The following is a 72,089-nucleotide window of genomic DNA, read 5'->3' on the forward strand; positions in this document are numbered from 1 at the left end:
TAAATGTTCATCATCATGCTGTTCACAACAGCAAAGACATGGAATCAACTGAGGTGCTCATTAGTGGTGGTGGATCGGGTAAAGAAAATGTGGTATAAATACATTATGGAGTACTACAGAGCCATAGAAAAAAGAACAAAATCAGGTCCTTTGCAGAAACATGGTTGCAGTTGGTGGTCATAATAATAAGCAAATTAGTGCAGGAACACAAAACCAAATATGGCATGTCCTCACTTATAAGTGGGAAATAAATACTGAGCACACATGGACATAAACATGGGAAAAACAGACACTGTGGACTACTAGATGGGGTAGAAAAAACGGGTGATGTGAACTGAAAAACTACCTATCATGTACTATGCGTACTACTTGGGTGATGTGATGCATACCCCAAACCTCAGCATCACACAACAGACTCGTGTAACAAACTTCCATATGTACCCTCATATCTAAACTAAAAGTTGAAATTTAAAACAAAAACAAAAGCAAAACAAAGCAAACTAACTAGGTGAGATTATAGATGTGTTAACTGACTTGATCGTTGTTATCATTTCACATAATATACACATACCAAATAATCAGATAGTATACATTAATCACACAATTTTTGAATTATACTTTATTAAACCTTCAAAATAAAAAAAAAGAAAAGTCATTTGGTATAAATAATGCAAGGTCTATCTATCTAATACCAATGAGAGTTGTTTCCTGTTAAGTACAGAGTTTTTGTGAATTATTATGGAATTTTTCCTGCATTTATTGTGAAGTAGTAGTAATCATCGGAAATTAAAATTTGTTAATATTTTTACTTTTGAATATATTTTGGAAATGGAAAGTATAACGAGTTTTTTTCTTTTTATAATTCATCACAATGTACTGAATCTGGGATGTACAAAATCAAATGTGTATTTATTTATTCAATCACTCAAATATGTTTGTAAAGCTTTCAAAATAGGCATTACTCCTTTTTTAATGACGATCACAATCTAGTGGGTAATACCCATTTATTTCCTGCTGTTAATTAGATTGATTAAATGTTACCCTGTGTCCTTGTCTCAAAATGCAAACTCTGTCTACGTCTTTAGTGGAAAATCTGTTAAAATGCTGAGAACTAGTTTTCAGTCAAGTCAGTCAGCCAATGGCTTACATCTTTAGAGGAAAATCTGTTAAAATGCTGAGAACTAGTTTTCAGTCAAGTCAGTCAGCCAATGGCTTACATCTTTAGAGGAAAATCTGTTAAAATGCTGAGAGCTAGTTTTCAGTCAAATCAATTGAATAAATAAATACACATTTGAAATGACTTTGTGGGCATTAATAATTCACTTAATCTTTCTGCTTGGTACATTCTCACCTAGATCAGCGTTTCTCAGCCTTGGCTGCAAATTTGTATCATCTGGAAGTAGGACATGATAAAGAGAGAGAGAGCTAGAGATACAGATAGATAGATACAGATAGAGATACAGATAGAGAGATACAGATAGATATACAGATAGTGAACTATCTCTGGGCATGAACAATCTCTGGGCATCAGGTAGAGATAGAGACAGATAGAAAATGAGAACCATCTCTGGGCATGAACCTGAGTATCTAAACTATTAACAATCTTGCCAGCTTACTCTGATGGACAGTTGAGAACCACTGGTCTATGCATGAAGCAATGCTAATCAATTTAAATAAAAATCCCATAAATATGTGTCTCCTAACACATTGCTATGGTCACATACTTCTTAGTTATCATTTATGGCTGTTAGTGACTATTTTCATCTACCTACCACAGATATCATGAGAATAATTAAAATAGCTTGTGGAAGTACATTTAGGGGATTTCTTTAAAATTACAAAATAGAACTTGGCTATAATCATCAAGATTATGACTAAAAAGGAGAAAAGAAATGCAAATTATGTTTTGGTCCTATAATTGGCTGTGTAATAACAATGGATTGACTCTGCATGTACACAGCATAAAGGGACAGAAAATGAGAATCTTAAGCCTGTGTTATTTGACCGAGGCAGTTTCTAAGGAATAATGCACTTTATACACAGACATTACAATACTTCTCAAGGATAAATAACCTACAAGTAATCCCGATTCCAAACCATGTTGCCAAGTACCTTTTGACCTTCATATCAGCTCTGAAGTGACTAGTAAATTGGATTACCCCACTGGGCATATTTATAGCAGTATTTAATTTTAACTACGCAGAATGCACCTGTTTACTTAGACCTGATTTTAATATCAGAGTATCTGTGGAAGGCTTAATACAAATCCTTTTAAGAACTCTATTGACAGAATTTTCCAGCAGAAAAGTTAGTTTTAAAAAGTTAGAAGAGCAGGAACTACATCACTTTGCCTTGATTGGAAGAGACAAAGAGATTTTGAATTATTCTTAGGAAGATTTTTAAAAATCTAAAAATATTTGCTAAATATACGGAAGTGGTAGGTTTTCATTTAATCAACAAATTATTCAAGAAACTACAAATCTTGACTATTGTTTTACATGAATATGGTACAGTAGGCTAATATATTAAACCATTATTATTAACAAATATGGCTCCTAAGTGACATTAAGAAGAGATAAAAGAAGGGATGAGCAAACCTGTGTACTAAAATACTTTTAAATATATGATAATAAAGTCAAACTAATTTAGCTTATTTTGCTTTTTGATATTGCAATAGACTTTTAATTTCTCTGACATTTGAATTCACGCAAAAAGTCATCATGTCTCTCCATCCCCATGCTGTGATGTCTCGACTATACCATGAGGAGTTTGATTTCTCCAAAATTTTTTAAATTATTTATTTATTTAATTTTTGCAACAGAATCTCGCTCTGCCACCCAGCCTGGAGTGCAGTGGCATGATCTCGGCTCACTGTGGCGTCTGCTTCCCAGGTTCAAGAGATTCTCCTGCCTCTGCCTCCCGAGTGGCTGGGATTACAGGCGCCCACCACCAAGCCCAGGTATTTTGTGTATTTTTAGTAGAGATGGGCTTTCGCCATGTTAGCCAGGCTGGTCTCAAGCTCCTGACCTCAGGTGATCCCCCGCCTCCCAAAGTGCTCCCAAAGTGCTAGGATTACAGGCCTCCCAAAGTGCTGGGATTACAGGCATGAGCCACTATGCCCGGCTTCCAAATCTTATATAACAGTCTTTCATAAAAAATCTGAAGAATAAATCATAGTATTTATACTGTGATTATTCTAATTGCTCTGTAATTTCAAATGCAGAAAAACTGGTCAGTTAATGCAATAGCATGTCTAATACTATGTGGTTAACTAATTGCTCTCCCAACTAATATGTAATTATATTATGAGAAATAAATCTATATATTTATGGGAGTGACAGAAACCTAAATGGACATTTCACTACTTTATTTGCACAGTTAGAATTTGTGGAATTCTAAGTACTAATATAGATTTAAGACATATGTCTTCACACATAGATGTTACTAGATATTATATGTTGTGGGGGAAAATTATTGACAATTAACCCAAACAAAAGCAAAACACTTAATAAAACTCATTGTGGAAGAAATTGAAGATGAGAAAAAATATGGAATATATACATGGTCTTAGTCACTTTTTATATCACTTTTTTCTAATTGTTTGAATGAGATAGTCATATCTGGCCTAGGAAACTCATTCTGTGAGTAAACTCCGAAATAGTGTTGCTAAATTACTTGTTCCTAGTCACAATTTCAGAAAGTGGTAATAGTGAAATTATGTTCCAGTTGTTGATTTTCTCTCCAAACCTCTTTTTGCTACAATTGGTTAGCATTATTCAAATCAAAACTTTAGAGTTTAGCCATATAATTTTTATGACTATTGGAGTAATTCTGATTTATAACAGATAATTACTTAATCGCTGGGAATAGGACTTTTGGCAAATTTCATACGAACGTCTTCTGTTTTCAATTACTGAAACATATTTGTAGAATTTACTCAGATTACTCACGGTCAAGACATGCACGCTCCCAATGACTGCTGCTGAGCTTCCTATTTCACAGTAGCCACAACTGTATAAAATATGGCTACTGTGTTACATACCAAACTTTCCTAATCATGATTAAATAATCAAGTCTTATGACTCTCCTCTTTTAGAAGATGCAGTATGAACAAAATCATTATTGAGAAAGACCCTACTATGAATCTGTAGCTCTATTACTGACATCACACATTGTAGTAAGCTGAATGATGGCCCCCAAAGATGTTTGCATTGTTGTCCCCAAAATATGTGAATATGCTACCTGCCATATTGAATGAGATTTTGTAGATGTGATTAAGTACCTTGAGATGAAGAAATTATCCTGGTTATTCTGTTTGGCATGTAGTCGCATGGGTTCTTAAAAGCAGAGAATCATTCCTGGCTGTGGTCAGAAAGAGAGATGTGACTATGGAAGAATGATGAGAGAGATAAAACTTTGTTGGCTTTGATGCAGGATGGGGACCAAGAGTTAAGGAATGTCGATAGCCTCTAGAAGCTGAAAAAGTCAAGGAAATAAATTATTTCTTCTAGCCTCTAAAGAGGAACACTGTAGCCCTTTCAACATTGGGATTTTAGTTCAGTGAGACCCATGTTGGACTCCTAACTTATAGATCTATAAGATGATGAACTTTTGTCGTTGTAAGCTGCCAAGTTTGTGGTAATTCAATACTTCAGCAATACAAAAATAATACACAGCTCAAAAGCCTCAGCTATTCAAAAATCTACATTTCAATGTATTATTACCTTTCAGGATCCAGATTGTCAATGGACCTTACCACCAATATCCTCTCCATCTACTCATATATTGTTCAGATAAAACAAAGTATGGGAACTAATCAATCTAAGAGCATACTAAATCTGGGCAAAGGCTGCTTTTCTTTTTTTTTTTTTTTTTTTTTGAGACGGAGTCTCCCTCTGTCACACAGGCTGGAGTACAGTGGTGTGATCTCAGCTTATTGCACCCTCCCCCTCCCGGGTTCAAGCAATTCTCCCGCCTCAGCCTCCCGAGTAGCTGGGATTACAGGTGCATGCCACCATGCCCGGCTAATTTTTGTATTTTTAGTAGAGTCAGGGTTTCACCATGTTGGCCGGGCTGGTCTTCAGCTCCTGACCTCAAGTGATCCACCCGCCTCGGCCTCCCAAAGTGCTGGGATTACAGGTCTGAGCCATCGTGCCCGGCCAAGCCTGCTCTTTTTCAGGTGGCCAAGGCAATTTTCAAATGTGATGTGATTTCTCTTATTTTTTACAAACATACAAACCTTGCCTATATGGAATTAGTGTCTATATTTCAGAAAAATTAAGTTTCTGATTTCATATGTGGAAATTCATAGAATGCAGAAATTCCAAACTGAATTTCCTAAATATTTTTCATAAGACCTTCTACATAAATAATTCTGACCTATTTAGGGAATAATCTAATTTATTTGAATTTTTTTTCTGTTAATCTACTATAAAACAAAGAAATAATATGTGGATTAATTACAATCAGAGATTTTGGTTACAACGATGGATATATTATGAACGTTCACCTCTCAACACTAGATTATAGAAGAAATAAGACTGAAGTGAGGGATTTAGGAGAAATATACTTACATACACAAACAATCATATACATATATTTATAAACATACATATGTGTGTAACATACATAGTGTATAAATAATAATTTTATCAATCACATTTTCACATTTGTTCTTTTTTTTTTTTTCCTTTTGAAATAGTTTTTTTTTTTTTTATACTTTAAGTTTTAGGGTACATGTGCACATTGTGCAGGTTAGTTACATATGTATACATGTGCCGTGCTGGTGCGCTGCACCAACTAACTCGTTATCTAGCATTAGGTATATCTCCCAATGCTATCCCTCCCCCCTCCCCCCACCCCACAGCAGTCCCCAGAGTGTGATATTCCCCTTCCTGTGTCCATGTGATCTCATTGTTCAGTTCCCACCTATGAGTGAGAATATGCGGTGTTTGGTTTTTTGTTCTTGCGATAGTTTACTGAGAATGATGATTTCCAATTTCATCCATGTCCCTACAAAGGACGTGAACTCATCATTTTTTATGGCTGCATAGTATTCCATGGTGTATATGTGCCACATTTTCTGAATCCAGTCTATCATTGTTGGACATTTGGGTTGGTTCCAAGTCTTTGCTATTGTGAATAGTGCCACAATAAACATACGTGTGCATGTGTCTTTATAGCAGCATGATTTATAGTCATTTGGGTATATACCCAGTAATGGGATGGCTGGGTCAAATGGTATTTCTAGTTCTAGATCCCTGAGGAATCGCCACACTGACTTCCACAATGGTTGAACTAGTTTACAGTCCCACCAACAGTGTAAAAGTGTTCCTGTTTCTCCACATCCTCTCCAGCACCTGTTGTTTCCTGACTTTTTAATGATTGCCATTCTAACTGGTGTGAGATGGTATCTCATAGTGGTTTTGATTTGCATTTCTTTGATGGCCAGTGATGATGAGCATTTTTTCATGTGTTTTTTGGCTGCATAAATGTCTTGTTTTGAGAAGTGTCTGTTCATGTCCTTCGCCCACTTTTGTTCTTAAAAACACCAAATAAGTCAGTGCCTTCTGTATCTCTTTACAATTTTTGTAGGTTTGATTTTAAATTAAATAACTATATATTTCAGTTTAAAGTTATCAAATCAATGTCTACTATCTGATCATATTTATTTCAGGAAAAAACTCTGTGTATTTGAAATTAATAAACAACCTATAATGTTGTTTACTATGTATTAATCACGATTTTAAAAACGTACAACAATAGCAAACAAACTTGAACAAAGACATGCAACTCATTCCAGAGGAATGAGAGATGTTTTTTCCAAGAAACTGATTTTCATCTCCTCATTATTTATTGTAATGTCTCATTTTTACCAAATTATACAAATAATATGCAAATAAGTGATTAAAATAATGTGACAAAATCATAATGACCTCTAAAAATTATGATGAGCTGCAAAAAGAATTCTCATTAATAAGGTTGTGCAATTAATTTCATAAAAATGTTCCAAATGCAATTTGGCAGAAGAAAGATGCACAGGTTCCAGAAACAATTTATAGTGTTTATTGAAACATGCATATTTCCCAATTAAAATCCACTGATGAAATTTTTAAAATTTAACTTTTGAATGTCTTTATTCTATTTTATTAGATAGTTCTTTATCTTCAAATATAATACTGATAAATCTGAGGACTTGCCAAGTAATATGCTGTGGTAAGTAAGAATATTGGAATTTGTCCCTGTACTATTCCAGGTAAACATTGATGAGAATAAAAGATATATACAAAATTAAATAATTCAGATATTAAAAATTTAGATAATTAAAGAATTAAAAAAAACCCCAGAAGTATAAACATAGAAACATCCCAAAGTTCTGTAAGAAAGATTCCAAGTAACACATTTGAGAATACATTAAGGAGCAATATTATGAGTACATAAATAATTCTAAACAAAAGATCATTAATGCAAGTGAAAATAAATATTAGGAAGTTTAAGTTCCTACCTTTAGACCAAAGAAGCTAACATAAATTAAGAAAAAATATACAAATGCAGATATAGGGTATAGAGTTCATTAGGTAGCCCCTACCATCAGACTTGTGTTTATTATTCAGTACTGAGGGCATTAGAATCCACAATGGATTAGAGAAAAACATAAACAAAGGACCAGAGCAGTGTAGTCCTAAAGAAAACCTACTATAGGTTTGCAAAGTTGCATTAAGTTAGTAGGTAGGGGAAAGGACAGAATACCTGTCTAACAGAACTCCTACCATCCCGTTTTTCTTTTGCTTTCTGTTTGAAATCATTAGTTTATTTCCACAATGCCTCACAAGGATATTGCCCCAAATGAACATACCTGGATGAATTTCATTAAATTATATAGACGTGTAAAGCATATTCATATACATTCTCCCTACATATATAATTATAATTTGCCCAATTCTCTGTGCCTGAATATTTGAAAAAGATATTTGATCAGCATCTAATTGGACTATGAGGGAGCTGGTGATAGGTCCTACCGTTCACCAACACTGGGCTCCCTAAATTATAAGGGGACGCAGTGCGGCATAGCAGTTAAGAGTTCCGTTACTCTAGAGTCAGACAGACCAGATTGCAATCTCAACTGCACCACTTACTAAATGTGTGACCTTGGCCAATATTTATATTATCCAATTTACAGCTACTCCAACTGTTGTCAAAACAAAACTAGTTATGATAATGCTCCCTATCTGCTAAAACCACTGTGAAGGTTAAATCAAATAATCCCTGACCGATGACAGACTGATAATAATCCCTGACCGCTGACAGACAGACTAAGAGAGAGGGAGCGAAAGAGAGAGAGAAAGAATGCTATGTGAAACAAAATCTGCAATACTAGCAAAAGAAGAAAAAACCTTTTATATTGGGAAAAAAAGAAAGAATAAGAATTTCAGAAAAATACTGCTTATTTTTCTTAATAAGAGTCTCATAGTTTGGATTTTCTAGAAGTAGAATTTAAGACAGTGATTCATATGCATACATTTTATTGGGCATACTTCTGTCAGACAAGGCCGATTCTTTGGAGTGAGCTGACATCACCTGGCAGCTGGAGATCGCTCACTGACCCAGTAAAGAATATCTAGGTAGGGCACTGTCCAACCCTTGCAAGCCTCAGATGAATATGGCTCTCACATTAAGTTCACCATATCCATGGTTACAAAACGCTGCCCACTCATAGCTCAATGTGGGCAACTGTGCAATTGGCATTATGCTTCAGAGTCAAACTTTATGAAATACATTTTATGTAGCCAAACCTTCCACTAGGAGCTTTAAAAAAACATAAAAATAAAAAGGTTTAAGAGGAAATTTTAATACACTAACAGGCCGCTTAGAGAATATTTCAGTGTTCAAATGCAAATTCTTAGCATTGGTATGGTTTTTCAATTGTTAAAAAAAATTGAATTCAAAAACTGTATATATAAAATGTTACATTTTTCTCTAAATTAAGAGTCTCAAACTCCAGTGAAATTAATTTTAAAATTCTTAATATCAAATATGTATATTAGCAGTTTTTTAAGATTAAACATAGTCTATTTATTTATGAAGCTGTTTGGACATTTTACTATTTTTCAGGTGAACTATCTGGATTCTGCTTACCTAGACAATGTACATTGGACTTTTGACAGGAATTATTACACTCTTTATCTTTCATGGTGAAATAGTTCTTATTACATTAGACTACTGGTTTAAATTTTAAAAATATTGTAAATGTATGAAACAACAACATATATGGAGAGTTCTATAAATTATATACAATGACAAAGCTTGGGAGATAATTATTGACAATGTTACTGATGCTATACATTAGTTGAATTGCTAATTAAAAATAAATGTCATGGTCAGTGAGGTTTCCCACTTAAACCATGCATTGTGTCTCCTTTGGGTACAACCATTTCATTTTTTAAACAATTTTTTTTTCTAATCCATGCATCCATTTTCGTTAATTTGATTTATTCCTTTTATCCTTCATTACATAAAGTTAGTTTTACCCTGGACTGATTCTCTCTACACTGGATAGTGAAAGGTAGTCTGAGAGATTAATCTGGTATTCATTTTTTCATATTGCACATTAGGGACTTAGTTCATTTTATACTCATAACAGACTCTCACAGACTTGTTAATTTATAATGAACCATGGTTCATGGTTCTGGAGACTGGAAATTCAAATGCATAGCAACGGCATCTGGTGAGTGCCTACATTCTCTGCCATCCCATGGCAGAAAGCAGAAGGTCAAGAGTAGGCAAAAGCAAGCGAGCAAGAATGGGCCAAACTTGTCTTTATAACAAACCCATTCTCATAATTAACTAACCCACTCCAAGGAAAATGATATTAGTCCATTCATGAGGGCAGAACTCTCATAATTTAATCACCTCTTATTAGGCCCTAACTCCCAACACCATTACATTGAGAATTAGGTTTCCAACACATAAACTTTGGGGGACACATTCAAACCATAGCAGGTATATAATTAAATTAATGGTTTTGTCTAGCTCTGAATTACTAGATATGGCAGAAAATCATTTCTACAGTTGAGATTTTAAATGTAGAGCATCTTGAATTCCTCTATTGTTTTTATATGCAAGTTCTCTTTATGTATCAGTGAAGAGGGGCTAAAATATTACAGAAAATTGCTTCAGATTGATGATTAGTAAATTGCAAAGCTTGTAATGGTTTATCTGAGCAGGGTAAGCTATTCTAAGCTCACTACCTCTTATTAAATAATGTGGAGAGTTCAACAAAACAGAATTTTAATCAAATTATAAATACTTATGGGTAGTTGGCTCTCTTTCTCCCCTTAGTATTCATTTGGATTTTAAAATTGTTTTAATTGAGAAAAACTGACATTGCCCTGACTTGCCTACCCTTTTCTTTGCAGCTGAAATTTCAATGCTACAGAGAAGACAGAACAAGATAAACATGTTTCTTCATCTTAATGTACCTCTGTATAAGTTCTTGCATTCAATTACACATAATCAATGTATAGAATGTTCCTCATACAATGGGCATTCCACCTTGTATGTGCACACATGGATTAAAAATATAACTTCTGTACAAATTATATTGACAGCTTCTGTGTCTTACCTTTAAAGACATGCACATGTTTGCATTTCCATTTTTGGAGGATGGATATTTAATTACAATTTTAGATTTATGGTCCACCATAAGGGAAATAACATAGCTAAAAATGAAAGAAAAAGATTCCGAGCTTAATTTCTGGGTGATGTAATGTTATGTACAACAACCCCCCCCATGACATGTGTTTATCTATATAACAAACCTTCGCATGTACCCGTAAACCTAAAATATAAACTTTTTAAAAAGATTGATTCCAACATTAGGAAGTCAATGTTTCTTCTTTAAATTGCAATCTGGAGAAAGATGCTACTATAGTTTTGCTTTATTATTATATTTGTATTTTAATATTTTACTATAAAATGTATTTTATTATGATTATGAAAATTTTTTTAATTAAACATCTCAATAACAAAGTCCTCATAATTTCATATATGTCCGTGATATACTAAAGTTTCTGCAAGTATTGAAAAGTGCTTAAAATGAGAAGCAACATATATGTTGTTGATTATCATCCAAAGGCTATGGGTAAAAAAGCAAGGAGTGCTCTAGAAGGGCAAAAAAACAGACTGGACATAGAAAGACTCTCACCACACTGACAAAAGGTCCCTATTATATTTTTAAATTAAAAATAACAATAATTATTATATGCATTCATTCTTAAATACTACCTAGTAAACACACATTTTTAATCAGTGATTGGATTCCATCATTCTCAACCCTTCTGTAACCTTTAAAAACTTAAGACATGTTTATCTTGCCTATCCAAACAACAATGAGATGGTATCAATGGAGCATACAGAATACTTTGGTTTGTGTTGATATGTTAAAAACAAGAAAACAAACAAAAAACCAATTGATTTTTATTTTAGGACAGACAGTGGAACAAAGATATAAAATAATATATGCCATAAACCTTTGCACAGCAGTGCTGACGTGATCTTAACATCTGCCTATATTATAAAAGGGAAGTTAAGCTTGAATATGAAATGTGAGAAAAATAGCCTATTCAATTAAAAAGACTGATTTGGGAGATGAACATTAAACACTAAGCAAATGCCCTTAGTGAGTTGGCAGGTGGTTAAAGAAATTACAGCAAAACGGTGGACTCCAGAGTCCTGAAGGGGTAATCAGCACAATGCCTGAGATGAAATGGTTAGGAAGCAGACTGTGATGTCTATTGCCAGAAAGATGATCAATGGTACAAGATATTTTGCACTCGAATTAGACAATAATGTGGCTCTTCCTACTAAAGCAGTAGAATAAAACATCATCTTTCACTTCAGCTCCTGGAGAAGATGATAATGTTTTTAGCAGAGTTCAAAAGGAATAGTGACTCAGGTTTTAGAGAGAGCTGCCAGGTGAAGCAAACAAGCAAAACAATTGCATGTTTAAAAAATTAAACAAGTAGCCAACATTTGGAAAATTATATTATGGAAAAGAAAAACCTTTCCAAATTTGCAGGATAAAGTCTCTGAAAGTGCCGAAAGGGACTTAAAATGAGAAGCTACAAATATGTTCATTATCGAACAATGGCCATGGGTAAAAAAGCAAGGAGTGCTCAAGAAGGGAAGAAAAACAAAATGGAAGAGACAGACTAACACCACATGGATAAAGAGACTTTATTATATTTTAAAATTATATACAGTAATTATTATTATACATTCATTCATAAATTCTATATAAGTAAACATACATTCTAATCACAGTGTTTGAATTCCATTTTTCTCAAAACACACACACACACACACACACACACACACACACGAAAAGCCTGTAACCTTTGAAAGCCTAAAATGTAGGAGCTCCTCCAGGTACTCACTTCATAGTTCAGATGGATCTTACCAGATTATTAGCAACAAGAATTCAGTGCCTATATCACAGTTAAAATTATAGTTAAAATATTTAATAGAGGGACACCCACCCTCAATGCGGGTGGGCACCATCCAATTGGTCAGGGGTATGGATAAAACAAAAATGCGTAGGAAAGCTCACTCTCTCCTGGACCTAAGACACCCTCCTTCTGGTGCTTTTGGACATCCAAACTCCAGGCTCTCTGGCCTTGGGATTCCAGGAGTTGCAAAGTGGCTGTCTGAGTTCTCAGGCCATTGGCCTCTGACTGAGAGTTATATCATCAGTTTCCCTAGTTCTGAAGCTTCAGGACTTGGAGAAAGCTACTCTACTCTCTTCCCTGGTTCTCCAGCTTGCAGACAACCTATCCTGGAACTTCTCAGCCCCCATAATCGCATGATCCAATTCCTCTAATAAATGTAGAGATCTCTCTCTCTCTCTCTTTCTCTCTCTCTGTATGTGTATGTATATGCATGTGTATATATATATATGTATACGTGTAGGTTCTGTCTGAGAGAACCCAGCCTAATACATCATGCAGCATATTATCAGAATAAAATTTGATAATGTATGTACAATGCTGAACACAGCATCTTGTATTTAAAAACATATTCAGCATCGAGTTACTGTAACTGCTGTCATTGATGCCTCTTCTTCTAAAATGAGATGCCATCACTTGTAAAATTATTTTTAAAAGATATATTTTTAAATGAAGAAGTCTTTTTATATGTCAAATAATTTACTTTAGATGTTTAAAATAGTATAGCTCACAAAAAATGTTGGCTCATAACAACTTCTACTGAGTATGTAAGAAAATGGTTTTGAAGTTCAATCTTTTTTTAAAAAAAAGATGTATGAATGTATTCAAAATTTACATGAACACTCAGCTAGGTATACTATAAATATTTTCCAAACTCCATGAGCTGATTAATTAAAACAGATCCTCTAGCCAGGAAGACAAGCATATGAATACAACAGTCTTTCTTTTATCAATTCTCCTGAAATATCTAGTGTAGCACATAATAATTTTTATATATGAGTGAAGGTGGTTTCTATGTCCAATTAGCAATAACTGTGCCTCAGGTCATCTTCATTGACTATGATACTGCCACTCTGAAAAGCTGTCTACATCCAAATATTAATTTAATTTGGCAAAAAAACAGGCAGGCTTAGAAAGTGTTTTAGAACAGGACAATTAAATAATATATTATTTTCTATAATATTTCATTTTCTTATTTCTTCTCAAGATCCCATGACAATGGATATAGTTGCTTTTTTATCTCAAGAAGTATAAATTTTACAAACATAAAAGGTATGTCTCCCTTCAATATTTCCTCTTAATGCTGAGTGCAAAATTGGTTCAGAAAGAAAATTGCTGACATTAAGCTAGGATGTGACTTGGCAACTGATTGCAACATATTTCTATAGGATGCTGTGGGATGTACTGAAAAAAGGATGTTTTAGACCCAGAGAGACTGTTGCTCTGTTCCCAGGGAAATGGAAAAAAAACAAAAAACAAAAAACTTAATCTTGAGCTCTAGTTCTTGACTTATATAGAACATGGAATAAAGAAAAAGTTTTCTGTTCATCTCTATACTTCAGTAAGTGGAGCAATATTATTGGCTTTGCATCATTTCATCAATTAAGGAAGGTCTTATAATAGCATACTTCAACTCTTTTAAATATTAGACAATGGGTTTATTCACAAAGTATTTTTTATAAACATATGTTTTAGGCATAAAGTTTATTCATCCAAAATAAAGATTCCCATATTTCCATCTACTACGATTTTTCAATCATACTTAGTATTAACCAATAATAATTTATACTCCACTACTGATACTTGCTAATTGAATTACACTTCTGATGATCATTTTTTTTTCAAATGACATAGTGAGAGTTATGATCGGTTATTTGGGTTGTAAGGATTGAAAACATACCTAGATCACATAAATTTGTGAAGGTTTTGCCATCACAAGCATTATAGGGAATAATGAACATCAACTATCCTACAGCTAAACCTAATGAAGACCAAATTGCCTCCAAGGTCAAAACAATAGTTCTTTGTGCTCAAAAGTGGTTCATATAATTGATGCTGCATTGACGCTGTCTATAGAGATTCTAGTTTTCTCCACATTTTCTCTATTTTTCAATTTCCTTTCTTTTCACTGGGTCTATTGTTCTTTAACAGAAGTAATGGCCTTTTGTAAATATATAATTTTCACGTTGTAAGCATTCTTTCCAAGCTAGCTGCCCATCATCACGTTTTGGCTAGTCCCAGTCTCTGCTCATAGAACACTTGTCCACACTCTAAATTCTCTCTGTTCTCCATAGCCCCCACTCATCTAATTCCTATAGTCTTTTAACTCAAAGCCTTCAACTTATGTACAGCTTTCTCTGCCTCATGTTTCAAGCTTAATGCATCATCTTAATTCATCTTTCGACATCTATTTCTACTACATGCTGCTCTCTTTCTCTATCTTATATCTCTCAGAATATGTTTTATTTCAACAAATCGCTAATCTGTGCCAGGCATTGTTATTAGCAAAATGATACGCCCTGCATGTAGCAAAGTTCCTGCCTTCGCTGCATATGCATTAATAGCTCTGATTAGTCCACTTAAAAACCATTGTTCCTGTCATGCAGAACTCCATTGCCAAGCCACACAACACCCAGCCAGTAGGTTAGCAGCTCCGTGGAGCAAGGTAAACATGTTGATTCAATTGACTTTGGGCAGAAGGGTAAGATTTTGTCTTCAGCTTTTCTCATGAGGAACATATACAACCCAAATGGAAAAACCCTGTATCCTCCTGCCCAAGCAAATAATTCAATAATAAATAATAGCTTCCACTAAAATATAATGAAGTGGTTACTTTGATAGGTAATAAAGTATGTGTTGTTTTCCTTTAGTTTTCTTTTAAAAATGTATGTTAACCTTGCTTCAGTTTGGTTTTCCAGAGTATCCTGCATAAATGGACACAAACCACATTCACTTTGCTATGTGGATGGGGGAGATGCAAAAGGTGACTTCAGTGCATGCCCAGATATTCCCACATGTTCAACCTTCCACTTAGCTCCCAATAAAACATGTTTCTTTTTTCACAACTAGGAGAGCTCTCCTTTTCATACCTCTGCAGTGACATGATGGCATACTAAATAGAGAAGTAAAAGGTTCATATGAAACTGTAATGTAAATATTATTCACATATTGAAATTCTGTAAACAGTATTAATATTTTTCCTGTGATGCTTTTAAATTTTAATATTCTGTAAAGTATATTTTAAGCATTCACAATTTGGATTTATTCGTGATAAGAGTATATTTTACCTATAATAGTTTGGGAAATATATACATATGTGTGTGTGTGTGCATGCATGTGTGTGTGTGTGTATTAATATATTTTCCTTGAGACTAGTAGTGAAGGCAAAGTTCTGAAACTGAATTTGCCAAAATGGGATTAGATGTGTGAGGGATTTATTTGGATAAACACTTTTGCAAGGTGAGGTGGAGAAAGCAGGAATAGACACAGCCTTCAGCCACAATACTTGTAAACCTTATGAAGGAGGAAAGAAAATAAAAAAGGTTAGGTAAAATGAGTTTCAGATAGTAGCACAATACTTAACATATTTTGGCAGGCCAATGGAGAGTTATCAAGCCAAAGTTTTCCTCCATATTGAGCAGGAACAGCACCTCACTATGCTTTGTCATTGGCTGACAACAGCTGTGAGGTGGGGATTTTGGACTATAGGTAGTGATGGATACAAAGATGAACCCCAGGAGCTGTCAGTCAACTGTGATAGTCACTAGGGGAGATATACATGAAGCAGTCTCATGACAGTTACAAGCCTTGACCTTTTATTTTATACTAAAGTAAAATATAACTTTATTATGAAGACCATCGGGCCACCTAGTTACTATATACCAGTTGCTATGGTTTGAATGTGTCCCTCAAAATTCATGTGTTGGAAAATTAATCCCCAATGCAACAGTGGGAGGAGGTGAAATCCTTTGGGAAATGATTATGTCATGATGGTGGCATCCTCATAAATGAATTAATGTCACTACAAAAAGGCTTGAAAGAGGGAGTTTGGTCCCTATTCCCACCTTCAGTTCCTTCCTTCATGAGAAGATACAGTATTTCTTCCCTCTGGCGGGTGCAGCAACAAAGTGCTCTCTTAGACGCAGACACTGAACTACAGGTGACTTCATCTTGGATTTCCAGCCTGCAGAACTGTGAAAAATCAATTTCTGTTCTTTATAAATGACCAGGTAGTAAATATTTTGTAATAGTAGCACAAACGAATAAACACAATTGTGAGGAAATTATTTCTGTAACATTTTACATAACAAAATTCAGCATTTTATAGGTTAGTCTGTGAAGTAGAGTTATTTATTTATTTACTTGAAAGTTCTACTAATCTGCATGTCCCTGATAATTAAAGATGTTGAGCATATTTTTTAATGTACCTGTTGGCCATTTGCATATCTTCTTTGAAGAAATGTCTGTTCAAATCCTTTGCCCATTTTTAAATCAGATTATGCATGTTTTGCTATTAAATTGTAGGAATTTCTTATATATTTTAAAAATTAATCCATTATCAGATATATGGATTGCAAATATTTTCTCTCATTTTATAGATTGCCTTTTCATTCTGTTGCTTGTATCCTTAGCTGTGTAGAAGTTTGCTTGGTTTTTGTTTTTCTTGTTTGTTTTTAGTTTGATATAGTCCAACTTGCCTATTTTTTGCTTCTGTTTCCTGTGCTTTTGATGTCATATTCAAAAAGTCATTGCAAATAGTAATATCAAAATGATATTACCTCACTCTTATTAGGATGTTGATTTTCAAAAAACCAAAAGATAAATGGTGAGGATGTAGGGAATTTGGAACCCCTGCACACTGTACATTGAGAATGTACAATGATACAGCAACTATGAAAACAGTATGGAGGTTCCTCCAAAAGCTAAAAATAATAGAATTACCAGGCGATCCAGCACTCTTATTTCTAGATACATATCCAAAACAATTAAAATCAGGATCTTGTAGAGATATCTGCACTCCCACATTTATAGCATCATTTTTCACAATAGCCAAGATATGGAAATGACCCATGTCTATGCCCACTGGCAGATGAATGGATAAAGAAATTGAGGTATATACATACAATGGAATATTTTTCAGTCTTAAGAAGAAAATCCTGACATTGGTGACAATATTGATGAAACTAAGGGATCTTATGCTAAGTGAAATAAGCCAGTCACAAGAGGACAAATACTGCAGAATTCCACTTATATAAGGTATCTGTAATAGTCAAACTCACAGAGGCAGAGAAGACCACAGTAGTTTCCAAAGGCTCTGTTGTGGGGTAATGGGAAGTTTTTCAAGGAATATGAACTTTGTTGTGCAAGATAAATACATTTTAGAGAGCGGCTCTTCAATATAGTGCCAATAGTTTATACTATAATATTGTGCATGTCAAAATTTGTTGAGGCTGGGTCTCAAATTCAGTCTTCTCACCACATACATACACACATAAGGGGTTTAAAATAAATTTCAGGGGGTCTTGGATATGTTTATGTGAATCATATCCAAGTGAGTGTGGTGACAGTATCGGGGGTGTTTGTAGATGTTTAAACTCATTAAAGTATACAAGTTAAATATGTGCAGTTCTCTGTATATAAATTACCCTTCAAATAGCTGTTAATAAAGTGCTCTTTAATATCATTGAAAGTGCATTAACTGAAAATTCAAACTTCAGAAAATATATTAATGGTATGCAGTCATTAGCTGGTATAATTTCCTACGGTGATAACATCTCTCTCCTTAAATTCAGTACATAAGAATTGATACCAACTGCAGTTAAACAGTGTCCACCTTATTTTGTTATATTTTACATATCAATGTGCTCAAAAACCCAGAATTAAAATTTAAAGAATCTTAGAATATTTTCTCACTTATTGACAGAATTACAGATTCAATTTTTCTGATAGTTTATATTCAGCCATTGCTCCAACTATCCCAGAGATCGAGGGAGGTCTCAATAACTTATGAAGCATCATTATGTATTAGACATATGATGGTTAAAATGCCAGCTCTTCAATTTTTCCTTTATTTAAAACGGGTTCCAGGCACACACTGCTGTGACAGCCCTTCCTTTGTAAAGAATAGAATGTGCGAACCTTATTCTCAAATTTTAAACCTAGAGCTGTATCCAAAAGCTACCTATAAAGTCATTTATTATGGGTTTTGCTTGACTCATTCTGAATACCACAGGGTAGTTTTAGAGTTTAGGGTTTCCACCAAGATATTTTCATTAAGCATATACTAAAATAGAGTTTTCTTACTGAATTTTTTTCAGCAAGTTTATAAATCTCAAGTGCAGAGCTTTCTGTAAGTTATTAATCAAAAATTAACTTTGTGAATATATCTACAGTATAATATATATACATAAATATATTATATACTATAAATTCTGAATTCCTGAAATTAAATACTAGTTTTATTATTAAGTCAATTGTCTAATTTCCCCTGGTAGGGACATCTGTATATTTCTAAACCAAACATTCCATTTTGTTATGTGTATCAGTTAAGATGACCTATACTATACTGCAGTAATAAATAACTTTCACATCTAAAACCAATTCAGTCTCTATAATAAGTTTACAAGGAGACTTAGTCATTTAGGAAGACAGCTGATAAAAACTCTGTCACAACTCATGCTAATACAGCTCATAAGGGACCATGGAAAGGCCTTGTAAAAATTCCTTCTATTCAAATGACATTGGTCAAAACAAGTAAAGTGGTTTCATTTACCTTCAAGCAGGATGAAATACTGCCATCTTATTATTTGTATAGTATGAGAAAAACTAAAGTATTTGTGAGCAGCCTAATAGTTACATGATTGATAACATTTGTATTCACAATAGTGCCAGTAATAGAACCCAGAAGTATATTATTTTTCCTTTCAAACTACCCATAAACGTACCCATTGATTAATCATTGTGGGTATATTTATTCAACGAAGAATATAGCACATAATACTTCCATCTGGTTTGATATTTTCTATGTGTGCATCAGAATTTCATGAGATGTTGTCAAATGTTATAATAAAATTAATAAGCTCAAAGCCCATGCATGACATTTAATCTATTCCAAAAGAATGCCATTATGAAACTTAGGAAATATAGTAATCAATCTTATCCATAGAGGATACATTCCAAGACCCCCAGTGGTTGCCTGAAACTGTAGGTAGTTCAAATCCTATATACACTGTACTATGTATTTTTTTTCTATACATACATAGCTATGGTAAAGTTTAATTTATAAATTAGGCATAGTAAGTAACAACAATAAAAATGATAAAATAGAACATTTATAATGTACTGTAATAAAAGTAGATGAATGTGGTCTCTTACTCTCTCTCAAAATATCTTGTTGTTATACACTCACCTATTTTTAGACCTCAGTTGAATGCTGGTTAACTGAAACCAGGGAAAACAGCCATGTACCCGGGGTTGGCGGGGGCGGCGGGGGGAACTAAACATGCTTTCTTTATTCTGAAGTTCTGAAAATCCTAATAATTGAGTAACTTTATTCTTTCCCTGTGTAACTCCAGGCAATTTATTGAACCTCTATGCACCTAAGATTCAGGGATGCAATGAGAATGATAAAACTGCTCTGTCAGCTGATTTATGTGAGAATTAAATCAGCCAATGCATGTAAATTCCTTAACTTGGTCCCACACAGAAAATTCTTTAATGTGTTAACCAATACTCTGTATGAAGTGAATGATATCATGTATATTATTTTGCAAACTCCTATTTTGCATATAGGTGCAGACATAGCTTCAGGTAAATACATGCAAACTAACTTATCTTTTAATATCTTAAAATTTTTCCATTATAAGGATACAAAAACTATTCTACCAATTACCTGTTGAAGAAACTCATGTTTAATTCTGGTTTATTTTGCCATCATAAACAATACTGTGAAAGCATTCTTGTATATCGAGGATCACATATATGCCTTTACTTCTGTAGGATAGATTCTTTTTAAAAATATTTTAACTTTTATTTTAGGTTCAAGGGTGGACTTTTAATCTAGGTGCTGAGACTAGCACATATGTATACTTTTGCACTATGAAAATATCAATAATTTTTTTCTCCAAGTGTAGTAACTTACAGTTTCACTAAAGTATATAAGATTTTCCAGGTTCACTGAAATTCCCTAAGAAATACTATACACTCTTATGGTAAAAAATATATGTATAAAATTTATATTAGATTTCCGCATGTATGAATTTAATAAAGCAAATTTATAATTTTGCCAGAAGCCCAGCACAGTGCCTAGAATGTATAATTTCACGTATATTTTAGTTAAAATATTATAATTATGCCAATTGAGGGATGTATAATATTAGTAATAAACACTGAAATTACAAATATACTACTTCTGATATTATCAGGCCTAACAAAAACAAACTTGGTTGAATGTTATAAAATCAGTTAGACATAAAAACATTATTATTAGCTATTACCCACTACATATTTTTCAAAATTCTGTTGTTGATTTAACTCATTTGCTAGATTAATATAATCGTCTCATTCAAGACCATAAAATCAATTTCCCATTTGTTTTATTTTATCTATATCTATGACAAACACTTTAAACCAAAATTTGAAGTGAATGTATTATAAAATAATTAGTATAAAATAAAAGCTATTCAAAAGACATATACTTCTATTGTATGGATATGTAAAATGAGTAAGAATGAGTAAAATGAGTAAGAAAAACTTTTTGTGTTAGCCACTGGGATTTTTGGTTTGTGTATTACTTTAGCATATTATCTCATTTTGAATGCTATAGTTTAGGACACTAGTTTAAACTACTGAAGTTAAAATGTTCTCCTTATTTCACAGGATAGAAGGATCTTACAGTGACAGACATCCATTAGTAAGAATTAATTTCTAGAGATAAAGTGAATACAGTAACCAAAGCGTCAGTAGAGTCAGCATGGTCAAAATAGTCTACATGGGAAATGTTTGGTGGCTCTTAGTTGATCATGGAGTCTCTAGAACCAAAAGTTAGGAATGCCAATTAAGTTTCGATTTGGCTTATATGATCTCAAATCTTCAGGTTTACAAAACACATCTTGAGCCACCACCCAGCTCTGTCACCGAGGCTGGAGTGCAGTGGCACCATCTCAGCTCACTGCAGCCTCCGCCTCCAAGGTTTAAGCGATTCTCATGCCTCAGCCTCCTGAGTAACTGGGACAACAGGTACTCACCACCATGCAGGGATTTTTTTTCTATTTTTTTGTAGAGACACGGTTTCACCATGTTGGCCAGGCTACTCTCGAACTCCTGACCTCATGATCCGCCCATCTCGGCCTCCCAAAGTGCTGGGATTACAGGCGTGAGCCACTGTGCCCGGCCCATTTTTTCTTTTCACCCACCTCGGCCTCCCAAAGTGCTGGGATTACAGGCGTGAGCCACTGCACTGAGCCTACAGCTCATTTCTTACCACATAAAGCTTTGCACCTCTCCACAAAACTGCCATCAGGGATGTCCCCAGAAACCATTCATCCCAGGTGCCACGCAGAGAAGAGTTTCTTGTTCTCCTTTTCCCTTTACCTCTTCCCTCTCACCTCATCATGTTCATTCATTCATCCCTTTTCCATTCTCACTTTTAAGCTTTCAAAAGCCTATCTTCCCCTATAAGTAATGTATTGTAACTCCCGCCATCACCATATCCTTCTCCAACCAACCAAACTGCCATCCTGAGTTTACGGAAAGTCCATAAACTAAGAAGAAATGGGAAACATTCATTGCTAACTTGGCAGCCCCTCATCCACCCTACGTGAGAGCACAGATCTTATTGTCTTTGAAGACCCTTTCTTTTTTTTTTTTTTTTTTTTTGAGAAGCAGTCTCACTGTCGCCCAGGCTGGAGTGCAGTGGCACAATCTCGGCTCACTGCAAGCTCCAACTCCTGGGTTCACGCCATTCTCCTGCCTCAGCCTCCCGAGCAGCTGGGACTACAGGCGCCCGCCACCACACCTGGCTGATTTTTTTTGTATTTTCAGTAGAGACAGGGTTTCACTGTTAGCCGGGATGGTCTCGATCTCCTGACCTCATGATCTGCCTGCCTCGGCCTCCCAAAGTGCTGGGATTACAGGCATGAGCCACCGTGCCCGGCTCCTTTTTTTTTTTTAAAGACAGGTCTCACTGTGTTGCCCAGGCTCAAGTGCAGTGGTGTAATCACAGCTTACTGCAGCCTCCAACTCCTGTGCTCAGGCTATCCGCCTGCCTCAGCCTCCCAAGCAGCTAGGACTACAGGCACACACCACCACACCTAGCTAATCTGTTTAGTTTTTGTAGAGATGGGGGTCCTGCTATGCTGAACAGGCTGGTCTCGAACTCCTGGCCTCAAGCAATCCTCCCACTTTGGCCTCCCAAAGTGCTGGGATGACAGGCATGAGCCACCATGCCTGGTCTGAAGACTTTTAAATGCTGCCATATTCAAGACACGTTGAAACTCACCTGTATTCGATGAGCCTGCTTTTCGCAAATGAGTAACATAAAACAGACTGAAATACCTTAAGCTTCTCAGTCTTTTACCCTCCTCTGGAATAATGAGTGTATCCCAAAAGTAAATCCATAATGAGGTCCAGTTTTTCCTTCCTCCTTGGCTATGAAATAGACAAGAAAAAGGCAAGCTAGCCATTTCCATCTCACTATAGCAGACTCTCATGTTTGCTTTTTGACCGTATGTGGGAAGCGGGGGCCTGACTGCTTTCCTACTGCCTAAGCACAACTTACTTTTCCTAGGAAATTCTCAACGCAACCTACATGGATTAAACCAGCTTTCCCCCTTTGTTTCCAATATTCTTACAGCCAAAATGTCCAGAATGGGCAAGGCAACCTGAAAAAATGAGGACAGGTACATTATCCCATGCGCTAAACTGCCACTTACACTGGTTAGTCGTGAAATCGGCAAAATTCCAGATGAGCTCTCCAACCACGTATTTTCTGCGTTTTTGATCCAGACCCAGATGGTACTGCTCTAGCAGACTTCTCTGGTACTCTTCACTGAACATCAGAGGTGGATCCTGGGATTCAAGGCAAAGAGAATTAAGAGTAAGAACTGGCAGAATTGTAAATGTTAGATAAAAATAAAGATCCACTTGATGGTGACCAAAATATCTGTCCTCACTGGGGGCTGTAGTGACTGCAGGACTCACTGATGCTAGGGTAAAGACAGCCAGGGAGAAACTGGAAATCATCATTCTCAGTAAACTATCGCAAGAACAAAAAACCAAACACCGCATATTCTCACTCATAGGTGGGAATTGAACAATGAGATCACATGGACACAGGAAGGGGATATCACACTCTGGGGACTGTTGTGGGGTGGGGGGAGGGGGGAGGGATAGCATTGGGAGATATACCTAATGCTAGATGACGAGTTAGTGGGTGCAGCACACCAGCATGTCACATGTATACCTATGTAAGTAACCTGCACAATGTGCACATGTACCCTAAAACTTAAAGTATAATAATAAAAAAAAATACAAAAAAAAAGACAGCCAGGGAATGATGTAACCCAGAATTAAAAAGGAGGTTTAAAAAAAAACATCAATTAGTAACTGCTTTATTTATAAATATAATCTGATACTCAATTTTTCTTACTTTTCTATCTCTATCTGCTGATACAGTCTTAAGGCTGAACTACACTAGAAGGAAAAATATGTCTTTAGGTCAGGCGCGCTGGCTCATGTCTGTCATCCAAGCACTTTGGGAGACCGAGGTGGGAGGACTGCTTGAGCCTAGGAGTTCAAGACTAGCCTACAAAAAGTACAAAAGTTAGCCAAGCATGGAGGCACACACCTGTGGTCCCAGCTACTTGGGAGGCTGAGGTGGGAGGACTGCTTCAGTCCCGGAGGTCAAAGCTGTGGTGAGCTGTGTTTGCACCACTACACTCCAGCCTGGGTGACAGAACAAGACCCTATCTCATGAATGAATGAATGAATGAATGAATGTAAAATGAAATTAAACTAAACCAGGCTGGGCATGGTAGCTCAGGTCTGTAATCCCAGCACTTTGGGAGGTCAAGGCAGGAGGACCACTTGAGCTCAGGAGTTCAAGATCAGCCTAGGCAACACAGTGAAACCCAGTCTCTATAAAAAGGCTAAATATTTGCTAGGTGTAGTGGCGCATGCCTGTGGCTCCAGCTACTTGGGGGGCCGAAGAGGAAGGATCACTTGAGCCCAGGAGGTTGAGCAGTGAGCTGTGATTATGCCACTGCACTCCAGCCTGGGCAACAGAGTGAGGCTGTCTCAAAAAAATTTTTTTTTTAATTAAACCAAATAAATTCAGTTATCCTAGTCATACATCAAGACCTCAATAGCCACATGTAGCTAGTGGCTACCATTTCAGACAGTGCAGACATGGGGCATTTCCATCATTGCAAAGGTTCTTTTTTGAAACAAGGTCTCACTCTGTCACCCAGGTGGGAGTACAGTGGTGCAATTATGGCGGACTGCAGCCTTGACCTACTGGGCTCAAACAGTCCTCCTACCTCAGCCTCCCAAGTAGCTGGGACTGGAGGCAAGCACGACCATACCCAACTATTTTTTTTTTTTTTTTTGAGACGGAGTCTTGCTCTGTCACCCAGGCTGGAGTGCAGTGGCACAATCTCGGCTCACTGCAACCTCCACCTCCCCAGTTCAAGCGATTCTCCTGCTTTAGCCTCCTGAGTAGCTGGGATTACAGGTGCATGCCACCACACCCAGCTAATTTCTGTGTTTTCTTAGTAGAGACGGGGTTTCACCATGTTGCTCAGGCTGGACTTGAACTCTTGGCCTCGTGATCCACCCACCTCAGCCTCCCAAAGTGCTGGGATTACAGGCGTCAGCCACTGCACCCAGCCACAACTCACCTTAAATATTTTGTAGAGATGGGGTCCATGTTGTGCAGACTGGTCTCAAACTCCTGGGCTCAAGAGATCTTCTGACCTCGGTCTCCCAAAGGGCTAGCATTCCAGGTGTGAGCCACCACACCCAGCACTGCAGAGGTTCTATCAATGCTCACCTAGACCCTCTCGAGTTTCTTAAGAATTCAGAACTGGGGCTGGGCATGGTGGCTCATGCCTGTAATTCCAGCACTTTGGGAGGCCAAGGCAGGTGGATCGCTTGAGGTCAAAAGTTCAAGACCAGCCTGACCAACATGGTGAAACCTCATCTCTACTAAAAAAAAAAAAAAAAAAAAAAATTAGGTGAGCATGGTGGTGCATGCCTGTAATCCAAGCTACTTGGGAGGCTGATGCAGGAGAATTGCTTGAACCTGGGAGGCGGAGGTAGCAGTGAGTCAAGATTGCACCACTACACTCCAGCCTGGGCGACAAGTGAAACTCCTCCTCAAAGGAGAAAGAATTCAGAGCTGGTTACCTTTTCAAAGAGAATGAACAAGGGTGCATATCCACAAACCATTTCCTCCTACTTGACTAGTTTGCAGAAGTGTCATTCTGTAAGCACGATAAATTTAAGGGTGCAAACAGAACAGTGCAGTCCACTGTGGGTGGCTGTTCCCTGTGTGTCAACGGGAGTCCCAGGAGCTATGACAAAAGAGTGTGAGCTGGCTGGGGAGGGGACAAGGGGCTGGATGGGGTTCAGGAATCCACATGAAAAAAACCCCACAAGACAAAGCAACATAACTTTGGTGAGAAGGACAAAAAATGAGATGGATAAACAAATGAGGCCAGGCCAGGCATGGTGGCTCAGGCCTGTAATCCCAGGATTTTGGGACGCCGAAGCAGGCAAATCACTTGACGTCAGGAGCTCGAGACCAACCTGGCCAACATGGCAAAACCCCACCTCTACAAAAATACAAAAATTAGCTGGGCATGGTGGCGGGTGCCTGTAATCCCAGCTACTTGGGAGGTTGAGGCAGGACAATCGCTTGAGCCCAGGACGTGGAGGTTGCAGTGAGCTGAGATCACACCATTGCACTTCAGCCTGGGTGACAGAGTGAGACTCCATCTCAAAAAAAAAAAAAAAAAGAAAAAAAAAAAAGACAAAGTGAGTGATTAAACATGGCTCTAAGATCTCACCCATGCCCTCAATAGGTATTATTTAGCATGTGCTGTGTCAGCTATTGCAGAGTACCTGGGAAACAACAATAAATAGGACTCCTGTCTCCTGAGCCCACAGTCCGATCAAAGAGAGAGCCAAAGAAATAACAACGGTGCCTAGCGAGAATGTTGGGAGAGCCAGGTTCCAGCTGCAACAGGGCAGAGCATGGGGAAGGTTCCCTCTGCCTGGGGCAGGCGGGGTAAACCTCCCCACAGAGGGGACAGCTATGAGGAGACTCAGACGCCAAATAGGAATCTTTTCAGCCACGTGTCGTGACTCATGCCTGTATTCCCAGTACTTTGGGAGTCCAAGACAGGAGGTGAAGACCAGCCTCATAGCGAGACTGCATCTCTACAAAATATTTTAAAACTAGGCTGCACATGGTGGTGCACGCCTGTAGTCCCAGCTACTCAGGAGGCTGAGGCAGGGGAATCGCTTCAGCCCAGGAGTTCGAGGCTGCAGTGAGCTATGATGACACCACCACACTCCAGCCTGGGCAACAGAACAAGACCCTGTCAGGAAAAAAATTAAAAATAAAAAAAAGGCTAGCACAGTGGATCACACCTGTTAATCCCAGCACTTTGGGAGGCCAAGGCAAAAAGGTCAATTGAGTCCAGGAGTTTGAGACCAGCCTGGGCAACATAGCAAGACCCTATCTCTAAAAAAAATAAAAAGAAAAGGATCTTTTAGTTGGTGATTATGGTGCCAACATGGGCATTCCAGGCAGAAAGAATAGCTCAAGCAAGAGCAGGAGAGCAAATGAGGGCAGTGGAAACAGATCAGTGGCCAGGAGTGAGAAGAGAAGAGGATGAAAACCCAGGAGAGAGAGCAGAGGACACTGAGTGTCCTGACTAGGGGTTAGGACTCTGTCCTATGGGCCTGGGGGAGCCAATGATAGGACTCAAAAATTGTGATTTGTGGCCAGGCACAGTGGCTCACACCTGTAATCCCAGCGCTTTGTGAGCCTGAGGCAGGAGGATCACTTGATCCCAGGAATTCAAGACCAGCCCAGGGAACACAACAAGGCCCCATCTCTACAAAAGTAAAAAAAAATTAGCCAGGCATGTTGGCCTGTGCCTATGGTCCCAGCTACTCAGGAGGCTGAGGTGGGAAGATCGCTTGGGCCCAGGAGGTTAAGGCTGTAGTGAGCAGTGATCGCACTACCGCACTCCAGCTTGGGTGACAGAGAGAGAGGCAGTCTCAAAAACACACAAAAATTTGGATTTGTTAGAAAGACCACTTGGGCACGGGTGATAGGAGGCTGTCTGGAAACAAGGCCAGTAAGGAGTCCACCTTTGAGGACCAAGCGAGTGGGTCAGAGGCCTGGCTGCTGGTGAGAAGGGAACGTGGACAGGGTAGCGGGAGGTGAGCCCAAAGCTGAAGCAAGGGGAGCACTGCAGTGGGCGCAGGGCAGGGTGGGGGAGGCAAGTGGCATCTCTGCCCAGAGAGAATACACAAGCAGAAAGTTCAACACCGCTTACCTGGTGAAACCCTACAAGCGTTTCCACTCCATATGTGCTCTGAATAATGGGATTGTGATGTCTTACACCAATTCTCAAACTGGGTGGCCAGCTGCAGCTGAATCAACTCCAGGTGCCCGTAGTTGCGATACCAAGAGTAGTAGCTGTTCACACGGATCACATCCACATACAGAGCCTAGGACCAGAGCAGCAGAGCCCGTTCAGCAACCACAAGACCGCATGACTCAGTACTCACATGCTGTGGGGGCTCCTCTGACAGAGAAGGTAAGAAGGGGATGTAATCCCAGCATTCCGGGAGGCTGAGGCAGGAGGGTGGCTTGTGGCCAGGAGTTCGAGACCAGCCTGGGCAACACAGCAAGACCCCAGCTCTACAAAAAATAGTATCAAGAAAATTAGCACGGCACAGTGGCTCATGCCTGTAATCCCAGCACATTGGGAGGCCAAGGTGGGAGGATCACTTGAGCCCAGGAGTTTGAGACCAGCCTGGGCAACATCGTAGGACTCCATTTCTACAAAACAAAACAAAAAGCCTAGAACGGGAAGAGCTGCCTCTCGGGGCTGAGAACATCCAACTGCACCAATTTAGATCCTGAAATTACCCTGCCCCACCAGCATAAAACATGGTCACAAAGTGGCCCAAAGGAGGCAGGCCTGTGATTGCACACTGACGCTCATGACGTGTGCAGCTGGGAAGGGCTGTGAGAGGCAGAGCAGCTGCCAACACGCAGTCCTCAGCCAAAACCCAGGGCCCCCGCCACTGGAACTGATTCCTCTCCAGGCAGCACTCCCAGCACTGGGCATCCCCTCACCTTGCCCTGGAGAAGCGCTCCCACCCAAGGGGCCAATGCACTCATTCTCGCAGATAATCTTTTTTCGCTTTGTTTGGAAGACAGAGTCTCGCTCTGTTGCCCAGGCTAGAATGGAGTGGCACAATAGTGCAACCTCTGCCTTCCACGATCAAGCGCAGGCGTGGTGGCATGTGCCTGTTATCCCGGCTACCTGGGAGGCTGAGGCAGGAGAATTGCTTGAACCTGGGAGGCGGAGGTTGCAGTGAGCTGAGACTGTGCCACTGCACTCCAGCCTGGGCAACAGAGCAAGACTCTATCTTTAAAAAAAAAAAAAGAATGCTAGTATCAGCCAGGCACGGTGGCTCATGCCTGTAATCCCAGCACTTTAGGAGGCTAAGGCAGGAGGATCACTTGAGCTCAAGAGTTTGAGACTGGCCTGGGCAACATAGTGAGATCCCATCTCTACAAAAACATTTAAAATTAGCCGGGCACAGTGGTGTACACCCGGAGTCCCAGCTACTTGGAAGGCTGAGGCAAGAGGGTTGCTTAGGCCCAGGAATTCAAGGCTGCAGTGAGCTGTGATCACACCACTGCACTCCAGCCAGAGCAACAGAGTAAGACCTTGCCTTCACAAAAAAAAAAAAAAACAAAAACTCAGGTTCCAACCCTGGAGTTACTAAATCGGGATCTCAGAATGCAGAGATCTGGCATTTCAATAAAACTTCCCCTGGAGATTCTGATCAGCCAGGTTTGGGCCAGATGAACTCTAAGCTCACTTAAACCTTTGACATTTTATGAGTCTATTAAATCGAGTACAAAAAATGCTGAGTCCAAACTGAGCAAACAAATCCCATCTTCCTATGCCCAGCCTCCTTGGATTCAGAAAGCCACACTGCCTGGAGAGTAAGCAGAGAGAGAATTGTCATTAACCCAAAGACCATCTTTGAAAACAGACTGGCTGTGGCTGAGTGCGGTGGCACATGCCTGTAACCCCAGCCCTTTGGAAGGCCGAGGCAGGAGGATCACTTGAGCCCAGGAGTTCGAGACCAGCCTGGGCAACATGGCAAGACCCTGTCTCTATCTTTCTAAGTAAAACAAAATAAAAAGCTCAGACTGGCAGCACATGGTTCTTTCCAGCTGTTCCCATGAGCAGGCTACAGGACAAGCCCAGGCAAAGGCAGGGAGAAATGGGGTGGGGACCCCCAGGCTCACCCCCTTGTCTGCTGCGTAGGTGGAGTTGGTCACAAAGGTCACAGGCTGGGAGGGGTCCAAGGCTTTGGTGTGAGCAATCACCATCCTGTCCACAAAAGAGAGAAGACACAGGTTCCGTCAGTCCGGGAAAGGCTCAGACACCCTCCCATCCTCTCTGTCCCATCTTCCCCTGACAGAACACAACTGGGGGCCAGGCATGATGGCTCACATCTGTAATCCCAGCACTTCAGGAGGCTGAGGCAGGCAGATCACTGAGGTCAGGAGTTCAAGAACAGCCTGGCCAACATGGCAAAACCCCATTTCTACTAAATATACAAAAATTAGCCAGGCATAGTGGCACGCATCTGTAACTCCAGCTACTCGGGAGGCTGAGGCACAAGAATTGCTTGAACCCGGGAGGTGGAGGTTGCAGTGAGCCGAAATCACGCTACTGCACTCCAGCCTGGGCCACAGAGCAAGACCCTGCCCCAAAACAAACAAACAAACAAACAAACAAAAAGAAAGAAAAGAAAAAAAAAAAACAACAAAGCACAGAGCCGCTGCTTTCTTCCCTAACTTGAGATGTGTTTTACATAAGGGCACGTTCCTCTAGTCCTAGACCGAGCTCTCTAACATCACTCTTTCTCCCCCACCCCTGAATCCAATTCCCCCAGAGGCGTAGCCACCCTGCCAGGTACACAGAGCTGAGGTCACTGGACTGAACACTGCCAAAAATGAGGTTCGCTTCCTGAAATAACTCTTGAACACAGGAGTGAATGGGCTGTGGATTCAGGTGGAATATTTATTAATGCATCAAGCAAACAGGTAGTGCGAGGTGGGAGGTAGGCACGGGGCTGGGTGCTAGGTGCTCAGTAATGACTCAAATCTAAGTCCACAGGTCCTGGGCAGTGGGAGTGGAGATGCATGCACAGAAAAACGGTGCAAGTGCCAGGCGAGGTGGCTCACGCCTAGAACCCCAGCACTTTGGGAGGCTTACTTGAGACCAGGTGCTTGAGACCAGCCTGGGCAACATAGCAAGACCTTGTTTCTACAACAAATTTAAAAATTAGGGCCGGGCATGGTGGCTCAAGCCTGTGAGCACTTTGGGAGGCCAAGGCAGGTGGATCACGAGGTCAAGAGTTCGAGACCAGCCTGGCCAACATGGTGAAACCCCATCTCAACAAAAAATAAAGAAGAAAACTAGCTGGGCATGGTGGCGTGAGCCTGTAATCCCAGCTACTCGGGAGGGTGAGGCAGGAGAACTGTTTGAACCCAGGAGGTAGAGGATGCAGTGAGCCAAGATCGCCAACACTGCTCTCCAGCCTGGGCGACAGAGCAAGACTCTGACTCGTGGGGAAAAAAAATATTAAAATGTAGCCTGGCAAGGCAGTGCACGTCTGTGGTCCCAGCTATTTGGGAGGCTGAGTGGGGAGGATCGCTTAAGCCCAGGAGGTCGAGATGGCAACGAGCTATGACTGCACCACTGCACTCCAGCCTGGGCAACAGAGTGAGACCCTGACTCTGAAAAACAAACAATGAAAGAAATGTTGCGAATGGAAATGACAAGTGGTGGCAGGAATTGGGCACTCTATGAGACAACAGACACATCCCGGATTGGAGAGTCAGGGACAGGCTCTTAGAAGAAATGGCCTTCATGCTGAGTCAAGTTAACCAGGAGGGATGAAGGGAAGAGGCTCCCAACAGAGGGACCAGTCCGTGCTCAGAGCTCCCAGCATCTGCCCAAGGCCTCCACAGAACAGACTGTTGTGTTTTTGTTTTGTTTTGTTTTTTTGAGATACAGAGTCTCATTCTGTAGCCCAGGCTGGAATGCAGTGGCATTATCTCAGCTCACTGCAATCTCTGCCTCCTGGTTCACCTGAGGCGATTCTCCTGCCTCAGCCTACCTAGTAGCTGGGATTACAGACGTCCACCACCATGCCCAGCTAATTTTTGTATTTTTAGTAGAGACAGGATTCACTACCTGTTGACCAGGCTGGTCTCGAACTCCTGACCTCAGGTGATCCACCCACCTCAGCCTCCCAAACTGCTGGGATTACAGGCGTGACCCACTGCATCCGGCCTAGACTGTTGTTGAAGCTGGTTTTCTTCTTCTTTCCTCAGTTCTTTTCTTCTACATCTTCCCCCCATCATTGCTCTGCCCATCCGAAGGCTGTGGCTGGCACAGGACAGAACAGAACCTCCTAGCCTCAAGTTCCAAACCCACACTCTCCAATAGCCAGGCTCTCAGATGGGAAGCTTCAAAGCCTTGTGACAGCCTGGCTGAACCTCTCCAGCCTGGGCGCTCCCTCCATTTCCTGCCCCAGAAACAGGCATCTCCTCTGGCCACCTCCCAAAGCCTGTCTGGAAGCCTCAGGCACCCGCTCCTGGAAGCCTGTACGATTCACAACAAAGGGCCTGTCCACCCAGTCGTGCTGAGCACACCCCTATTCCCCCGAGCTCTGAATTGTCCTTTGCCCAGGCTAGGACAACATCTCAGAGCCTTCTGCCTGCTGCAGACTCGGCTCAGCCCAAATCACTCCATGAAACTGGGGTGTGGCATCTGCCTCAAGGAGCATTTCTACAACCTCTGCTGCCTCTACCACAAATGAAACTGGCTCTCACCCACTGGCTCTCGGTGACGGGCACAGTGCGGAGCCCCATAGGGAGTGTGTAGAAGTCAAAGGCCCCAGTGACTTCTGTGCAGTCAGCCGCACCTATGACAGCCAAAGCGCCAGGTGTGAGCGCCCCGACAGCCTGAGCCCCATCTGGCCTGCCCTACAGCAGGAAGACCCCTTGTGCATGCACCCCAGCAGTCGCCTCTGGGCCTGCAGAGAAGCAGCAATCAGAGGCTCTGCCCTTCACTGGCTGACCCTGGGACCTGCCCTTCAAAATCAGGCCTTCTCCTTGACCAGACGAGGTGGCTCATGCCTGGAATCCCTACACTTTGGGAGGCTAAGGCAGGAGGATCACCTGAGTCCAGGAGTTCAAGACCAGCCTGGGCAACAGAGTAAGACCCCAACTCTACAAAAAGGATTTTTTTTTTGAGACAGTCTCACTCTGTCACCCAGGATAGAGTGCAGTGGCATGATCTCAATTCACCGCAGCCCCTGCCTCCTGGGTTCAAGCAATTCCCCTGCCTCAGCCTCCCGAGTAGCTGGGATAACAGACGTGCACCATCATGCCCTGCAAATTTTCATATTTTAGTAGAGACGGGGTTTCACCATGTTGGCCAGGCTGGTCTCCAACTCCTGGCCTAAAGTGATCCGCCCGCGTCAGCCTCCCGAAGTGCTGGGATTACAGGCGTGAGCCACCATGCCCGGCCTACAAAAAAAATTTTTTTAATTAGCCAGGCATGGTGGCATGTGCCTGTAGTCCCAGCTACTCAGGAGGCCAAGGTAGGAGGATTGCAGCTCAAAGCTGCAGTGAGCTGTGATCAGGCCATTGCATTCCAGCCTGGGTGACAGAGTGAGACCATCATAAATAAATAAATAAATAAATAAATAAATAAATAAATAAATAAAAAATCTGGGCCTCCCACCAAGGGTGGGAAACATCAGAAAGCTCAGAGGACCACACCTGCCCGTTCACCTGTCCTGGGCTCCTGCTGAAGCCAGGGCTACCAGATGGGGGCAAAAGACCTCCCTTAAGCAAGTCCCAAACCACCATTACCTCCCACGAGTACAGGTAGGCGGGGTGCTCGTGCATCAGGTACGGCCACCAGAGGTTGGCACCCAGCACCTTCAGCTGGCCCTGGGTCCCAGCCTGGTTGTCCACGACTTTGTTTTCTGCATTCAAAAGACACACTTCCAACTTGAACTGGTTACTGCACTTGACGGAGATCTGGTAATTCACCAGCCCTGCAGGAGGCAAGAGAGACCAGGGCTTAGGGAGGGACATGACCTGGGTCACACAAACGGGAATACCCCACAATGACCACTCCCAGGCACTCTCATTTGCTTCTGTTGCTTTTTTTTTTTTTTTTTTTTTAAGATAGAATCTCGCTCTGTCGCCCAGGCTGGATGGAGTGCAGTGGCATGATCTGGACTCACTGAAACCTCTGCCTCCCATGTTCAAGTGATTCTCCTGCCTCAGCCTCTGGAATAGCTGGGATTACAGGCACCTGCCACCACATCCAGCTAATTTTTGTATTGTTAGTAGAGACGGGGTTTCATCACATTAGCCAGGATGGTCTTGATCTCCTGACCTCGTGATCCACCTGCCTCGGCCTCCCAAAGTGCTGGGATTACAGGCTTGAGCCACCGTGCCCGGCCCTGAACCAATGCGCCCGGCCCGCTTTTTTTAAATTTAATTTTTTAATTTTTTTTTTGAGATGGAGTCTCACTCTGTCACCCAGGCTGGAGTGTAGTGCTGCGATCCTGACTCACTGCAACCTCCACCTCTGGAGTTCAGGTGATTCTCCTGCCTCAGCCTTCCGAGTACCTGGGAATACAGGAATGCACCACCATGCCCGGCGAATTTTTGTATTTTTAGTAGAGATGGAGTTTTGCCATGTTGGCCAGGCTGGTCTCGAACTCCTGAACTCAGGTGATCCACCCGCCTCAGTCTCCCAATAGATTAGATAAATTATTAATGAATTGCTTCCTTTAACACCCTATTCATTGAATTTCCCAGTAAACCACAATTACTAATTACTCCTGAAATCAGAAAAGAGGTTAAAAAGATTTTATAACAGTATCCTAGGAAATCTACTACTTTCAAGTAATAGTAGTTGAATTACCAAAACCCGTCACTCAAGCCAATGACTGCAATTAAGATATCAGTAACATTTCCTAGATAAATAAAGTCAATTAATTATATTTGCATCTGGGAAATAGAGAAAGTACATATAAGCCATGATTTTGAAGTCAAAAGAGAGAGAATATTTGGCAAGGAGGGGTAAGTTATAGTATGTAATTATAACATATAGTAGTTTTTTGTATGCTGGTAACTAATTTTAATTTCCTACATTTTTATGTAGATTTCTGCTATTCTTGTCCTATTTTCCTAATCATCTTTCTATATGGATGACTACATAAGTCTGAGAATATCAAAAGAGACAGACACAGAACCAATCGGATTCCTTTCTTCTTGAAGCTTCTGCACAGCAAAAGAAACTATCAACAGAGTGAACAGACAACCTACAGAATGAGAGAAAATTTTTGCAACAATGCATGTGACAAAGATCTAATGTCCAACACTGATAAGGAACTTAAACAAATTTACAAGAAAAAAAAAACTCATTAGAAAGTGGGCAAAGGACATAAACAGACACTTCAAAAGAAGACACACATGCGGCCAACAAGCATATGAAAAAAAGCTCAATATCACTGATCATTAGAGAAATGCAAATCAAAACCACAATGGCATACCATCTCACACCAGTCAGAATGGTTATTATGAAAAAGTCAACGCCGGGCATGGTGGCTCATGCCTATAATCCCAGCACTTCAGGAGGCCAAGGCAGGCAGATCGCCTGAGGTCAGGAGTTCCAGACCAGCCTGGACAACCTGGCGAAACCCCGTCTCTACTAAAAATACAAAAATTAGCCCAGCGTGGTGGCGGGCGCCTGTAATCCCAGCTACTCAGGATGCTGAGGCAGGAGAATCGCTTGAACCCGGGAGGCAGAGGTTGTAGTGAGCCAAGATCATGCCACTGCATTCTCCAGCTTAGGTGACAGAGCGAGACTCTGTCTCAAAAAAAAAAAAAAAAAATTTGAATTTTGTTTAAATCGCTAACACATACTGGGCATTTAATAACAAAAAAAAGGACATGAGATTGTGATCCTTATGAGGGTTTGAGAGGCATTTCACTAGGGTTCAACATAGAGCAGTCTGAAACATACTGTAATAATTTAATCCAATGGCTCATCTACAGCACCTAAAAAGGTTACAGCAGATTCTCATTATTCAGTGTAGTTACGGTCTAGAAAGTTCCATGAACAAATAAAAAGTTAGGTTTCAGCAAGCTACTGGTCACATTTTTGTAAGCTTACCAACACCTACTTTTGTTGTATGTGTGCTTATTTAATATATATTGTTGGCCAGGCACAGTGGTTAATGCCTGTAATCCCAGCACTTTGGGAAGCCAAGGCGGGCAGATCATTTGAGGTCTGGAGTTCGAGACCAGCCTGGCCAACGTGGTGAAACCCCGTCTCTACTAAAACTACAAAAAAAAAAAAAAAAATTAGCCAGGCATGGTGGTGCATGCCTGTAGTCTTAGCTACTTGGGAGGCTAAGGCAGGGGAATCGCTTGAACCCAGGAGGCAGAGGTTGCAGTGAGCCAAGACTGCACCACTGCACTCCAGCCTGAGCAACAGAGTGAGACTCTATCTCAAAAAATAATAATAATAATTAATTAAATGAATGAATAAATAAATAATATACATTGTTCATTCATTAACATTGAACAGCCAATGGCACTACAGCACTCATGCCTGAATGGAGTTTATTTAATGCATGTATTTTCTCTGTAAGGCACATCACAGACTTCTTGGACTTGTGAATGCTAAGCAGCACTTCAGCACTATGCTTGGGGGTTAATTTAAATGGCAAAACAACCAACAAACAGTACAAAAATAGGAAAAGCATGGCATTAAATAGACCACAAAAAGGATACCTGACTATTGTATGAGAGCTGAAAAAGAAGGCAGAATATCATCCTGTTCAAACTCAAATTCTTTGACACTCTATGCAAACACATGACTATGAAAGTGCTGTGAGTACTGATTTGGGGGTTACAAAAAATAGTAGGTGAGTTCACAAATACAAAAGCTGAAAACAAGGAGGATCGACTGTATTTTCGTAGACAATCTAATCTCATAGAAGATTTCAATTCACACAAAAATCATGAGAATTACTGTATTACAAAAGGGCACTAGATAGGGGGAAAAGAGTAAAAATCAGAATTAAAACAAAGGTTCAAAATTCTGCATCAACCATATCCAGTTACACTTTAATATGTTTGTGGCAGACTACATTATTGTTCCCAACTCATCACCCCTCCCTATATCTACAACCTTTCCCCAAGACAATGCAGTTCCTCCTGCTAGAGATCAGGTATATTTATCTATACTATCAATGTTAGCCATGGACAAGGTATGTGCTTTGGCTGACTGAATGTTAGTGGACATGATAGAAGCAAAGGCTTAAAATGTACTTCCAGAACTGGAGTTTCCTTGTGATTCTATCACTGTGACAAAAACACATTCTCAGGTAGTCCACTGATCCAAGGGGGAACAAACACACAGAAAACATACCTAGACTCTATCTGCAGCTTGCAGCCTCACCAAGCCAAGAACAGTCAACTCACAGATATGTTCGCAAAAATAAATGTTTTTCGTACCTTAAGTTTTATATAATTATTGACCTATAGTTAACTGATATACAATATACATTAATCTTAAAATATCATCATCCCATTAAAAATATTTACATTAAAAACTGAGACCACTTTCTGTCCTCCTTTTTTTTTTTTTTTTTCAATTAAGAGACAGGGTGTCTCAATGTTGTCCAAGCTGGAGTTCAGTGGCTAGCGGCTATTCACAAGAACGATCATCGCACACTACCTCAAACTCCTGGGATCAAGCAATCCTCCTGCCTCAGCTTTCCAAGTAGCTGGGACTATAAGTGTGTACCACAGCATGTCAGCTCTCTCTCTCCTTCTTGACCTAAAGCCTAGCATAAAATTAGCTAAGTAGAATGTTTCCAAAGATGCCTGCATCAGTATCTCCCATCCCACATAATTTCTGTTTGATTTTGCCATTCACCCATAAAATGGTGGGATCTACCTCCCCTCCTTGCAAATTTGAGCTGGCCCTCTGATCCTGTCTAAGATCTGAAGCCAGATATTAAGGTACTTCATTAATTTCCATGTTTGTCCTCTATGCAACCTAGCAATCAAGCAAGAAGTCAAAACCTACTGATATAGTTTGGATGTGTCCCCACCCAAATCTCACCTTGCATTGTAATAATTCCCACGTGTCAAGGGTGGGGCCGGGTGCAGATAACTGAATCATGGGGATGGTTTCCCCCATACTGTTCTCGTGGTAGTGAATAAGTCTCATGAGATCTGATGGTTTTATAAATGGGAGTTCCCCTGCACATGCTCTCTCCTGCCTGCCACTATGTGAGACATGCTTTTGCACCTCCTTGCCTTCCACCATGATTGTGAGGCCTCCCCAGCCACGCAGAACTGTGAGTCAATTCAACCTCTTTCCTTTATAAATTACCCAGTCTCAGGTATGTCTTTATTTGCAGTGTGAGAACAGACTAATACAATAAGTTGATACCAGTAGAGTGGGGTGCTGCTGTAAAGATACCCGAAAATGTGGAAGCAACTTTGGAAATGGGTAACAGGGAGAGGCTGGAACAGTTTGGAAGGCTCAGAAGAGGATAGGAAAATGTGGGAAAGTTTGGAACTTCCTAGAGCCTTGTTGAACGGCTTTGACCAAAATGTTAATAGTGATATGGACAATAAGGTCCAGGCGGAGGTGGTCTCAGAGGGAGATGAGGAATTTGTGGGGAAATGGAGTAAAGTCACTCTTACTATGCAAAGACACTGCAGCCATTGTGCACCTGTATTAGAAACAGGCATAAGATAGGCGGGAAAGAGTGAAAATAAGAATTTTTTTCTAGAGTTCCCTAGAGATCTGTGGAACTTTGAACTTGAGAGAGATGATTTAAGGTATCTGACAGAAGAAATTTCTAAGCAGCAAAGCATTCGAGAAGAAGCAGAGCATAAAAGTTCAGAAAATTTGTAGCCTGATGATGCAACAGAAAACAAAAGTCTATTTTCTGAGGAGACTGGGTTGTAGAAATTTGCATAAGTAATGAGGAGCCAAATGTTAATCACCAAGACAATGGGGCAAACGTCTCCAGGGCATGTTAGAGACCCTCACAGCAGACCCTCCCATCACAGGCCAGGAGGCTTAGAAGGAAAAATGGTTTTGTGGGTCCAGAACCCCCTGCTGTGTGCAGCCTAGGAACTTGGTGCCCTGCATCCCAGCTGCTCCTGCCATAGGTAAAAGGGGCCAAGGTACACCTCAGGCCATGGCTTCAGAGGGTGCAAGTTCCAAGCCTTTCAGGTTCTAGGCGGTGTTAAGCCTGCAGATGCACCGAAGTCAAGAATTAACGTTCATGAACCTCCGCCTAGATTTCAGAAGATGTATGAAAATGCCTGGAAATCCAGGCAAAAGTTTGCTGCGGGGGGGAAGGGGGGGGGCCCTCATGGATAACCTCTGGTAGGGCAGTGTCAAAGGGAAATATGGGGTTGGAGCCCCCACACAGAGTCCCCACTGGGGTACTGCCAAGCAGAGCTGTGAGAAAAGGGCCACCATCCTCCAGACCCCAGAATGGTAGATCCACTGACAGCTTGCACTGTGTGCCTGGAAAAGCTGCAGACACTCAATGCAGCCAGAAGGGGGGGCTGTACCCTGCAAAGCCACAGGGGCGGGGCTGCCCAAGACCCTGGGAACCCACTTCTTGCATCACCTAGATGTGACACATGGAGTCAAAGGAGGTCATTTTGGAGCTTTAAGATTTGCCTGCTGGGTTTTGGACTTGCATGGGGCCTGTAGCTCTTTCGCTTTGGCCAATTTCTCCCATTTGAAACGAGTGTATTTACCCAATGCCTGTATCCCTGTGTATCTAGAAAATAACTCACTTGCTTTTGATTTTACAGGCTCATAGGTGGAAGGGACTTGCCTTGTCTCAGATGAGACTTTGGACTATGGAATTTTGAGTTAATGCTGAAATAAGAGTTTGGGGGACTTTGGGGGAGGCATGATTGCTTTTGAAATGTGAGGACATGAGATTTGGGAGGGGCCAGGGAAGAATTATATGGTTTGGCTCTGTCCCCACCCAAATCTCATCTTGAATTGTAACAATTCCCATGTGTCAAGGGTGGGGCCAGGTGGAGATAATTGAATCATGGAGGCAGTTTCCCCCATGCTGTTCTCATGGTAGTGAATAAGTCTCATGAGATCTGATGGTTTTATAAATGGGAGCTCCCCTGCACGTGCTCTCTCCTGCCCACCATGTCTGACTAAATTTTGTATTTTTACTAGAGACGGGGTTTCACTATGTTGGCCAGGCTGGACTCCAACTCCTGATCTCGTGATCCGTCCACCCCGACCTCCCAAAGTGCTAGGATTATAGGCATAAGCCACCACACCCGGCCTCTTTTTTTTTCTTTTTCTTTTTTTTATCTGGAGACTCAGTTTTGCACTCGTTGCCCAGGCTGGAGTGCAATGGTGCGATCTCAGCTCACTGCAGTCTCCACCTCAGCAGGAGAGCAGGAATCTTCAGTGATCCACGGGCAGATCTGCAGCCATCGTGGGCACCTGTTCCTCCCGTGACCTTTGTGCCCGCGTCTCTCCCTCCAGTACCTATTGCATGACCCCCCACGTCCGCCTCCTGCCATTGCCAGCAAGTGCCTTGCGCGGGTACCTGGCTGCGCTTATTAATCCATTATGGTCGCTCTGTCACTGGTGCCATTATGTGCTCACGTGCCCACTCCCTCAGGTTTAGAAGGCGCGTTGCCCGGCAACAGAAGAATCTGCTGGCTTAGCCTTTGGCCGAGTTGGCAGCTGGACGAGGACGCTCAGAGCCCAGCTCTCGAGAGTTCAAGCATCCGACGGTTCCCCACTGCTCCCAGGAGCGGTTACCCGGGCACTCTGTGCCCCTCATTCCTGTTTGGGCCAAGGCCGAGGACCTGCGAGTAGGGCTCAGTTGCCTGGAGCCCCTTCAGCCCATCCCCCAGTTCACTTTGCTTGTGGGATCTCCCCATTGCTCCTGCCCCTGGACTGAGTGTCAGGCCATCCTACAAGCACCCGGACACTCGACATCAGTGGTGTCAAGACAACTCTAAGAAGGTTTTCCGTCATCCTGCAAGACCTGTGTTCCATCCTGGTGATTCTGCCTTCAATTTCACTGCAAAGGTACCACAGTAAGCCAGTGCTGTGTGCTCCGAGTTCCAGGGCATCCCCCAGCTCAGCCACTACACTGAGCACAAGGACTCTGTGGGGCCCAGGAGCAGGTAGTCACCCCTTTGGGGTCCACAACACCCGGCTGTCCCCAGACTTGTTTCCAGGGAAGATAGTGTTGAGGGCCCTCAAGGAGAGCGGGGCAGGGATGCCTGAGCAGGACAAGGACCCTAGAGTCCAAGAGAATCCTGATGGTCCGAGAAGAGTCCCCGAGGTCACCGGGGATGCACGGTCTGCATTTTGGCCCCTGCGGGACACTGGAGTCCTCTTTCCCTTTGTGCCCAGTCCCGGGCCTCTGCAGACATACCTCCACGCCCAGAGGTCAGAAATCAGATACAACCAGACATCCCAGACCACCTGGACGAGCTCGTGCACCAACCAAAATGCCATCTCCAGCTCCTACAGCTCCGCGGGAGGCTTGCTGGGGCTAAAGTGGAGGAGGGGGCCAGCAGAGCAAAAGAGCGGGGCAGGGATGCCTGAGCAGGACAAGGACCCCAGAGTCCAAGAAAATCCTGATGATCAGAGAACGGTCCCCGAGGTCACCGGGGATGCACGGTCTACAGTTCGGCCCCTGCGGGACAATGGAGGCCTCTCTCCCTTTGTGCCCAGGCCCAGGCCTCTGCAGACAGACCTCCATGCCCAGAGCTCAGAAATCAGATATAACCAGACATCCCAGACCTCCTGGACGAGCTCGAGCACCAAACGAAATGCCATCTCCAGCTCCTACAGCTCCACGGGAGGCTTGCCGGGGCTAAAGCAGAGGAGGGGGCCAGCCTCATCCCGCTGCCAGCTGACCCTCAGTTACTCAAAGACAGTGAGTGAGGACAGGCCTCAGGCTGTCTCTTCAGGTCACACACGGTGTGAAAAGGCGGCAGATACAGCACCAGGGCAGACACTCGCCCCAAGGGGTGGCTCCCCCAGATCCCAGGCCTCTAGGCCCCGTAGACGCAAGATTGCCCTGCTGCCACGCAGGCAAGGGGAGCCTTTAATGCTGCCACCTCCCTTAGAGCTGGGGTACCGGGTCACGGCTGAACACCTGCACCTGGAAAAAGAGGCGGCATTCCAGCGGATCAACAGCACGCTGCAGGTTGAGGACAAGGCCATCTCAGACTGCAGACCCTCACGGCCTTCCCACACTCTGTCCTCACTTGCAACAGGGGCTTCTGGTGGGCCTCCCGTTTCTAAAGCACCCACTATGGATGCACAGCAGGACAGACCCAAGTCCCAAGACTGCCTGGGCCTAGTGGCCCCCCTTGCATCTGCTGCAGAGGTCCCCTCTACAGCTCCCGTGTCTGGGAAGAAGCACAGACCACCAGGACCCCTGTTCTCCTCCTCAGATCCCCTTCCTGCCACCTCTTCCCACTCCCGGGACTCAGCCCAGGTCACCTCGCTGATTCCTGCCCCCTTCCCAGCTGCAAGCAGGGATGCCGGCATGAGAAGAATGTTTTGTGTTCGAAATTGTTTGAGGGGTTTGGGTTTATTTTTGTTGGTTTTTTTTTTTTTTTTTTTTTTGCTTACATGGGCATCCTTCAGCTTCTAATAATCTGAAAAATTCTATTTACCCATTGTCAATGTGTATAAATTAATCTGAGTCAATTTTATACAATAAAAGGTGAACTTTTATGCATGAAACAATAATTTAACAAAAAATGTACTGGAAGAAGAATGTTCATTACAAATATAGGAAACATAAATATTACCAAATATTGGCAAGCACTAAAATGTTCAGAAATATAAGTCTATTACAGTTATAGCTCTCTCAAGCAAAAAAATAGTAGAGAAAAACTTAGTTTACCTTAGGGGCTATTTATTTACTTAGAGATTTGTTAAAAGGTCAAATGGGGTCACACAGAATACTAAGAAGAGCTGTTCACCCAGGCCTCACTAAGAACTCTTCTTCATTCAGTAGCTATATGGTAATATGACAACTGCTCCTACGACCCAAAGAGGAACTACAGCAACTACTCTTTAGCATCTGTTGCTCCCAACTCTGCTTTGCAATTATATGACTCAAGCATTCTGGCTCCATTAACTATTACTGCTGTTACTCCCAATTAAATTCCCTCTAAAAAATAAAAATTTTTAAAGCTGCAATTTAAGCTTTCTGCTGCCTCATGACTTCAATTCCATCAGAGTTATGCATTGTTTCCTCTGTACATCTTTGCTCTGCTTCCATTGCTAATTCCCTAGTAAAGTGTTGTATATTCAAAGTTCCAAAGAAACAGAATATCCAAGACATCACCAATCATCCAAAACACAGTGTAGGAGGCCACAGTTAAGAGAAGCAAGACCATTAGCTCTTTTTATAGGCTCGAGAACAACAGGATGCTTTGGTCCTGTATCAGCAGGATGCTTTTCGGGTAGATCCTACTGCCACCCTACTATCGGGTAGATCCTACTGCCACCCTAGCTATGGGCACGTGTCAGAATCCCATGTCATAAAGTAGACAAAAGGAAACCACCACGAGTATAAACTAAGAAAAGCACTCCAAGGTTTCTAAGAATGGAGCTGTATAACTCACTTTGCCCCATTTGTTACTTCTCCACGGTACTTACCACCACCTATTACATATATTTTGTTTATAGTCAGTCTTCCCTCATTAGAATGAAAGTTCCGTGAGGATAGGACTATACAGTCAGCCCTCAGTATCCATGGGGGACTAGTTTCAGGATCTCCTGAGGATAACAAAGGATACTCAAGTCCCTGATATAAAATGACATAGTATTTGCACATCACCTTTGCACATCCTCCCATATACTTCATATCAACTCTAGATCACTCATAATAACCGATGTAAATGTCATGCAAATAGTTATTGTACTATATTGTGTAAGGAATAAGGAGAAGAAAAAAGTCTGTACATGTTCAGTACAGACGCAATTTCTTTTTCCAATATTTCCAATCCTTGGTTGGCTTAATAAACAGATGTAGAACCCAGGAATAAGTTCTGGTGTCCTATTGCATAGTAGGATGAGTATAGTTAACAATAACGTATCATATATTTGAAAATAGCCAGAAGAGTAGATTTTGAATTTTCTCCCTACAGAAAAATCATTATGCAAATTACCCTGATTTGATCATTACACATTGAGTACGTGTATTAAAACATCACATTGTACCCCGTATATATGTACAATTATTATGTGCCAATAAAAATTTAATGTCAATATGTGAAATAAAATGAAAAAATAAAAATTTTTAAAGCTGTAATTATCTCCATCTGGTAGGAATATATATAATCTGAAATAAAAAATATATTTGTAATTGTTAGGACAAAATAGATTATAGATTATTTTAAGTTTGCAAATTATAAATTATAAAATTCTCACAGAACCTGAAAAATTATTGGTATTGTTAAATATTTTAAAAGCTGTCCTTGGAGAGAAAGAAACCTATCAGATTTACATCAACAAGTGTAATATATCAGCCTATTACCATCTGCTACAGACTGCATGTTTGTGTTCCCTCAAAATTCATATGATAGGCCGGGCGCGGTGGCTCATGCCTGTAATCCCAGCACTTTGGGAGGCCGAGGCGGGTGGATCACGAGGTCAGGAGATCGAGATCATCCTGGCTAACATGGTAAAACCCCATCTCTACTAAAAATACAAAAAATTAGCCGGGCGCAGTGGCGGGCGCTTTAGTCCCAGCTACTCAGGAGGCTGACGCAGGAGAATGGCGTGAACCCAGGAGGCGGAGCTTGTAGAGAGCCGAGATTGTGCCACTGCACTCCAGCCTGGGTGACAGACAGAGCGAGACTCTGTCTCAAAAAAAAAAAAAAAAAAAAAAAAAAAAAAAAAAAAATCATATGATAAAGCCCTAACCCCCAAGGTGAGGATATTGGGAGGCGTGCCCTTTAGGAGAGAATTAGGTTTAGATGAGGTCATTAGAATAGAGCCCCTATGGTGGCATTACTTCCTTTATAAGAAGAGACACTAGAGCTGCTTTTCTCCCTACCATGTGAGGATACTGAGAGAAGATGGCCATTTCCAATCTAGGAAGCAGGCCCTCTTTAAGAAACGTAATTTGCCAACACTTTGATCTTGCACTTCCAGCCTCCAGAACTGTGAGATATATCTCGTTTTTTTTTTTTTTTTTTTTTTTTTTTGAGACAGAGTCTCATTCTGTCATCCAGGCTGGAGTACAGTGGTGCGATCATGGCTCACTGCAACCTCCACCTCCCAGGTTCAAGCAATTCTCCCACCTCAGCCTCCCAAGTAGCTCAGACTACAGGCGTGCACCACCATGCCCAGCTAATTTCTGTAGAGACAAGGTTTTGTCATGCTGCCCAGGCTAGTCTGAAACTCTTGAGCTCAAGTTATCCACCTGCCTCGGCCTCCCAAAGTGTTAGGAATACAGGCATAAGCCACCACGCCTGGTCAAAATATCTACTGTTTAAGCTACCTAATTTATGGTATTCTGTTTTAGCAGCTGAAGCAGACTAAGATACCATCCTATAAGCTACAGACCAGCACTATCCAATAGAACTTTATATGACGAGGAAATGTTTTATATCTGTGCTATCCATTATGTTAGCCACTAGCCACATGTATCCATCAAGTATTTGAAATATGGCTAGTGCAACTAAAGAACTTAATAATTTTCTTTTTTTTTTTTTTTTTTTTTTTTGAGATGGAGTCTCGCTCTGTCCCCCAGGCTGGAGTGCAGTGGCGCCATCTTGGCTCACTGCAAACTCTGCCTCCCAGGTTCACGCCATTCTCCTGCCTCAGCCTCCTGAGTAGCTGGGACTGCAGGCGCCCGCCACCACGCCCGGCTAATTTTTTGTATTTTTAATAGAGATGGGGTTTCACCGTCTTAGTAAGGATGGTCTCGATCTCCTGACCTCATGATCTGCCCGCCTCGGCCTCCCAAAGTGCTGGGATTACAAGCGTGAGCCACCACGCCCGGCCAATTTTTATTTTATCTTATTTAAATAACCACATGTGGCTAGTGGCTAATGTATTGAACACCACAGCCGTAGACAATATGAAATAAATATAAAGCAGTCTCAACTTTGGAAAAACAGAAGACTCTTACTGCCTCATAATATAGATGAAAAATGAAATACTAAGTTGAGTAAAATGTTCTTTAAAGAACAAAAACAAAAGAAAACCTAATGAAAGCTATAAAAGTCCATTGGATAATAATGCTACCAGTACTAAGGAAGTACAGCCCCTAAAAGTGACTTGCAGTCACAAATATAAAAATGACTATTCAAGTGAACTCCTAATGTAAAAATTTGTTATTCACCATGCTCCAAAATGGTCTGTAATATTCTTCAGAGATGGCATGGTAAAGTACGATACAAGGGTAATATTAACAGTATGCTGTCACAGGTGCCATTCTCTTAAAAAAGAAATCCCAAAATAAATATAAACGGAAAGCAAATAATTAATGGAGTTTTTACGGCCAATCAATGGTAAATATTATTGCCATTAGATTTTTCTATTAATTATAGTTTTACCTATGATCATGTATTTTTCCATTTAAAAATTACCCTAAAACTTAATGGCTTAAAATAACAAATATGTATGACACAATTTATAGAAGTCAGGGAAATGATGGATTTGGGTAGGTGGTTCTGACTCGAAGTCTCTCATGAGTAAAGGTTGCTGTCATGTTGTTGACCCAGGCAGCATCCCCTGAAGCCTTTAACTTGTGTTGGAAGGTCCATGTCTTAGTTTGTTTGCACTGTCGCTACAGAATACCATAGACAGGGTAGCTTATAAACAACAGAAATGTTGCTAATGGTACCGGAGGCTGGATGGTGCAAAATCAAGGTGCTTGCAGATTTGGTGTCTGGTCAGAGCCCATTTTTTAGTTCATAGATTACTGTCCTCTAGCTCACATGGCAGAAGGGGCAAGGACGCTTTTTGGGGTCTCTTTTATAAGGGCACTAATCCCCGGCTGGGCACGGTGGCTCACGTCTGTAATCCCAGTACTTTGGGAGGCTGAGGCAGGCAGATCACGAGGTCAGGAGGTCCAGACCAGCCTGGCCAGTATGGTGAAACCCCGTATCTACTAAAAATACAAAAATTAGCCAGGTGTGGTGGTGCGTACCTGTAGTCTCAGCTACTCAGCTACTCAGGAGGCTGAGGCAGAAGAAACACTTGAACCCAGGAGGCAGACGTTGCAGTGAGCTGACATGGCGCCACTGCACTCCAGCCTGGGTAACAGAGCAAGACTCTGTCTCAAAAATAAATAAATAAATAAAAATAAAAAATAATAATCAAGGCACTAATCCCCAACATGAAGACAGACTATCATCTACCAAAAGCTCCACCTCCTACTATCATTACATTGGGGGTTAGGATTTCACAAATTCAGTGCATCATAGTCTGCTTCTAGAATGTTTAATCATCTGGCTGGATATCAGATAGGATGCCTCGGTTCTTCATGTGAGCTTTCTAGAAAAGATAGTTTGGAATTATTTGCATGGTGGCTGGGCTCGTAAAGAGTTGAAGGAGAGAAAGAGAGAGAAACACCAGTAAGGAGCAAATTAGTTCACTCAAAATTAAAACCCTAGCCTTTGTGACCTTGTCTCAGAAGGTAACATTCCAATCCTGTGGTGTTTTATTTCTTAGATGGGAGTCACTCAGCTTAGCCTGCCTTCAAGGGGAGGAGTATGAAGCTCCACTTCTTAAACTGAGGAGAATCAACAAATATGTAGATACATATATTTTTAATAGTATTACAGCTCATGAACCCATTTAAACCCATTTTAGAACTTTAAAGAAATATTTTAAAATGGAATTTTCAATTAAGCAGAAGAAATTGCCAGCTGTGGAACAGTGAACTTTATCGCTGAAATCACACACATATATACACACACACAGTGCAAACTCATACATGATCAAATCTATAACCTTATTACACAAAGTTTTGTGAGAGGAAAAATGCTTGACTTTTCAAAAGGGCTAATTTATTAAAAATAAAATTACCATTGTGTTCATTTCAGCTGCAACCTTTAAGCAATCAATGACTATATACTTGCTGTAATCATCCTTTAAAATTAGAATTATTGAAAAGCTTTATCACTGATGAATGAAAGAAAGTAATATTGATTTGTGGCCAAAAGAGATAATCTTAGGCAATAAACAGGTGCAGTCTTTGAAGGAATCGTTTTATTTTATTAACTTTCTGACATTATTGAAGCCAATTTTAAATAAATTCATCATGTTTTTAAATTTAATCACATATTATTTTATCATACATTAGGTAAAGTTTCAATCTAAGTAACTCCTGGATAAAAAATGAAGTATATCAATTTACAATTACAAATACCCAAATTGTAGAGGCATGCATTTTTCAATGACATTTATAAATTGTGTTTTGTTGTTTGTGCCTTGTGTTTGTTTTATTAATCAAATTAATTTATATAGATAGATGTATGGAAATGAGACAGATATAACCAGTTCTCTATAAGTAAGCATTATTTAATGGAGTCTTTCCTTTCACTAATGATCATCAGGACAGCTAGGGAAGTGAACTGAAATTTTCAGGCCATTAGGTTAATAGTTCCAGTAATTCTAGTAATGTTTCGACAGTCATAATGTAAATGATACTATGTGGCTTGAATTAATGCATTTTCTTATGTAACAAATAAGACAATTTTTAAAAGTGGTAATTACTATTTTTAAATATGACAATTAAAAATAACGAAAGAAAAGAGGTTGTACATTGAGTAGCCATAACATTATCTTTAAACATATTTATTCTTCATTTCCTAACTTTTCCCACCTTTTGGCTAAATCGTATGTTCTTTCTCTAACCTCACTTCTGTTTTATTACTCTCTGGGAAAGATTTTTATATAAAACGTCTAAGCAATCAAACCTAACGCAGGATGAATTTCTACACATTACTATACCCTCTGGTCACTATTTTTTTCTCCTCTTTATTGCCCATTTCCCTGTTCTTGAAACATTCCAATTATTTGCCTTCCATGACATTCTACTCTTACTTTTACTTTTCTGTCTCTGATTACTCATTTCCAGTTCCCTTTGTCATCTCCTTGTCTTCCTACACCTGCCAATTAAATGTGAATTTCCTCTGCATTTCATCATATGTCTCCTTTACTTCTGCCAAATTCTCTCCTTAGACAAATACAGTCATTCCCATGGTTTTATATCCCACTTATCTTCAGGGGCTCTAGAATGTGTAGCGCCAGGCCAAATCTATCTTAAGAACTTACTTTACTTAACCAATTACATCTGCATCTGCTCAGGATCATGTAACCCAGATCAGCATTTGGCTCTTTTGTAGACCCATTTTTTATTTTCCTGGAAGTCTATTTTGACACCTACTTTCTGTCACTACCCACATTTTAGCATTTAGCCTTGTCAATTTACTCTCATCCATATGTAACTCTATCCATTTTCTTCTCTCTATTACGAACAGCAGTTTGAGCCATCATGACCAATTCTGCAGTATCTTCTTAAATTAGCCTCCTGTTTCGCATTGGACATTTTCACCCCCCAGCAATTCCACCGATTTCATTCTCGGAAAAATATAAATGAAGAGTTACATTTTTCAATAGCCATAATCATTAAATTTCCATGCATAAGAAAATGTTCAGAACAGTATCAGTGCATTTATAATAAAATTAAAAAACTTGACCCACAAACCTCTACTTGTCCTTCTAGTTTTATTTCATTTGTCTCTTGTCAATCTCTACATTCTGATCACCACAATCTTTTAATTCATCTGACAGCTAAGCTCTCTCTTAATTTAGATTCTCTATACTTGCAATTTTGTCTACCTAGAAGTGTTTTCTTCCATCTTAGGATTGTTATTGCAAATCCATTGAATAGTTCTCATCTGAATTGTTTCTTCCTTGGGATGACTTATAAACACTTCATCCTACAGCCAAATCAGAAGACCAATATAAAAATCTTTCATCACATCCTAAATTTGCTTATCTGTAATTATATGGCAAGAATCTCTTTGTCTTTATAATCATTATTCACTTATCTATGTTTTTTAAAAACTCTTCTATGTGGTGATGCTAAGCTCCGTAATGTTGGGCTTGTTACCTGTCTCAACTATCTTCCACACCTACCACAGTACCTGCTACATAGATGTATTCAATATATATTTTTAGAATTAGTAAATGATGAGCAAGCGTGTACTTTTGTTCTCTTTCATTACAGTGTTAGAAATGCTATTACAGCATTAGAAAAGATAATCAGAAAGAAAATTTAATAGATCATCAGAAAAAAATCCCAAGATTTTTAGGCAAATGAGCCTATAAACACAGGTGGAATGGACTTGCAATTTACCAAGAAATAGGCTTGTCATACTTAGAAACCAACTGTATAAACATGTTTTTATCTATTAATAACTTCATTTTCCAAAACGCTCTACTTTATATGAGACAATTCTTGATGGAAATACCATTTGCTTCTAGGCTCGTTGCTTAAACATAGAGTTAAAAATCTTTGTATGACACATAAAATTGTGGTGACTGCTTAACTTTGCAACTATAGTGCTCCTGAAATGCTCATCTAACCACTCTGTGTTCCAGACCTACAAAACTTAGATGGTGCTAGAATTGTGTAAAAATTGTGTATTTCTTCTACAACTGACTTCTGATAAAAAGGGGGCAGAGAAGGTTAACTCTCTCCCCCTTTAGCTTTATTTGCTTAGTGAATTTCTACAAAACATAATTTAAGTGCTATATTTTTCCAAGGTTTTAATAAGGAAATAAAAACCGCAATAGGTATCTTAAGCAGAAAGTGCATTTCATACATATACAATAGGAAGAGCTAAAATAACTAAAGTAGCTGTGGCATGGAGGAAGGTTTTGAGTTATTGAATTCAAAGGCACGCAATCATTTCTGCAATCCTGGGTCAAAAAGATGCTCCTACTATTAAAACTTTAAGCTTCTTATGCCCATGAAACTGGGGATTAGGCACAAGGATATTGAATCCTACCACTTCCACTACTTCTGAACTATTGTCTCCATGATTTCACTTGCCAGAATCAACAATAGCAAGACAGGCTTTGATCTCTTCCATTTTTCTAAGTCTGATTCATATGCAAACAATGGGTAAGTGGTCTAAGCTGCATTCATAAAGCTGGCTCAAGGGAAGCTGCATTGCTTGTTTTGTTTTGTTTTAATTTTCTAACCTCTTCAAAGAGTGGAACGAAGGTTGAGGAAACCTGTCCACACAGTCTACCACACACCTTCCAGGAAAGGTTCCCCAACACCTCCAACAAAATAACGTAAACACATGCTGGAACCTGTATTACTCTCGCACCATAACACTTCCCACACTTCCCACAATACTTTTTCTCTTCATGGGAATATCCTTCCAAAACATGCTGATATCTCCTAAGCATTATTCATCTGTCGAATTTTCCCACCTATTGTAAGGTCTTCCAATTGTTAGGTTCTTAATAAATACATTTTAGATTATTAAAATTCTGAACTAATGGGTAATCAGCTGTACAACCCGAATTGCTGATTTGCATACAGCTGAAGTCCCTCCTCAAAACTTCTGTAATACATGAAACTTAGGCAAATGGTTGGGGCATTACCATATATTACTTTGTATTTTTATTTATCAGTATATGTGATTACAGTTATGCTTATGTTAATTGATATGTATATGTTAACTTTTATACATATGTACATTGTATTATTTTGTTACATAGCACAGCGTTTTGTACTCAAAAAGTGACCAATAATAATAAGCTGCATACTTTGGGAAGCATTGCAGGCTAGTCATACAGTTTTATTTTTTTTTTCCCTGCAGCCTGACAACCTCTTTAGTCATTCACTAAACCTCTCTCAGCTTCAGTTTCTTCATCTGCAACATATAGCAAATAATAAAACTTAACTCAGATGGTTCTAGTGTGAAATAATACAGAGTAAATGTGCCACCAAATACAAACCAATGGCTTGATTGACATAACTCATTGCTAATTTTCTTGAAGTGATTCAAAGTATTTTCCAGACAAGCACACACTGAGGGAATTCGTCACCACTAAACGAGTCCTATGAGAAATACTCAAAGGTGTCCCAAACACAAAAATGAAAGGTCAACATTCATCATCGTCAAAACACATGAAAGTAGCAAACTCATAGGTCTTGTAAAACAGTCACACAAAGTAGGAAGAGAAATCAAATAGCAACACAACAGATTTCCACCAAACCACAAAGACAAAGAGACAGACAGAAAGAAAAACAAAAAACAACAACAAAATAACCCCAAAGAACTTATAAAACAAGTAGAAAACAAATAGCAATATGGCAGAAAGAAAACCTCATGTATTAATATTAACCTTGAATGTAAATGAATTAAACATTCCACTTAAAATATATAGATTGATGTTGGGCCAGGTGCAGTTGCTCACACCTGTAATCCCAGCACTCTGGGAGGCTGAGGTGGGTGGATCACGAGGTCAGGAGTTCGAGGCCAGCCTGGCCAACATAGTGAAACCCTATCTCCATTAAAAATACAAAAATTAGCCAGGCGTGGTGGCCGGCACCTGTAATCCCATCTACTTGGGAGGCTGAAGCAGGAGAATCGCTTGAACCTGCAAGACGGAGTTTGCAGTGAGCCAAGATTGCGCCACTGCACTCCAATCTGGATGACAGAGTGAAACTCCATCTAAAAAAAAAAAAAAAAAAAGAAAGGTAGATTGATGGAACGAACTAAAAAATGATCCAAAAATATTATGCTTACAAGAAACATATAGACACATACAGACTGAAAAGTAAAGACACATACAGATTTAAAGTAAATGGGTGAAAAAAGATACTCCATGTAATGGAGACTAAAAGCAAGCAGGAATAGCTATACTTATATCAAGTAAAACAGAACTTAAATCTAAAACAGTATAACAATGACAAAGGAGGTCATTACGTAATGATAAAGGGATCAATTCAGCAAGAGGATATAACAATTCTAAACACATATGCATCCAACACTAGACCACCAAGATTCATAAAATAAATATTACTAGACATAAAAAAGGAATAGACAGCAATACGATAATACTGGGGGACTTTACCATCTCACTCACAGCATTAAATGTTATCATCAAGACAGAAAACAAATAAACATAAGACTTAAATTCAACCTTAGATGAAATAGACCTAACTGACATTTACAGAAAATTCTACCCAGCAATTACAGAATATACATTCTTAATAAAACCGCAGTTTCACCCAACAATCCCACTACTGGAGATCTACCCAAAGGAGAACAGATAATTATATGAAAAAGGTATCTGCACCCATATGTTTATCACAGCACTATTCACAATAGCAATGTGTCCCTCAGTGGATGATTAGATTAATAAATCTGGCATATATGCGCTATAGAATACTATTCAGCTATACAAAAGAGTAAAATCATGTCTTTTGTAACAACATGGATGTAACTGGTCTTTATTTTAAGTGAAACAAATCAGACACAGAAAGACAAATACTGCATGTTCTCACTTATAACTGGAAGCTAAATAATGTATACACATGGACATAGAATGTGGAATGATAGACAACAGAGACTTGGAAATGTCAGGAGGGTGGGAGGAGGGGATGATGAGAAATTATGTGATGACTACAATGTGCATTTTTCAGGTGATGTATATTCTAAAACCCTTACTTCAACACTGTGTACTTTATGGAGGTAACAAAATTATATTTGTATCCCATAAATTTACATAAATAAAAAATTGCCTTCTGTACTTACTTTAGCCCAGTTATTGTTAGGTTCAACATTCAGCACTTTACTTAAATTTTCTATAGCTTTCTGGACCTTTTTTTGATATTTATATATAGTAGTGTGGCACAGAAGTGCTAATATTTAACAAAATAAAAGTTATATTTTTAATAAAAAATTAATTAAAAGGTTGTAGAATCTCAGGATGGAATGCAGACTGTTACAAATTTATCTAGTTCTATTATGAACCATACAAAATAACTTCAGTGAGGGACTTAAGGGAAAGGGTGCTAGTCAAAGTGATATTGAAAATGAGTGCAGTCTCTTAAGATGAAAGGCAAAAGAAACTTGTACGAAGGCATTTAATTTAGTTGATAAAGATGTTCTTCTACTAAGGGCAGGTTAGCAAGTCTGGTACAGCTATATACATATACTGGAAGTGAACAATTAACTAAATAGATGTCACAAAGTAAGAGTCAGGATTTTTATTGTTGGAGTGGGGGTTTAGAGATACAGGAAGGCATTGATGCTTGCGGGACTAGGTTAGAGGTAGTGACATCAGTAAGAACCCATGTTTAGCTTAATATAGACATAGATGGTGATATGGTTTACATTTTGTCCCCTCTCAAACCTCTTGTCCAATTGTAATCGCCAGTGTTGAAGGAGGGGTCTAGTGGGAGGGGATTGGATTATGGGGGCAGATTTCCTCCCTGTTCTTGTGATAATGAGTTAGTTCTCGCACAATCTGGCTGTTTAAAAGTGTGTAGCATCTCCCCCTTAGTTCTCTTCCTCCTTCTCCAGCCATGTAAGATGTGCCTGCTTCCTCTTTGCCTTCTGCTATGACTGTACGTTTTCTGAGGCTTCCCCATCCTTGCTTCCTGTACAGCCTGTGGAACTGTGAGGCAATTAAAGCTCTTTTCTTCAAAAATTACCTAGTATCAAGTAGTTCTTTATAACAATGGGATAATGGACTAATATAGATGTTTACATATAGAAATATTTAAAGATATGTGTCTATATATGTGTAAGAATATACACATTGTTTCTTTGCTCTCTCATCTTAGAGAGCTATGAAAAAACTGATACTCCCTTAGCTAAAAGCACAGCTAGCACTTAAATATTGATTTCATATATAGAAAGCAGGGCGTCTTTGAAAGTGGCTGATTCTAAGAATGGGGAAGAAAATACACAAGATGAGCCTGGGACATCCTCTAGTGCCAGAAATTATGAAAATACTAACAAAAATCTATTTGGGAGATATGTCACACAAGCACAGGGGCCAAGTGAAAGGTCTTTCAATTTCTAGAATAATTTTAGCAACACAATAAATTAATTGGTATTATATTTGGATTATACCCAAAAATGTAATTTTCCTTAGTCCATACTGATATCAATAAATGATCGAATAAACAAATGAATGAGATAAAAGAGGTAAATCTCCTCTGCAAATAATTTACATATGTATTCCAACTAAAGGAAGTCAGCTCTTAAAGACATCTTAAGCAATGCTGCAACTGAATTAGCTTTCCAAAGATACTGTCACAATTCATCTATTCCAAGACCCATACATTTCATATTTTAATATCTCCTGAAAATATAATGCATTTTACAATTCAGTGGTATGTCTTAGTTTAATTAGCCACAATGTGAATTACTTGCTTAACGGGACATAAAATAGTGCATTATACAATCTATGGGCTCTTGGACTCAAGAAAACACGATAGAAAGGAGTTTATGTTAGAGTCTGCACACTGACTAAAGATCAGAGCAGAAAGCAGATTCTAGGAACAGTCACATTTGTGGCAGTCACTGGTCTCGGCATGCAACAAAATTCAAAGTAAATAGTGGTAAGGTGGGAAATGGACAAAGCTATGTAGCTAGAATCAGAAGTCTTTGAAATCAAAACATCAAGATTCAAACTATTTAGGGGCAGTGGGGCTGACGTGGTGACCGTGGGCCTGATCAGATAAAACCTTTACAAAGAAACAGTAGCTCTCAGACTCACCTCCTGAGACAGAGTTGTTCTGAGGGGAAAATGGGTAAGTTTCTACAGTAACATACAGTACTTAAACATACAGTAAGATACAGTACTTAAAGCCCTGACCTGTCCAGTTCCCAACACATCTTCCTTGATGGGCATCTAAATGTCACCTTTTGGTTTTATTTTTGTGTTTTTCTCATCTAAGCTCTAAGAGCAAAGCCTGACAGGGTGAGCCCCCAAAGTATGTTCATGTCTTAGACTGTCCAGAAGCCACATAGGGAGTGTGCGAGTTTTTCATTTTCATGCCAGGGACAATGTCTCTCTTTATTGAGCTAATGGCAAGGTATGGGCCTCAGAATATGTACAGTTTGAACATATTTGCATCTTCCCTTTAATTAACTGTGAAATCTGTGAGGCTAATGAGAAGAAAATTGATGGGCAGTCGGTGGAAGAATTTTTTTTCCATTGTCATATCTTCAACTTTCCTGGGGTATAATAAGAGATGCACAGTCAATTCAGTATACTTGAAATGTGTGATGTGGTCAAATTTGAGATATATATATATATATGTATATACTTTTGGAAATATCACTACACTCACAACCATCATTATGAAGTTTTCTTGTACACCTCAGTAATCAGTCTCTGCCTCCATGCTGTCTCCAGGCAGCCATTTGATTTTCCATCAGGTAACATGAGTGAGAAGAAGAAAATGTTTGTTGCAAGCTATTGAAATTTTGTGGTTGTTCACTTTTTAGAAACTCTTTGGAATTTTCTTTCTCATATCTTTATTAACATATAAAGTGTCTGTTTGGCATACTTTCAGATAATGTAAATAATATACTCAGCAATTGTTTTGTGCTGGGCTTCCATTTAATCTTTCAAGGTCATATGGATTTTTATAGCTTTATATGTTGTGTTTGGCATCTTAAGCTCACTATCTACCTACTGACTCTTAAATCCCAAACTCTAAAGAGGTTCTGAAGATTCCAAACAATGGCTTGATAGCTTAAAGTAAAAAAAAAGCTCAGGATAACTCAAATTTTGTGACTTAGCATGCTTGAGAAAGTTTTTTTTTTTTTGAGACAGAGTCTCACTCAGGCACCCAGGCTGGAGTGCAGTGGCGGGATCTCGGCTTACTGCAAACTCCGCCTCCCGGGTTCACGCCATTCTCCTGCCTCAGCCTCCCGAGTAGATGGGACTACAGGCGCCCGCCACCGTGCCCGGCTAAATTTTTTTGTATTTTTTAGTAGAGACGGGGTTTCACCGTGTTACCCACGATGGTCTCGATCACCTGACCTCGTGATCTGCCCACCTTGGCCTCCCAAAGTGCTGGGATTACAGGCGTGAGCCACCTCGCCCGGACTTGAGAAAGTGCTTTTAAGCTCCTTCCTAAATGAATGATTATGTAGTCTTGCAGTGTCCATAATTTCTTTAGGTCACTTACGGAAGTCTCAAACTTGTCTGTAACACCTGATAATAACTTCCAGTACTATTCTAAAATGTAGATTTACTTTATCACATTTTCTTCTAACTTCTACTTGCCCCTGTTATAACAATCTTCATTCTTCTTTTGTACTTATATTTTCTCCTTTTAAAACTCAATATCTAGGTCCTCTCTTATAATTGTGCTTAAAATTCATCCTGCAGTAGTGTCAGAGCAGGGTTTCTCAAAGTCATTGTGGGGAACTATCGTGTACATTGTAAGATGATTAGCAACATCCCTAGCCTCGACCACCAGATGCCAGTAGCACACCCTCTCTTTCACAGTTTTTTTTTTTAATCAGAAATATCTGTACACATTGACAAATGTCCATCGGATGGTAAGAAGAATGTGGGGTGTAAAATTCCCATTTTTGAGACCCACTTGCTTAGAATGTATTAAAGACCTATAATTGAAAATACCTTGGCAAAATCTCCCAAAATTGTCTCTCAAAATAACAGTATATACAGTGTAACATACACAACATCCTAAGTTATACTAATGAAAAAAATCTAAGAAAAACTCTATATGATGATATTTAGATATTACAGTCACTATATTAACTATTAGGATAATGTGCCACTAATTCCCAATCGTCACTGCTTTCATGTAGTGCTTGCCCCATATTGTCTTAATGTTAATCCTTAACATACACAGCCTAACATATTTATTGATGTGAAAGTTTTTGTTTTATTTTCAACAACACGGTCTCAACCAGGGGTGATTTTCACTACCAGGGACAATTTGTCAATGTTTAGAGACAATTTTAGTTTTTACTGCTGTAGGTAGTGGAGTGTGCTATTCACATCCGGTAAGTTTAGGGCAGGAAAACCGGTAAACCTCCTATAATACGAGGCTAGAGCCCACAACAAAATTATCAGGTCCAAAAATGTCAACAGTATTGAAGGTGAGACAATTTCTAGGGAGATAGTACACCTTGATATTCTCATTTAATATGCTGGTAATGTAATCCAGCATTTTTCCGAAAATGAGAATAGCCTGGTGGCCTTAAATGTCATTGTTTTACTCTTATTTACATTGGACTAAAGAATGAGATCAAATGCAGCTGAATAATTTGGATATTTAAAGCAATAACATTTTTCACTAATGCACATAGGCTTAATGCCTGGGTGACAAAATAACCTGTATACCTATTTACCTATAGGTTTAACCTATATAACAAACCTGCACATATACCCCTGAACTGAAAATAAAAGTTAATAAATAATTACATTTGTTTAGAAATAAAATAAATTTAGAAATGGAAAATATTGTTGAAAATATTCTAAGAATTTTAAATTTATACATTAAAATAAAAATAATCTGAATATTATTACTAATAGAAAATCTTTGTCTTGATCTCAAATTCCAAGTAGAATATCTTTAGACTATCTCTAGCAATAGCTAACAGAATAAGATTTACAAACCTTGATAGATCATTTTTCATGCCTGTGTCATTTTAAAATAAACTGATGGCTGTTAAAACTTAATTTAGTTTAACTTAATTTAGTCTCTTCCGGATCATACATATAGTTTTATAGACAGCCATGTTCAATGAAATTATAATATGTAATACAAGAAATATGCCAGATGTAAAGTAAGAATCTCTTTTAAATGCTCTGATATTCAAAAATCTTTATCAGATTTGCTAAACTAACGATTTTAAACAAAACCTTTTAGTTAAGAAAGCATTGGTCTCAATAGTAAATCTGCCAATATGAATTGCTGCATTTTATTTTTGAATTTTCTAAAGGACATCTGCCAGAGTAATTAGATATGAAGTCCTGCATGCAATCTAATAGTAGATGAAAAGTTTAAACTACCAATGATACAATATTGATGCACAGAGGAATGAATTGATTTTTTATGTTATTCTCAAATTGAAAGTCAATCTTTTTATAAAATAAATTAAATTTATAAATAAATCCAAATAGTGATATTTTAGCTCACTTTTGACAGTAGGTTTTCAGTTTCTGATGTTAACAATGGCACAATTATGATTTGTTGAATGACTTTAAAGTGATCAGATAAGGAAATAATTAGGGTTTGCAGTAGCTGGAGAAAGAAAAAGAAGAAATATTTTGATATTGCATACTCAATATGGCACATTCTACGTCATAGGCTTTAATATCAGTTGACTACTCTCTTTAGAAGGAGTACGGTTTGACCTAGACCAGTTTATTTATTTATTCATTTTTGTAATAATTTTTCCTCATTCTCTTTGACACATTGGTTAACCTAAAATTACTGCGCTGCTTAGGACATTGACTAAAAATCGTAGTCTTTCAGTTTGTGGCTGCTCACAGGATTTTTTTTTTTTTTTTGCTTTGGCTTACTAAATAATCTTTTATTGGAGTTAAAACAACAAAGCTAGTAAAGATATATAAATCAATGCCAAAAAAAAGGAGACAGGCCTATTTATGCCATTATCTTCTGTTATTGCCATTGGATAGAAGACAGACATTATCATTTTTAATCAATTGTATACTTCATAAATATGATACAACAGATATTTTTACTTCCAAGATTATACATAGAGTTTTTATGATTCCTTTGTGAGTGTGAACTATATAGCTGTCCCTAAAATATAATTCAGAACAGAAAGGTTTTATTTTTAATTATATAATTTTCTTGCCCAAGTTATATGGATTCATAGGTTATAGAATGTATAACTTAATATACATTTTTTGCATTTTTAAAAATTTACTATATAATTTATTTGTGAAACCAAATTTGATATACAACTATGTAAACCATTAAATATGATTTGGATTAAAATAATCTTAACAGACAAATCCAAAAACACTGCATTTTATTATTTCTATTTCTAATGTTACCTCCAGGTTTAAACTCCCCTAAGTAATTGACTCTACCTATTATGTTTGTGTTTTGAAACATCACTCTATATTGTAACAAAACAAAAAATGACACAATTAGTTTCATATATGTACACAAAAATTTTCAGTTTTAAATAAGGAAATATAGTTTTGAAATTTAAAAAAGTAAATGTTATAATATTTTCTCAAATAATTTACTACTCATATTCCCATTGCTTAGTTTCATTAATTTTTACAATCACATTTTACATATCCAAGATATATTTCCAGCTTTATTTTCTGAATGAACTGCTAGGATCTTAGATGAGTTTATTATTTTGCACGAGGTGCCACTGCTTGATACCTGATTGTGTGTATACCCCCTTTTTTTTTTATACTTTAAGTTTTAGGGTACATGTGCACAATGTGCAGGTTAGTTACATATGTATACATGTGCCATGCTGGTGTGCTGCACCCATTAACTCCTCATTTAGCATTAGGTATATCTCCTAATGCTATCCCTTCCCCCTCCCCTGACCCCATAACAGTCCCCAGAGTGTGATGTTCCCCTTCCTGTGTCCATGTGTTCTCATTGTTCAATTCCCACCTATGAGTGAGAACATCCGGTGTTTGGTTTTTTGTCCTTGTGATAGTTTACTGAGAATGATGATTTCCAATTTCATCCATGTCCCTACAAAGGACATGAACTCATCATTTTTTATGGCTGCATAGTATTCCATGGTGTATATGTGCCACATTTTCTTAATCCAGTCTATCACTGTTGGACATTTGGATTGGTTCCAAGTCTTTGCTGCCCAAGGTAATTTATAGATTCAATGCCATCCCCATCAAGCTACCAATGACTTTCTTCACAGAATTGGAAATAACTACTTTAAAGTTCGTATGGAACCAAAAAAGAGCCCGCATCGCCAAGTCAATCCTAAGCCAAAAGAACAGAGCTGGAGGCATCATGCTACCTGACTTCAAACTATACTACAAGGCTACAGTAACCAAAACAGCACGGTACTGGTACCAAAACAGAGATATAGATCAATGGAACAGAACAGAGCCCTCAGAAATAATGCCGCATATCTACAACTATCTCATCTTTGACAAACCTGAGAAAAATAAGCAACGGGGAAAGGATTCCCTATTTAATAAATGGTGCTGAGAAAACTGGCTAGCCATATGGAGAAAGCTGAAACTGGATCCCTTCCTTACACCTTATACAAAAATTAATTCAAGATGGATTAAAGACTTAAACGTTAGACCTAAAACCATAAAAACCCTAGAAGAAAACCTAGGCATTACCATTCAGGACATAGGCGTGGGCAAGGACTTCATGTCTAAAACACCAAAAGCAATGGCAACAAAAGCCAAAATTGACAAATGGGATCTAATTAAACTAAAGAGCTTCTGCACAGCAAAAGAAACTACCATCAGAGTGAACAGGCAACCTACAGAATGGGAGAAAATTTTTGCAACCTACTCATCTGACAAAGGGCTAATATCCAGAATCTACAATGAACTCAAACAAATTTACAAGAAAAAAACAACCCCATCAAAAAGTGGGCGAAGGACATGAACAGACACTTCTCAAAAGAAGACATTTATGCAGCCAAAAAACACATGAAGAAATGCTCACCATCACTGGCCATCAGAGAAATGCAAATCAAAACCACAATGAGATACCATCTCACACCAATTACAATGGCAATCATTAAAAAGTCAGGAAACAACAGGTGCTGGAGAGGATGTGGAGAAATAGAACACTTTTACACTGTTGGTGGGACTGTAAACTAGTTCAACCATTGTCGAAGTCAGTGTGGCGATTCCTCAGGGATCTAGAACTAGAAATGCCATTTGACCCAGCCATCCCATTACTGGGTATATACCCAAAGGATTATAAATCATGCTGCTATAAAGACACATGCACACGTATGTTTATTGCGGCACTATTCACAATACCCCATTCTTTAGACTTTTAAAATCAATACCCACTCTTCCCCACGAAAAAGAGAAAGTAAAAACAACTAAGAGTGGATTTCTATATCACGATCACTCATTTTCAATAGAACACTACCATAGGTCAAATGGATGAATGCATAAATAATGAATGGATTAATATCTTCTATATAATCATGTGCCACATAACAACGTTTACATCAATAAGAGACAGCATGTAAAACAATGGCTCATTAAGATTATAATAGGGTTGAAAAATTTCTATCACCATTATAGATTGATCACTCTATGAAGTTTGCACAGTAAGAAAATCACCTAACCACACACTTCTCAGAACATATCCTCATTGCTAAGTGACACAAGGCTATATTTTATTTAATGATCGCGTAAATATTTGTTGAGAAAAATCTGCACTCTAAGTACCAGGATAAAAGAGATTAATAATAAATTAATGATTAAATAAACCATGATCAATCTTATCATTGAGGTCTATATGCTACATTTGGATTACATCATAAAGGCAGAGGTTAATCATCGCAACTTACACGACAGGATACAGAGTGGATCAGCAGATAATTACATAATAGAATACAGTCTGTAACCTGCAAGATGCATTAGAATTAATTAGAATCAAATCATATGTGTGACTTTGGTTTAAATGTGCAAAACCTATTAATATAGATATAGCCAGGACATTTCTATTGTGTGTGTGTATATATATATGTGTGTGTGTATATATATATATACACACACACATATATATAGTGTGTGTGTATATATATACACACACATATACATACATATATATATACACATATATATATATGTGTATATTTTTTGTGTGTGTGATGGAGTTTCGCTCTTGCTGCCCAGGCTGGAGTGCAATGGCATGGTTTCAGCTCACTGCAACCTCCGCTTCCAAGGTTCAAGCAATTCTCCTGCCTCAGCCTCCCAAGTGGCTGGAATTACAGGGGCCAACCACCACACCAGGCATATCTTTGTATTTTTAGTAGAAACTGCTTTCACCATGTTGGCCAGGCTGGTCTCGAACTCCTGACCTCAAGTGATCTCCCCCCTCGGCCTCCCAAAGTGCTGGGATTACAGGTGTGAGTCACTGTACCCAGTTTGTCTTTATAAATCTTATAGAAATATTTAACTTTTAAAATCAACCACATACAATTAAGACTTTGATAAAAGTAATTAAGAAGTAAAGCAATGGAAAAAGCAATTTTTAAAAACATATATGAATGATTGAAAGCCAGGAGTAAAATTAAGAATTGTATTAAAATATCAGTATTAAAATTAGCTATATAAATATTTAATTAATGCAGCTAAATTGTTAACAAACAAAATTTACAGAAGAAAAGTATGTTAACATTACTGAATCATCTTAAAATCTTATTAAAATTTAAAGTTCTTCTAAACTGAAATTATATCACAGAAAAAAATAATGTCACCTTAAAAAGTTTAGGATTAGAAATACATAATTAGTTTTAAATATAGTCTTTATATATTAATTATATTTCATTAATGTCTTATTTCTTGAATAAACTTTTTTCATGATACTATTTAAGTGCCACATTCTACAATAATATGGAAAACAATTCTACAAAATGTGGCATACAGTAATTTATAGGTAGTATAGCACACCTTTTATCTCTTTATAGCAAAAACATAACGTGTAAATTAATATAACACTAAGGCCCATATTGTCATTTTTTGTCAAAGAGCTATCTCCTTGAAAACCATCATCCTCAGATGCATCTCTAACTTAAAAAGACCTTAGAAACTGTAACAATTGTAAATGCATTATAACTTAAAGAGATATTATCTTCACATTAGAGGCTAACAGGCTTATACCTACTGATAGCTGACAAGTATAATAAGAATCCTGGCAGGCAAATTGTTGCATAAAAATTATGTAATTTACTAACTGTAAAATAACCTTTAGAGTTTAGAATCAGTCAAATAAGTAGAACAGACAATTGTTATCAAAGCCATATAAATGTCTATTAAAATTATTTTTTGCTACCCTCATTTGATCTCCGAAGAGACATCTTGTTAAAAAATGAATAATAGACACATATAAATACCTAATTACAAGCAGAGTTAAGATTAAAATTCAGCCTCATTAGGGGTGGGATAGAAATCAGTACAGTAAAGAATATTTTGGTGCAGGTAGTTTGTTTCAAATGATTCAACCTTCAACATTACTTCACTTAAATTTTAGCAAACTTTCTGCTATAATTTAAGCATACAGACCTATGACACTAGACATATGTCCTGTGTAAGCCTGGGCTAGAGGAGCTCTATTAAATACTTACATAAACCCCAAAGATGTCCTAAGAAATAAAATTTGGAAAAACTTTGATGTGCTACAGCACGGATTTTCTCATACAGCAACAGAGCAGACACTTGAATGTAGTTATACTCCTGCTCTCCACCTCCCTGTCAAAACAATAAAAAACGCCACAGGCCTGTGGTTCTGGCCTCCAGGGAACTGGTGGCTTCTTTAACCCACACTGCTGCTGCTGAATCCCATTTAGGTTTAGGGTTTATTTTGTATATGCCTTTGTACAGGCTAAATGCTGGTCTAGTTGAAAATCAACATAAAACAACCTTAATAGCATCTCATTTTATTGTGACTTGACTTTTTGTGTTGTTTTGTGTTTTACTTTTGGAGACAGAGTCTTACTCTGTCACCAAGGCTGGAGTGCAGTGGCATGATTATGGCTCAACCTCCAGGCTCAAGTGACCCTCCCACTTCAGCCACCTGAGTAGCTGATACCACAGGAACATGCCACCACATAAGGCTAACTTAAAGAACATTTTTTTAGATGGGCTCTCACTATGTTGCCCAGGCTGATCTTGAGCTCTTTGCCCCAAGCAATCCTCCCACCTTGGCCTCCCAAAGTGCAGGGATTATAGGTGTGAGCCACTATGCCAGGCCTCTCTCATGACTTTAAACTTGAACATGCTTTTGTGCTGTGGCCGAGTTTAGGATCCCAACCAGCCTGTGATTACTGTGGTCACCACACAGATTCCCTCTTGTTCCATCTTTTAGATTCCATCTTCTCACTCTCATAACTGTGTGGATAGTAAAACAATTATCCATACAGGTATGATATTGGCAGAGAAAATCACAAAATGTTTTAAGGAGCAAACACTTTGGGGATGGTAATAATCTTTCTACCACCTTCATTGTCTTGTTTAAGTATCTCTACATTCTTCTTTAAAAATTAGGAATATATCTTTCTTGCTCTTTCGTTGTTGTTGAACACCAGAAGGGGATATTCCTTAATTCTCCATAGCTAAGGACAGTACAGCACAATATTCCATTCAGCAGGTGAAGTCAGTATGAATGAATGCATTTCAAACAGCAAATTGCTGGTTGTGTTGCAACTCCTAGTTATGATGTTTTGTGTACTTTGAAGGGCTCCCATTAATTAAGGTATTTCTTATAAGCATTTAGAAAGATTTTTTTTTCTTGGCATGCGACTTGAAAATTTGTCCTGATATTTTCCCTGTGACAATGTTTTGTGAATTGTAACTCAGCCACTTAAGTGGCTTCTCATAATAAAGCCACATGGTATCCATGTACACGTATTTAACAAATCAAAGAAGTGGTTCTCAACCTAATCTCTAGAGGAGGTCCTTCTTGTTCACTTTCAATAACTATGTTGAAGAATAGATTCTAAAAAGCTATCACTAAATTTTCGAATATGTTTTGAAATTTGTGTCCACAAAATCTATAAATCAATAAATGTATAGAATAGAGCATAATAATCCAATTAACGAATTTAAGATGCCATCTAAGCAGGAATGAATGCAATAAATAGGCCTTCTTACTTCAAAATCAACTGCAGAGGTAATGCATTGCCACTAGAATTGTGTGCTGTGTTGGTAATAAATTAACAAAAACTTTGGGGATAAGAAAAATCTGCAAATAAAATGGTGTGTCATTTGTGAAATATAATCACAAAAATGTTCAGATTTTTATAGTTAACAGAAAAATTATTGTTTTTATTATCTCCAGTGTTTAACAGACACTATTCATGTATACATACAACATTCTTATAATAACTCTTGTGTCCATGTAAATAGCAGTCTTGCCAAAAAGAATTGATTATCATGTAGTAGTTTGTAAGTGTTTTCATGCATAGGCTGCAACCTTTTAGAGTGCTATTCTAATAAATTATTAATATTAACTTGATGAACACAATTCTAAGACATTTCATTTGAGGATATGTTTATTAACTATTAGGTTGGTACAAAACGCATTGCGTTTTTTGCCATTACTTTCAATAAAAAATAGAACCAGCATTTAGAAATCTACTTTCAGAAACTTAATTAAAATGAGAATTTGTCCTCTTTTACATATAGGAAGCCTGCATAATAAGCATTCTGTTGCTAGTACATAAGCTTCCCATTTTCATCAGGAACCTATACACTTACATTTCTCTTTTACTAACTTCAATGCATGACTTCTATCTTCAAGGTGATTTCATGCTTCTAGCCACCATGTCTGTACTCCAGGACAGCAGCAGAAAGTGTAGAAAAATAAAAAAGACATACCTCCCTAATGAGTCACTAAGGAGCCATCTCAGAAGTTTCACACGGCTTATTTTAATACAGCTACATCCAGATGCAAGGAATGCTGGGAAATGTGGTATTGTGCACAGCTAAAGTTGGGATTATGTTAGTGAAAATGAGACCATGAACACTGGAAGGTTAAAAGCAATCTCTCATGACATATACAATACAGAAATTAAATTAAATCTTTAAGCAATGTGATAAACCTATGGAATGTTAACAGGCAAAAATAGCAACATTAAAAATTACAGTGAGGGAATAAGGTATGATTCGTTTGTAGATGGTTTGTGTGTCATTAATCTAGGCAAAAAGTGATAAACTCCTCTAACAGTGACCAAATGTATAAAAGAAATAATAATACACACTATGGCTAACAACATTCCATTTTGGCCTGTTTACTGTTGTTAAGTCTCTATGGTTAGCATCAGAAATGTACAGTTTTGACAGCCTATGACCTCAACATGTTCAGTTTGATAGTAGAAAGGACAACATAAAGACAAACCAATCAACAAATAAGAATAAAAACTGTTAAAAAAGGACAATATTATCATAAGAACATAAGGATGTGATAATGTATTTGATATATCGTTTATTTATTGTTTTATAGTTTGATAATACATATAAATTTACTGCTCCTTCAATGTTAGAATCAATAGAATCATAGCAGAAGTAATTAAGCAGATAAAGATCAAAACGTCACCTTTATTACTTACTGTTTGAAAAATAGTCTAAGGCTGGTTTTACAGGGTTGCTCCTATCCATCACCTGATGTGAACTTTCTTAGGAAGCTTCAGGACTACACCAAAGAACCAGAACCTGCTCTTTCACTCTGTTGCATTGTGTGGAGTGCAGGCCATCATGACTGCTCTCTACAAGAAAAAGAAAGGAAATAATTAAGAAACGCACAAAAGTTTGTGAATTGAGAATCGCAAAATAGGTATGAAATTGGTTAGCTTTCTAAATTCACCAATCTCATAACTAACACCTGTCCCCATGCAGTGCATGAGGAAAGCATGGACAGAGTCCATAATGATTATTCTAGGGAAAGCCTTCTGAGTAGAAAGAGGAGAGTTTTGCAAACAGTTTTGTATAGTTTACTCTTATTTATGCACTGATAATAAATAAGAGTTCCTAAAATTCTCTCCAGAACTCTAGGTAAATGAGATATTTCACTGCTCATGCTGTGTGACCTTCACGTCCCATCTGCCTAGACTGTAAATATGCTTTCTGAATTTTAAAAGAATTAGTATACTATGCTTACATTAAGCAAAACAGTACCCTTATTATGCAGGATCAAGTAACACTCTAAAGATTCATGTTTATGAAAAAACACTGATGATTCTATTTTATTATGTGTCTTCTAAAGAGAAAAATACTTGTGCTCTGCAGCATAATTTTACAATGTGCTATTCTAAATACTTTCATTTAAACAAGATCATTATGAAAATGTTTTGCACACAGAAATATATTTTGAATACTTTTTAAAAAAGATCACAAAGTATATGGTCTCTGTATGTGTTCAATTATTTTAATGCTTTCACTATAACAGGAATTCTTAAAGAGGATATGTATTTGCATAATGCTGATAATCCTTTCTCATTTCTGTTTGTGCTTTGGCTGTTGTTATAACCACTGAAAGTAGTAATTATATGAGTGTATTATCCATGATTATCTTTAGATATATGTGCATTTTCTTTAATTAAACTATAAACTCTAAATGAAAAATAAAAAAGAAGTCACCTCTTGTCTCTTTATACAATATTAAAATTTTTTTCTTATATCCAGAGTTTCCCAAATGCCTGTTGCAAAATTTTACTTAGGGAGCAGAAAGTGGAGAATCAATATGGTAAAAAAAACTGTGTTACAGGGAAGGAGACACAGGGTAAGCATTTTCCTTATCTTCTCTCCTGTATCTACATGCTGCACAAGCATAAATGATAGCAGTCACATGAACGAGTACTTTTCAAGAACGTAGAATATTGTGATGGAAAAAAAAACCGCTTTGAAACATCGAATAATATAAAAGCCAGTACTACTACAACTATTTTTTTACATCCATAGAAGGTAAACTATTTTTAGAGATAAAATTCCTTCTAACAGTGGTCCTGATCATTTAACCAATATTTTGATAAAAGAAGGGAAAAATGGACATTCAGTCCAAAGATGGGCATGTATTCCCATGCCCAGTCAGGCAAAACTTGTGGGTGTTCTTTAAAATAACAATTCATTCAACAAATAATTTTTAAATGGCTACTGAATACCTGGAAAGGTTCTAGACACAGGGGCTATACTAATAAACAAGAAGGAACTAATTGACAAGAATGTGCTCACTGACAATGAAACATCTCCTCATGGAGCTTGAGTTCTATTTGAAAAGACAGAGAACAAAAAAATATTATTGCACAGAGTGTTAGTTATGTGTGAATTAAAAGACTGGTCAGTACTTGAAGGAGAAGGAGTGACAACAAATCTCACTTCCAGTTCTATTTACCTGAACAGATTAGTTCTATTTTGTTTCAATGCAACAGTAGTCCTACGGTTAACAAGATCCACTACACAAAGCAAACAACTTATAAAATGCATTTTTTCCTTATACTGCAAATCAATTTTAAGTGGATCTACAAATATACAATAAATAATATAAATTAGGGATCGTTTGTTTCTAAGGTAATAAGTAGATTTGTTAATTTCACATAAATAATTTCAGAAGGAGAGCAAATGTAACTATGTGTTTTAGACAGTGGAGATGCCATTTTATTGTAAGACTATTTATAATCAAAGGTCAAAGTAATGAGCTTTCTATGTCAATGATCGTCCTTCTCTATTTCACCCAGTTCCAGACAAACCCAAGTCTTCCAAGTCTCTTCATATATCTGATCCAATAAAATCTACAATGAGTTCAGTTAGCATACACACACACACACACACACCACACACACACACAAGCACACAAACACACACACACGACTGCATTGAAATACTTGCTCTAGGGAAGGAACATAGTGTATATGCAACTTGTGTACTTTCTAAGTATGGGAAGACTAATCCTTTAACAACTGCATTTACTTTCTTTCACTTCTATCGTTGCTATCTACTCCTCAGAAATCTACTTAAACAACCAATAAATATATATGATGTTGTTATGAGAGTTTTGGAAATAATTCCTAAAAATTTGCATGGCTGCCTCTTTATATTTGGCAGCTTCTATCACCCATGGGAACAACCCCTACAGAATGATCAGAATATAAAGCATGTGAGCCCTGGGTTTCTCAGGCACTGGAAGGACCTGTCAGAATCCTCTCAGGTGGGTCAAAATGGCCGGGCTTTATACCTCATCTCCATTCATGTTTGCATGTCCAGTGCTCCAGGATGACCTAACATTGAGCCAGACAATGGTTACAGCTGAGGCAAACTTTGAAGGAGCTGAGAGCTGAAGGCTGCTTTGCAATATTGCTCCTAGCAGCCAAGGGGGAAAGAAATCTTTTCTTGAAGAGCGATCTGTGTCCATCGCAAAATGTTTTTTTCTTAGCTCTTGTAAAATCGAAATTGTTTGCTTTTGAATTTTTTAAAATGATTCCTTTAAGATTCTTAATACCAAGATATCACAAGGTCAAGGAATTTTATAAAGAAGTATTTCTATTTATGTAATTTCCTAAATTTATCTATACATAAATCAGCACTAAAACATGCCTTTGATACTAACAACTTGATTGGTTTGTGAACCAAATCTGTCATGCAAATACATACGGCTGTTTTTAGATAAATTCTAAAGGTATTACCAAATCATTTAATTTTATTGTGTATCTCAATATTCTGGTTGATGTATAAGTTTAAATAGAACAAACTATTTGACATTGAAATGTTCTTTATCAAAGGAGAAGGAATACAATTTTAAAGCCACAACGAGTGACACATAGTTCTGAATGATTTATTGGCTGTCTGCCATTCTGAAATGGCTGCCAGTCAATGTTACATGTGACATCTTTCAGATAGTGTGAACTCTTTTATGCAAGTACCTTTCACTATAAAATTACAGCTGAAGATCATGACGAGAAAAGTGTGGTGTTTATCTTAATGGGCTGAAAGACCTATTTCAACAGTTACAATAATTCAGAAAAATAGTCTCAAGTCTAGTATTTCAATAATGTTATTTTCATAGATTTTAGTCTCTAAAGACAATGCTTCAGTTTTGTAGAAAATGACTTTTCTAATCATCCTGGATTTCAAAATTCTTTCCATTACTTAATATTTAAATCACTGGCAGAACTTGGCATGAGGACTAGAGAGCTGTCACCAAGCAGCCAGTCATTTTTCTTGGCTTCCCATATGCCATGCCCAGCAATAGAGCATTTGTTAGGGGCTGAGGAACAGCAGCAGTGCTAAACACAGAGATGACATTAACAGGAATGAGAGGGTCCAAGCTGTTTTCCTAGACTAATTCTCATTCAGCCTGAATCAAAGCATTTTCCTATCATTATTATAGATATTTCGCTTGTGGTATTATCTATCTTTTGGCAATGTTGATTTTTTTCTGATTATCCAAATAAGTAATGTTAATGGAAAAAATCAGATATTAGGGGGAAAAAAACTCTAGAAATAAATGTTAGCCCAAGACAGTAACAATTCAATTAATTTATATGATACCTTAGGGATTGTGTCAATTATTTTTTAAATGAAATTCTAAAAATTCAACACCTGTGTTTTCTCCTATGATTACATATTCAACTAGGGCACAATTGCAAATGGTTGTATTTGGTTGAATTTTTAGATTGTTTATAAGTTTTACTCTTGCAGACAATAATAATGGAGTTTCTTTGAAAATAAATTTAGTTCTTCTATAACCAAGGCACAAATATTCAATTCAATAAAATTAGCAAAAATATTAAATGAAAAGTATATTATATATAAAATGCATAAATAAAATAAAATATCCTGCACTGATCATTTTATGTCTATGGTTACCCTATTGATTCTGTGCACATTTGCATATGGGTATATATGCAATTTTATAAAATGAAGTATTCATAGTGTACATAAATTTAGTAATTATTTTACCCCTTAAAAGTATATGCAATGAGTGTCATTTACATATAAATTCTGTTAACGTGGAAGAAGAATGTTAGTCAAAAAAACTACGAATTTAACAATTTTCTGGTAAATTCAAAGGGCTTTCCAAAAATGTCTTTTAAAATTTAATTTCATTTATTTTCTCATAGCAGAATATGAGAATGAATCTTTTTTGCTGCAAATTGGCTAGCAATAAATTTTTATTTTTATTATTTTAATTCTGTGCATTTGGGGAATGGAGTCTCATTCAGTATAAATATTACAATACTAATGAGATTGACTCCCTCCTTCTTATTAACAGTGTGCATTTTTACCCTCAGTGATTCAGTGCATGGTGTAGTGCTATAATTAAAAATGAACATTTCTTTTTTTTTTAATTTAATTTTATTATTATTATACTTCAAGTTTTAGGGTACATGTGCACAATGTGCAGGTTAGTTACATATGTATACATGTGCCATGCTGGTGTGCTGCACCC

At 38.6% G+C, this 72,089-nt stretch overlaps 1 protein-coding gene and 1 pseudogene across 1 annotated transcript; one reads left to right on the forward strand and one right to left on the reverse strand.

Annotated features, from left to right (window-relative positions):
* Positions 1 to 16,606: 16,606 nt before the first annotated feature.
* On the reverse strand, positions 16,607 to 33,859 carry LOC112207605 (beta-glucuronidase-like; annotated as a pseudogene).
* Positions 33,860 to 40,607: 6,748 nt separating this feature from the next.
* LOC129144391 (putative POM121-like protein 1-like) lies at positions 40,608 to 44,084 on the forward strand. Its single transcript, XM_054686644.2, has one exon. It carries the CDS (start codon positions 41,181 to 41,183, stop codon positions 42,570 to 42,572), a length of 1,392 nt encoding a protein of 463 aa, XP_054542619.1. The 5' UTR covers positions 40,608 to 41,180; the 3' UTR covers positions 42,573 to 44,084.
* Positions 44,085 to 72,089: the final 28,005 nt, after the last annotated feature.

Source organism: Pan troglodytes, chromosome 5, assembly GCF_028858775.2.
Source record: "Pan troglodytes isolate AG18354 chromosome 5, NHGRI_mPanTro3-v2.0_pri, whole genome shotgun sequence".
Taxonomy (NCBI): Eukaryota; Metazoa; Chordata; class Mammalia; order Primates; family Hominidae; genus Pan; species Pan troglodytes.

What these genes read in the sequence shown, in the direction of transcription:
- LOC129144391 (XM_054686644.2), top strand. Translation starts at nt 41,181, where the DNA reads ATGCCTGAGCAGGACAAGGACCCTAGAGTCCAAGAGAATCCTGATGGT.